The sequence below is a fragment of the Ptychodera flava genome, chromosome 12 (assembly GCF_041260155.1).
Source record: "Ptychodera flava strain L36383 chromosome 12, AS_Pfla_20210202, whole genome shotgun sequence".
NCBI lineage: Eukaryota > Metazoa > Hemichordata > Enteropneusta > Ptychoderidae > Ptychodera > Ptychodera flava.
Genome location: NC_091939.1, coordinates 41617602 through 41689690, shown reverse-complemented (window position 1 = coordinate 41689690; position 72089 = coordinate 41617602). Strand labels below are relative to the sequence as shown.

At 37.7% G+C, this 72089-nt stretch overlaps 4 protein-coding genes and 1 long non-coding RNA gene across 6 annotated transcripts; 2 read left to right on the top strand and 3 right to left on the bottom strand.

Moving 5' to 3' along the window:
• Positions 1 to 31254: 31254 nt before the first annotated feature.
• On the top strand, positions 31255 to 32392 carry LOC139146380 (uncharacterized). Its single transcript, XM_070717764.1, has 2 exons — positions 31255 to 31457; positions 31651 to 32392. Exons 1-2 carry the CDS (start codon positions 31351 to 31353, stop codon positions 32099 to 32101), a joined length of 558 nt encoding a protein of 185 aa, XP_070573865.1. The 5' UTR covers positions 31255 to 31350; the 3' UTR covers positions 32102 to 32392.
• A 289-nt stretch (positions 32393 to 32681) lies between these two features.
• Positions 32682 to 35699, bottom strand: LOC139146379 (uncharacterized). Of its 2 annotated transcripts, XM_070717762.1 has the most exons (5): positions 35669 to 35699; positions 35212 to 35277; positions 34503 to 34752; positions 33716 to 34036; positions 32682 to 33588 (listed from the first exon to the last, which is right to left on the bottom strand). In XM_070717762.1, the coding sequence occupies exons 4-5, from the start codon at positions 34010 to 34012 to the stop codon at positions 33463 to 33465; spliced, it is 423 nt and encodes a 140-aa protein (XP_070573863.1). In that variant the 5' UTR covers positions 34013 to 34036; positions 34503 to 34752; positions 35212 to 35277; positions 35669 to 35699; the 3' UTR covers positions 32682 to 33462. The 2 variants fall into 2 exon arrangements, with proteins under 2 accessions (XP_070573863.1, XP_070573864.1); XM_070717763.1 differs by lacking the exon at positions 35669 to 35699 and having other exon boundaries at positions 35212 to 35594.
• Positions 35700 to 36071: 372 nt separating this feature from the next.
• On the bottom strand, positions 36072 to 40444 carry LOC139146319 (uncharacterized). The gene is made up of 5 exons (XM_070717726.1): positions 40063 to 40444; positions 37962 to 38009; positions 37801 to 37913; positions 36897 to 37018; positions 36072 to 36457 (listed from the first exon to the last, which is right to left on the bottom strand). The coding sequence occupies exons 1-5, from the start codon at positions 40442 to 40444 to the stop codon at positions 36292 to 36294; spliced, it is 831 nt and encodes a 276-aa protein (XP_070573827.1). The 3' UTR covers positions 36072 to 36291.
• Positions 40445 to 41140: 696 nt separating this feature from the next.
• LOC139146378 (uncharacterized) lies at positions 41141 to 42802 on the top strand. The gene is made up of 2 exons (XR_011555138.1): positions 41141 to 41791; positions 42765 to 42802. It is a non-coding gene; the product is annotated as an uncharacterized lncRNA (long non-coding RNA).
• Positions 42803 to 69029: 26227 nt separating this feature from the next.
• Positions 69030 to 71517, bottom strand: LOC139146318 (uncharacterized). The gene is made up of 3 exons (XM_070717725.1): positions 71404 to 71517; positions 69718 to 69968; positions 69030 to 69572 (listed from the first exon to the last, which is right to left on the bottom strand). Exons 1-3 carry the CDS (start codon positions 71515 to 71517, stop codon positions 69293 to 69295), a joined length of 645 nt encoding a protein of 214 aa, XP_070573826.1. The 3' UTR covers positions 69030 to 69292.
• Between the last annotated feature and the right edge of the window lie 572 nt (positions 71518 to 72089).

Below are 72089 nucleotides of genomic sequence, written 5' to 3'. Positions count from 1 at the left end.
TCAATGCTGAAGCCCCTCGAGGCTAAGTCAGCAGCTGCTCAGGATATCTGCAAGCCTTGCCGCCGAGACGTCTGAGATGTCTCGTACTCATACAGCAACTCCGTTCTATCAGCAACTCCGTCTATCTGCTTACAAAACTCTAAGTCCAGAGCTTAGAGATCTCTGCTACTACTGCTGGGCATAACAGCATCCTTCCCTTTGCGTGGAGTAGCGCCCGATGCTAACTCAACAAAATCACACAAAACACTGGCTTAAGTATGACTTCTCCGCCAATCAGAAGCTACCTTTGCACACGAACAAAGCCTTAAGCCAATGACATACAACATTTTGCTCATTATGATTGTCTAATCTGTATATTAACATCCCTACTTAATATCATCTTAATACTAATACTGCCACGTTGGCAAAAACAACTGTCAGAAGAAGTGATAAATGACTACACACTCTAAGACAAAGAGACGCATTGGAATGCAGTCCAGTCATGTCATCGGATATGTCTACTGACCTCTTAAGTGCATGTACCAAGGACAGTGCGCTACTCGCTACTATAATTAAACGTAAACACAACAATTAAAAGACACTTAACTAATTAAGAAAACCATTACAAAGACGTTTACACATCCAGAACGTCACACATGTTTTGCCGTGGTCACTGTTTTTTGTAAACACGCCCGATTGATCACATGCATACAGTCAACCAATTTGGATTCATCACTTCCTCTATTTGACACGAGAGGGAAAAGTTATTCAGTATTGTCATTGTTGTGTCTGTCGTCAACTTGAAAAGTGGAAAGTGAGCACAGTGTCAAACTTTGGACAAACGGCTAAAATATTGGCAAAGGTAGGTATTATTCATCTTGTTTCGTGTACTGATGTTAACTCATGTGCCAAATACATCTTGAAAAGAGAGTGTCTAAATTTTCACATGGCTGAAAACATTTTTCAGTCAGAATTTGTAATGCAAGGATTGGAATTCGAGTGACGACTAACCCAGTAATGTTTTTTGACAAGAAGTAATTTGTTTGAAAATTGGCTATGTACAGTCATGGAAGTACAGTAATATGCAACAACAGTTTCCAGATAATTGTGTACAATTGTTGCTTTTAATTTCCTGTTCGAAATAGTTAAAATCACTAAGTTTTAATGCGGGAAATGAGGAATAGCGTGAAAGTTAGAGAAGCCCTGCGCAACAGTAAAAAGCAAGTGAGTTTGTGATTATATACGTGGACCGAATGATCTTGTTTCAGATGAGAGCTTCAGTCTGAAAATCTCAGTTGATTTGTAATCAAAGCAGTACGAATGGATGCAGTTGAGAGGTGATATACGACAATCCATTTACTTGTGATATTTGACAGAAGACGATTTGCGACGTAAGCAGGTTCGTTACTGGAGTTATTTCAGGATATTGTTTTAGGGTGAAACCATATATTTTAGAGGGGAGGATGATTGGTGCCATCAGTATTGTCATAGCATTTGTGATTGTCTAAGCTTGTTCAGGTAAAAATTAACAGCATGCATTGTTAGTCTAATTGAAGGATAAGATGTAATTGGTGTTACATCATGGCTAGTACACATGAACTTGAAAATGTCTTTAAAAAACTCTTGAGGAAGTGGAAGAGATTTATAATAGACATTAAATTTCACTGTCATTGCCTGCAATAATTTATGACAGACTGTTGTTGTGTTTTCTTCACCTTCAGGCCCAAGGTTGACATTAGTCAGAGGAGTGTTCAGGCAGCATTATCTAGTTTGTAATCTGTTAGAATTGTAACGGAAGTTGACTGCCTGCACCTATCACAGGTTGGTTGTATTTAATTACACTGCTGTTAGTGGGAAATGTTGTTTTGGAAATTTCATTGTGGCAGGAGGGCCATTCGGGACTTGATGTTTTTGTTTTATGCCTTGTGCGACAGCATTCAAATATGCGTTTAATATGTCTGATATTTCGATTGTGCATATGTGCGGTACAGAAATGACAGAAGTCTTGACAAATCTCAAAGCATTGTCTTTGAAGCGGAATCCTGTAAAACAGGATTAAGGCACTCCTTCACACTGTGTGACTGCGACTCCAGTCATTTTATAGAGTTCTAAAAAAATGTAATTTTTCAAGAATTAAAATAAAAAGACAAAATTACTTTCCCCGACTAACCAAACCTAAAAAAGACACATTTATGGCGGAATCAGCCTAACAACAACCTGCCTGAATGTGAACTGTTCACAGAATCTGTGGTCTATAACAATTGCAGTATGTGTTTTTGGGTTTCTTTTCAGGGTCGAATTTCCTGTGAACTTGCTTTGTGGTAGCTTCAGTTCATGTGTTGATGGTACATGGTGCTCTGAGTGATGAGTGTTATCACCTTTGTCAGTTTCTTGGCTTGCAATTTGAAGATTTCTTCTTAGATTTGCCTTGATGTATCATTCAAATGTAAATTTTGTGTGTATATATTTTCCAGATACAACTAAATGATTTCAGCAGAGCACTTTTTTATTCAAATCATACGCATAAAATATCTCCAGGATGATATTCGGGACCAGAGAGTTGTTGAAGACCAGCATTAAGAATATTCCCTGGTTAGTTTGTAAAATACCACTGTCTGAAGAAGACTATCTTTGAAGCTCAGATATGAAATTTTCATTTTGTGTTGGAAGAATGTGTAATCATATCAAGCACTTGAGAGGCATTTAATGTAATAATGCTTGTTAATGAGTAATTTTTCCTCAATATTTTATCCAAATAAAGTTGTGCTCATTATTCTTTCTTGTTAAAGGTCTAAGAGTGATGCCAGCTGACGAAAAACAACTGCTGAAGAGCTGTTGTAGAGTTTGTGGTGGTTAGGGGAGAACCATTTGATTTCTGGGGGGGGGGATGGAGGATCTGGGGAAAAAAAATTTGTCGGCAGGTGAAGGACAGAAAAAAAAAATTTGATCCAACAATGGCTTGAGAAAAAAAAAATTGTTCCAACAGACAGGAGAGAAAAAAAAATTTGTCGCCATGTGCTAAAATCACCAAAGTTTGGGACTGATTTAAAAAAAAAACGCTGGAGGGCGGCCGCCTACGGCGGCACTAATATTTTCAATATTTTAGAGTGAATCCTGATGTAAAAAATCTGGCATATAAATAAACTTCAATACTACACAATGTTCAAAGTTTCATTGTGATGACAGTGTTTTAAATATGTTGCAATAAAGCATTGACACAGTCAGTATTAAAAGGGGAACCATTGGACTTGCTGTGATCTGTATCTACTGAAAATTAAAACAAACGACACAATTCAATGAACTACTTTAAAAAGCAATATATTATTCTCAAAATATATGTCTTTCCTTGCAATGAAAATACAATAACAAATAATGAAATACAAACACAACTTTTGTAAAACATGACTTCTTTCCTGAGAAGTTGACAGTACTGATTTTATATAAAACACAGCTATAGTACTGACTTTCACAACTGTATGATCACTACACTTCTATACTAGTCACTATCAGCCTGGTTTAACCAGACGGCTGATCTGTTCAGTGGATGGAACAGATCAGCCGTCTGTTTAAACCAGGCTACTATTACTCTACTGGAGACTATGGCAGTGGCTTCATGGATGACAGTAGGCAGATCCCATATCTTTTTGGTTCGGTACATGCAGGTACCTGCGAGCACCTGTAAGAAAGGAAAATGAAAGAAAGGAAAATTGTTATTTTTATTAAAAATGTCTGCAGTAGTTTTGTGTTTGATTAAAAGGTTTCTCACTTTGGAAAGGGACAAAAGCGTTAATATTGGTGATTTTTATATGCATTTTTATATTACTCCAACATAAACAAAGTCATCACTCAAAATAATCTGCTGATATGACTACCTTTGTCTCCCCTTTCTTGTCTGTTGAATAAAGTGACAATGTCAGTTGAGTGGATGTCCTTTGCCATCTCTCTTCGGCACTTTGCCTTGACATGTGGATTGGTATTGATGATGCTGATATCGCAGCTCTTTTCTTCTTCTTTCTTTTTTCGTTAGCAGCTCTCCTGTTATTGCTGCTGCCTGCTGGCTAGCTCCGTACAGTTCTTTGTATTTCTCATGCACAGCTGATATGGTGGCCATTTTCTCATTTACCATTTGCACAACTGCCTTGACCTTGTCTTGTAGAAAGTGGTAGAAAACCATACTTTCTTGGTATGACGCAGATTTCTTGTTGAGTTTTTCCACGTCTGCTACACAGCTTGAGTACAGCTGGTCAAGTTTGTCAGTCTGATTTTTACTAGTTATTTGTTGTACATAAAATTTTAATAGCAGAACCATGAACACAACAAGTTATTAAAACATCCGGTTGTGAACCAATAACGTGTATGTATAGCATATTGTATTAAAAATTGGCAAGCGAGAAAAAAAATTTGCTTTGCCACTGCATACAGAAAAATAATTTGATGCAGGACTGACAATAGAAAAAAAAATTTGCTGTCACAGTCATGGGAAAAAAAAATTGTTGCCCCACCATTTCCTCCATCCCCCCCCCCGAAATCAAATGGTTCACCCCTTATTGCGACATAACTCCTTCAGCTAGAAAACAAAGTTTACACTGAGCAGTTTTCAATGTAAATGTGTGCAGTGAAGATAATGCAGTTTATCCTAGTATGGTTTGTCCAACTCATAGAGCTTTGCTCTAAAGATACAGGCACTGTAAAGGAAATAATCATACATTTACCACGTCTGTCATATATAATGACTTTCTGATTCATGTAATATATTATGCTATACTGTGTATCACAACAGGGGTCATGACTATGTGATCTGACATCTGTCTATCCTGGAAGACGTAGAAAAAAGGCAGACAGCTGGTCCAGGTCAGGGTCATAGTGGTATGAATACCATTGGTATTGAAACTGAAACTGTAGAGCAAACTTGTAACGCACAAATTCAAAATAGTTCAACATTGTCAGAGATTTGATGATGAATCTTAATTCTGGTGACTGGTGTAAACTTCCTTGTGAAATCCTTGATACTATGGATAATAATGATTTGTATAGAATAAGTTTTCAGTTTGGGCAGCTACAGTCAGAGCAGATGGTAACTGATATTTCTCAAATTCTTCAACTGTATAAAGACTTAGATGTTTTGAAATCATTTGATTTTAAATGATTGGCTTTCCCAGAGAAACCAAGTCATTCAAAGTTTTTCAAGGGCATTGCTTGTATTAATCCTGAGTCTGGAGTTTCGATGAAGACCAATTACCTATTTATTTTCCTGTACTATTTAAAATATTTACAAACTTAAAAACCATCATTTGTTGGCCCCCTATCATTCATGACAAATTTGAATACTTATACAGTTACCCAGAGTGAAATCTGCTGTATACTCTGGTAACCCAGAAGGTGGCAGTTATTCTACAATGGTGTCTTGATTAGATCATCAGGCTTGATTGCCTTCCAAATATCCTGAAGGTGATCTTGCCAATGTTTTGATAATCAACAAATTATCATGGGCAGACATCAGGTAATGCCAGACAATAAAATAACTAGTACGGTCATACATGTACATGTATGTTATCATCTGTGGATTCAATTAAATGCAGATGGTGTGCTTCAAAAAAAATCACCTGTTCATGCCTAAACAGTGTTTTAAGGCTGCTGGATTTGATGAAAAAAAATTAAAGAAATTTGTGATGCCAAATTTGACTACTTCAAGCAACTTGATGACACTCATTATGAACATGTCATCTATTTTATTGATTCTTGAGTCAAGAAAGTGCAGTTTGAAGAGAGTTGTGTCAATGGAAAATACATAGACCATGTTGATTGTCTTGTTGAAAAAAAACCAGCAAATGTGCAAATTGTAACTTTGATGTGAAATGAGGAAAAATCAAGTACTAGTGAAGCATGTGGCATTAATTTGAAAAAAGCTAGAGACAATAGTACAAATTAGTACAAAATCTTCTTGTGATCAAACTGATGATACCAAAACACATAGATAAACCTTTGCAGAGATGAGACTGAGTACTGATAGTTCAACAACTACTTCAACTTTACATTTTGTGAATGATAATCAGTCAGGTAAATGTCATCATTTGGAGCGCAACCATTCACATGTAGCTCCCAGGCTTTCTCTCTCTGATCCAATATTCCTCAATCCAAATAGTTTTGAGAACCTGCTTTTGATATTAACAAAATTGGGAGATCAAATGGAATTGAACGTTATGGTGGTACAGTCCGCAAGTGGACGATAGTCTGTCGTGATGGTCTACCATATTCACTTCAATTGAGATTGTTAGAAGTAGTGCAGGTATGTTTTCACTGTTATGAATCACTCTGTGGTTCATACAAAAACAGTGGAAGTGATGAGAATAAATAACCAAGATAATCTACTTAAAGTACAGAATATAACACCAGCTGTAAATGCTTGGCATTGTAGGTTGCAAGACAAAATATCTTGAAGATCATGGTGTGAACTGGTTGTCTCATATTTCTGGGCAACCCTCAGATCAAGAATTGTTGAATTTTTCTACATCACCTCAACTGAAAAGAACTACTTTTATAAATGTAAATTACTTGGGTCAACACCAGACATGGATACTCCTGAGTATTTTCATCCAGTTTATGTCACAAGTGATGAACTGTTACATATAATGACATATCAATGCAGACAAAGAAATTTATTGGTGTGAAAACTATGTCACTTATCGATGATATGAATGACTGTACAGTAAAATGCCTGCTTAAACAGGAGTTTAAAGCAAACATTGAAAAAAGGAAGAGAGGAAATGCATTAACAGCTCTTTGATAAGGTGAAGTCTATAGCAGATGAACAGAAATATGCCAATACATTAACCCTTTGAGTGCTGTAATTTTTCCCACCAAAATGTTAGTAAAACATTTGACCAATTTTTATTAATCTTTCTGTAATTGTTTTGATAATTTTGGACTAAATGGACATATTTCATTGGCTATGGTTTTTCATGAAAGTTTTGGCAAAAATCTGAAAAAATTGACTGGGGTATATTTTATAAAGGCAACAAAAATTGATGTTGGCACTAAAAGTGTTACCGTAAAATATAGTTCTAGATTCAGATGATGAATGACTTTCTGAGAGTGTACATGTCGTGTAGATCTAATGTAATTGAGAAGTTTATTGACTATGGAAGATTGTTGTAATGCTCCCACTATAATCTTTACATCCTGGTATTTTCATTGGTTTGTGATCATTCATCCTTCTCTGTTTTTGCTTTTGGTAAAAAGTACAAATACCATTACAGTGTAATTGATATATGCATGAATATGTCATAATACTCTTAACAAATTTTGTGTGACTAGATCTGCTAAGAGAACAACAATGTTATATGGACTTCCTAACAAAGCAAAGAATACATGAGGATAATTGAAGTTTTAGAAATTCTAAACTATGTACTGTATAAAAATTTTTGATTTAACTATATTAAATTGTAAATTAAATTTACTTGCTGTTGTACTTCTTCCAATTTTTTTGTACAAAAATTACCTGACCCTGTCATGTATTTAATTTCAGAAGTGGTACCTTGTACAACTATGTAATTAATTATATTTTTTTTGTGCAGTAAATCCACTTTATAGCTATTTGTATTTGAAATTCATCAAAAGCATTGTACAATGTACATAAAATGTTTAAATTTTTAAGGAAAAAAAATAAAAGTGTTGATTTACAACTTAACCTATCAAGGTCATATCATTATTGAAAATTAAATTATAGTCAAGATTAAAATTCACATATCGGCCACAATGATGCTGTCCCCATACCGGTACTCACTGCTTCTGGTAACAAAATGAATACTAGGATTTAGTTTCAAGTCTGAAATTGAAAACAGTAGTCATCAAAAGTCATCAAAAGTTTATCTTGAACCTGCTGAATACATTGTTTGCATGCACTGGAAAATGTAGTGTCAAAACAAATACTTAAAAAAGAATTTGACACAAGCACTTTAATACACCACACTTTGTGCAATTTGGCCAGTGTGCCCGCTTTCTCCCATCTCTTTTTTTTTTTGCTCACATCCATGACAAATAATTTTGGGATTTGTTTATTTGACTGAATGGACCTGGGATATACTGGAACTCTTTTCTTTGCAGGGGCACTGGGGATGTTGGAATGAACAGAGGCAGATTTAGTGTTTGGCAGTGTGCTTTCGAGTTATATTTTTTTGTTATCCAAGGACAAATGTCACATTGCTGTGAAGGTTAGATGGACATGGTGGAATGACTGGAGGTAGATTGGTTCCTCAATCCCAAAGTTTTTGATTGTCATACTGCTTGACCGAGCAGCATTGAAGGCCATTATTGGTTTATTATTTCTGAAATTTTGTGTCATCTCATCACTTCCACTGTATACAACCTTGCCATAATGGTCTCGAGTAACAAGGAAATCATGAAATTGATTGGCTGATGCATATTTCAAGCCGTACAGATGAGAGCCACGCAGTCTTCGGTATTTCCTGCAGATTGCATTGTGCTTTTCTTTTGACATCACGGCATCTATCTGCCCTACTCCTGTTCTAGTCTGAATACTGATACTGCCTTGGTCTAAAGTCTGCCTAAGATCTGTGTTCGGTGGAATTACGCTAGTATTGACAACCGTACTTTCATCAGATGAGGTCTGGCTATTATCTAGAGATTTTTCTTGCCTATTCCTACCATGATACTATGACAGAACCCCATGGCCTTTGTGTGCAAGCACGCAGTACTAGCGATATTTGCACGAGTGCTGCGGTGTATTCAGCGGCAGTCCTTTCACGAGCGAAGGTGGTGTTTGTTACTTCCAGGAAGACCAAACAGCTTCATCATATTAAACCAAACTGTGTTGATGATTGCATCTGGCGATGAAGTGCCAAGTTTGATGCTTTCAATAAGTTTGGTCTCGTCGCTCTCTGTCAAAGCTGATGCTTTGCACGGCATGTTTCCTTTTCCTTCGGCTTTTAATTTCTTGCGCTTGGCAGCGAGTGATTCTCTGCTTCTTTGAAACTTGTCGTCTCAAATTATGCTCTTATTGTATCTCATTTCTCGGAGATGTCTATCTACACAGCTAATTGTCTGCAGAGGCCGTCGTTCAGCTGTCATATTTATTTTCCACTCGTTGAAGACATCTACCTCACACCTGGTCTTGTTGGCGGTATTTGTGTTTTTTTGAAGAGCAATTTGATGGTTTAATGCATCTTCAGTTAAAACACTTGCGAATCTTTGCTTGATAGTTACACCTGACGTTGTACCGTACTTGTACTTGGACCTGGTAGTGGCTCCGTTGAGCTGACGTCTTGCGTTGTCAGTGTCGATTTTGCTTCACTGACGACGGACTGCTCTTCCGGATAATAAAAGTCATCCTCACACTCAGATAAATAAATGCAGTTTACTTTGTCGTAGATTTTATCGGTTAGACTATCCATTATGGGGTAACTAATAACTTGCAACAGCCTCCGAACTGATATGAAATATGAAGACGACAATTTTTTTGTTTACAAATAAAAGTAGTTCCAGGTCAAAATTGGTAAATACTCATTAACATAAAGGAATGGCATAATGTTTTTGGTATTGCACTGCAGTGTAAATACCGGTAGTACACGCGCATTTCGATGCGAGTAAACTGTGGTACATATGTAATAAATTACATTAATGCCTGCATCCTGGTCTAGACAATTTTGATTACTGGTACATGTACATGTAGGCGGTGATTGCATTACCGGTAATATTGAGAAGTCTGCAATGACCCTTCATGTAAGTATACGATTGGTATACTGCCACTATCCAAAAGAGTATAGTGGCCTCATCCATTATGAAAGAAACAAAGGCAACTATTTAATGATTACATTTTACGTTCACTTTGATGAACAACAGTTCTTCACTATACACTTATAATAACGTTGTCCTTTGCCAAATTTTGCTGTGAAAATACAAGGCCTTCACCCCATTGGATAGTTAAAATACAAGACCTTCACCCTATTGGATAGTTAAAATACAAGACCTTCACCCTATTGGATAGTTAAAATACAAGACCTTCACTCCTATTGGATAGTGAAAATACAAGGCCTTCACCTCATTGGATAGGCCTTCACCTCATTGGATAGTTAAAATACAAGGCCTTCACTCCATTGGATAGTGAAAATACAAGGCCTTCACCCCATTGGATAGTTAAAATACAAGGCCTTCATCTCATTGGATAGTGAAAATACAAGGCCTAATTAACTCCATTGGATAGTGAAAATGCTGGCCTTCAACACATTTTGTACAGATAACACAGTCCATCACCCTACTCTTGAGAGGTTACACTGTCCTTCACTTAAGTCTGGACCAGGTATTTCGAGGTATCAAAAACGGAGGAGTGAGGGACAAAGTGCGGGACACGCAAACTGCAATTTATCGCACTCTGAGGGACGTCCCGCACTGTGTAAAATATTGGACTCTGAGGGAACGTCCCGCAGAGAGTTAAAAACTGGACTCTGAGGGACGGGGGCGCCCCAACGATGTGCATTGGTATAGCACAAAATCACGATCGGGCCCATGGAGATCGGGCTTACTAAACATTGCGCTGCAGGTCGCTGAAACTGCATGTACTACTTGAAAATTTATCGAAAGGCGTGTAGGTGAAGAGAGTTGCGTGTTCCCCATGTTGGGGCTGTATGCTATGGGCAGTCTTGAATATTGGAACGACGAGGATGAAATTTACGCGAGACATGTTTGCCATGTTAAGACTGCTTCAAAGCATGGACTGTGAAATTTTGTGAGGTCGACAAATTAGGTAACAAAAACCCTCAAACGCACGTGGGTGTCACATCAGAAGTGGCCGCGATTACAGACGGAGCGATCTGTGACACTGCACCGGCCGCTCGACGGACGACGCGTAAGTTGACATCGCGTGCCAGCCCTTGGAAATATATTGTAACTCCCTGACAGGCAGATGAGATAGTCTAATGGCGTTTGATGCATTGAAAGTTTGTAAAAATAATAAAAAATGACATCACCGATCATAAGAAACGTGGTGTTGAAGATAATAGTTTTTAAGAGAAGACTATGACGACCATATTTCTGTAAGTATTGTCTAACTTTAGAAAACCAACATCTGAAGATTTACTTCAACCAACACTTTTGGATTTGTTCTACTCTTATTATAAGATTTGTCGAATTTCTGGAAAGTAGGTGTACATTTTCGATGTCTGTGTATCGTCTATACCGAAGTCATATCAGAAATTGTATAATCAGTTCGCGACAGCGTAAACCTCTCTCTCTCTCTCTCTCTCTCTCTCTCTGGCATTTTCAATGTTTTATATTGTCGACATTTATATATCAGTCTGAAGTCACTGCTCAATGCAAAAGTTGATGTCAATTTCCCGTATCGGGCATGGTCTCTATCGTCAATCTAATCGTTAGTTTTTTCCTGTTATATTCGATATCTGCAGACTCAAAACACAACGTGAACAACGCTGATAATATATTGCATCTTTCGTATCGAAAACCGGTAAAGTTCGTAACTGGTGACATGTTACGGCCTGGAGAAAGTTCATCACCATCGATCGAATGTCCGTGCCGCTTTTTCTTCCAAATAGACATATTGAAATGCACAGGGAACTTCGCGGTATGGTAATCATATGAATTTTACCGTGAAGAAAGTCTTTGACTTTAAACTGGCCATACAACCAACAAAAAACATGGCGGAGCAATGATCCCGACTTCAGAGACTTCGATTTTTTTTTCATTGCGACCGCTGGTGAGAGCGAGTCGTCGAATTTTTTCCCACTGGCTATTTGGCTTTGAATTTCCAATTGCCATCATGTGCTAAGTTAAAGCTAAAAACAAGACAGGCGTTCTATGTAAATCAATAAGCCTTTTGAATATGAAAAAAATCGGACATCTGAACCTCAACACGCAGCTTGAAAGTTGTTCTCCGAATCAGGACAGGGACATCGGCCGGGACATCGGTGAGGCCGAATTTCACGTAGTAGCTATGGAAACCGACGGCTCGTTCGTTGTAAGAAAGCATGCGATGTACGTCTCATGCTCCCTTGGGCCGTGGACTTTCGCCGTATCGCCTCTACAACACCGTCTATTACCTAACCATGCTAACAATCACATGATAGTTCAGTAACATTATGTCTTCATTAATCTACCGATCATCGACCGTCGAACACTTCAAAAACAATGGTCGCGGTCACGGATTCAAAGACGTTCACAAGAAGACACTATCAATAAGTGGCGCGCAGAATTATTTTTACTGGTTTTGAGAACTTCTAAAATATCTTGTAATCTCACATTGAACCGATATTGTATACCTATCACCGTCGAAGTTTATGTCTTTCACTGTAGAGTTCTTTTTATCCAAAACACATATCCAGAAGAGTCCCACAGAGCAGTCAAATGAAAGGATAATTGCTTCAAACGAATGAAATTGCACGAAAGAATGAAAATCAACAGCACATCCTGGACGTGATTTAAAACAATAGCGCTTGTGAATATGACTATGCGCTTGTGAATATGACAGGGACGGAAAGCACAGAACTGTAAAAGTACTGGAAAAACATGCCGTTTTTCTCGCAATTTTAGCAACTGTAACGACCCTTTATTCTTTACTAATACCTTTCCATAATTGAACAATTCCCTTTTCTGACCCAAGAAATCATATTTCAGGATTTCTGTTGCAATATCTCAATGGTATAGGCACTATCAAAGGGGACTTTTTGACTTCTGTAAATTGTGAAAATTTTAAAACACAAGACAGGAGTCAAAAAACTAGAACTAGTGTTAAAATCAATATATTATTCTCTCAATTTGTCCCAAGGCATTTATTTCCATGATGAATGGAGGCAACACTGGTAAACAGATTGTACATATAGCCTACCTTTGATCAGCAAGCAGTTCTACATATTAGGGCTTATACACACACAGTGTACAATGATGTACAGAACTTTAAAAAAGTACTCTGCTGGGAACGGCAGGTGTTTACACTATAATGGGCGCAGAAAAACAATGGTCACGTCCATAGGTTCAAGGACGTTCACGGGGAGACACGATGACAAAGAGTGTCGTAAAATTGCTTTATATACTAGTTTTAAGAACATACAATATCTGGTCATCGGTTGTACCGCTACCTGTGAATCGAAACGACAAGTGTAGGCCTATAGATTCGAAAATTTATGGGAGAGACACTAAGACTGAGACCGACGTAGCACAACAAACTATTCCGAATTGTGCGTCCGTGTTTAATACAGACATCTCTGTAGGTGATTCTGGTTTCTCAATCGAATCAAAAGTCCGACATTGACAAAATTGACATAAAATATGTCCGAAAAGTTATGTTTTATTCAACTAACTGATTCATCTCCTTTGATATCCCTTAAGCTACATGTAAACAGTCCGGAAAGACTGACATCGATGTCTCCCGGGCCCCCATGCATACAGTATGACCGTACGTGTTCAAATATTTCTTCACAGTTTTGCAAAATATCTCGTCAACCGGGCGCATGGGCCACGTCTTTGTACGTTGGTCAAAACTAATGACACTATAGGTCAGGATATAACATCGGTCAAAGTAAGATTGAAATATGCAATGGAAGACGAAAATGCTTTCATCGATTGACAAAAATGAGAAGGACCGAGTCAGTAAATATCGAATCATAAAGGGGAGATCGAGACTGCCATCATCCCCCATGATTAATCAACTGGGAACAAAATATATATTTCGATCGACAGACTTATACAACCAGAAACAGCATTTTTTTCACTGCCTTTCCTATAATAACACCCCGTTTGCGTTAAGATCTACTCTACTCTGTTCCCGGCGTTATACGGCCTACTACATGTGAGAGGCCGTATAACGCCGGGAACACACAGACCTGTACGCAAGGCTAGGACTGTGGTTGCTATGTCATAATCTGTTCACACGAGAAATTACGTCTCCAGACAGATTTTACGTAAAAGCATTTCGATAAACTTCGAGGCACGATCTGCTTGTGATATTATACCATTTCTCGCCATGACAGTGGTGGCAATCCAAGCGCCACATCTACAGGACATCATGAAGAATGGGCTACATAGAAAGTTATATTTTCTTCTTTGCTAAAAACGAAATAAACGTTAGAAGCGATTTCCTGGCGTAGCTGCATCTTTCTTTTCACGTTCTGTTGGCAGGATTCAAAATGTCGACGACGCTGTTGGCGATCCATTGCAAACTGAAAAGTAACGCGTCAGTGCGTAATGGACCAATGCACATCGTAGTGGGCGCCCCCCCCCCCCCCGTCCCTCAGAGTCCAGTTTTTAACTCTCTGCGGGACGTTCCCTCAGAGTCCCATATTTAACACAGTGCGGGACGTCCCTCAGAGTGCCAAAAATTACAGTTTGCGTGTCCCGCACTTTGTCCCTCACTCCTCCGTTTTTGATACCTCGAAATACCTCTCTGGACTGAAAAAATGTTCTCGTCTTTTCTGCATTTAGAGATGCAGTCCTCCCCAGTCCTTCAATGCCCTTCGTTTAGTCTTACTGAAGTTGAACAGTGATGATCATCATGTACTGATTTGATATTATCTCTGATACATTCCTGTGGCCACTTTTTAGAACCTTCTGGCAGTGGCAATAATATATGAACCCCCCCCCCCCCCCCGAATACATTTCGGTTGCTCTACCAACTCAGCTAATGGATCAGTCAGCTCGTGTGCTGTCCTGTCTCTTAGATGGAGACAACTATTCATTCTTCTGTGTGTGTGTGTGTGTGTGTGTGTGTGTGTCACCACACATAAAAAAATACAATAAACGGAAGTTTACTCTCATACAGACTGTGTCTACCCCTGTGTCTATAACTGCCTTTTTGTAACTTCTAACATTTCCTGGTCTGGTTTGACATGACGTTACATACCAATCTAAGCCTACAAATCAGTTACATAATGTATATCAATGTTTACCCATAAATCCTTGGGAATTAAAGGATTGTTTCAATCAATATTCCTGTTGTTTATTTCAATGGCCTTTGCAGAATAGAATGATGTTCTGCTGCCTGAACATTAACTTACGTCAGTCAGGCGAAGTAAAAGTGACAAAAGTATCTTTTTTTGGAATCTGTTTTGCTGTTGACATTTTTCTCTTTGAAACTTGAAGAATTCTTTGCTGCAATGACATGTTTTTGATCATGTTGGTCTTTTAAAGAGAAGCTATCTTGTCGTTTTTCTTTATGCAATTTCTGGTGTAGTAATGAAAATGTATTTGTGAACTTGTAGGATAAAAAAATCATGGACAACCGGTCAGGGCCACCATTTAGAATGCTTGTAAAGTTTGACCAAGATGTGACATTTGCCAATGAAAAATTAAACCATGGCCCTTCTATAACCGTGATTAAACTTATTCATCAGCATTATTATATATCCAAAAGTGTAATGAATAAAAGAGACTTGGAGGGGAATAGTTTGTGTGTTACTCACTTTTGTTTTTCTTTTGTTTTAGAGTTCAAATTTTAATCTTTTATTTCATTGTAAGTTTTTTTTGATTGGCCCGGAATTCTGATATTTTTACATGTTTCATGCTGGTTATGGATTGGTGACAGAAAATCAAAGTCAAAATGGCAAACAGTTCAAGAAGAGCATATACATGCAGCTTTTATCTGTTTCTGTCAATAATAATACTATGGAATGAACTGTGACAACATTAGTCTATTTACGTGTCAATATTGGCACTTCCATTTTGCCTGAAGATTTGTGAACTTTCTCGTACTGTCATTTGAAACTAATGTGACATTTGTGTTTATCAACTGTGTCATACGTAGCCTGCCAATTGCTAATTGCAATTATTTACTTCTTGCAGGATGAGATCCCAGTGACACCAATACATGTCAGAATCATGATGTACACTGTACCATCCCGCTATTCAACCACCTTTGAATGCTCACATGTTGTTGTTGGGTTGGAGACGTAAGTTTGAGACATGTAAGTGGAACACATTTCCTTTTCTGTCTTTGCCATAAATGTTGAGAGAATTAGTCCTAGAATTTCAAAGTGTTCCGAGAAAGTCCTCGAAAATTGATTTTTTTTGGGTGTCAAAACTGTTGGGTACTGCTGAGCACTGTTCAGATGGAGTATACTTTGCATCTGAAGATTTCAAGATGCTTGCAACATAAGTGTCTCGGAAAATGGTGTCTTTCATCCAAAGTACTCTCATCAATTGTTGAAAAAGGCCGTGGAAATCATTTACATTTAGTAAGGATATAGAACCAGTATTTTCCCCATCCGGAAATCGTTTACACGGTACATTCCATGCGCTTCTACATAGAGTATACAGAAACTGAATTTCAAGTATTTCTGGAAATTAACAAAAGGAGGAATTTACTAATTTAAGCTATGGCGTCTAATAGAAATTTTCCAGTTGAGATATTTACTTGTCTCTGTTGACATAGTAATAAGGGAAATGATTGTCTCTCTAATATATATTTTCTAGACTCCTTGAAAACTGTGTATAACCATGGTATAACCAGTCCCCTTATTTCTCTTTTTTTTAGTGTTTGAATAGTTCTTATGTTTTACCTTGAAAAAATCTATGGCCTGTATCTTATTTTTATGTTCCCATGCCACATGTATAATATTGCCAGGAAGTAATTATAATCGTACAATAGATAGTTGACAGAGTTGTCAGACTTTGTGTTTGTTTCGTGTCTTTCAACAGTAGAGGCTTGAAAACAGTAGCATGCACCACAGCGATACTTTGTAGAGAGATGTGATTGTAACTGAAGATGTGGGGTTGTCAAAATGAATGTTCAAATCTTCCTAACAGCTATGAAATCAATGAAAAACATAGGTTTTATTAGAAAATCAGGTTGAGGAGTATAGCCTCCCGGACCAACCTTCTTGTTAACTTATATGTTAGGTATTTCCCGCCATCCAGCCTGTGCATCTGTTTAACTTTTTAGTGCCAAAGTAAATTTTTGTTGCCTTTACAAAATGTACCCCAGTCAATGTTTTACAGATTTTTGCCAAAATTTTGATGAATAACTGTAGCTAGTGAAATATGCTGTCCATTTGGTCTAAAATAATAATAAAAAATTACAGAAGAATTCATAAAAATTGGTAAAATGTTGCACTAAAATTTTGTTGGGAAAAATTACACACTCGAAGAGTTAAATAAACCTGACCAATACCATTGTCTTTGTTCGTACAATTAGCAATGCATTTCAGTTGAAGATGCCAAGTTAGGGTCAAGACATAGCAGGGTTTAACACTCGCGTAAAAAACACACTATCCCACAAGAACAGTAAAAAATTTGATGTAGTTGTCCTGGCAGAAATTTGGTGGTCCTTTCTGACAGTGTAGTAGTGCTGCTCTACTGGATCAAAACATTTGAATACTCTCACTCTCAAGCTGCACCATCATGAGATCCGACAGGATACGATGGTGTCTGTCAATCAACTTCTCCAGTCTGTTTTGACAATCTTCATAAGGGGAAAATCTCTTTCAGCTTCTGCTGAACTTGCAGGAATGGATAAAACCAGATCAATCAATGACAGAATATTAGGACACTTCTCAGCCAAAGGGCAGTTGATCTGTTGCCAAGTCAACTACAGAGACATTGTTGAATCTATTCAAAATAAAACAAACAAATAAGCTGCAGATGTAAGAAACAATTTCATGCAGAGTTTGCACATAAAGTTAAATTTGTTTGGCCGCATTGTGGAATGATTTGACAAGATTAGCACATACCTAGCACATACCTAGCTTATCCACTCAGGAAGCAAACTATCTCCACCCTCCTGTGGCAATGCAGGCCCAAATTGTTCAGTCAGTAGCATCAATGAGTGATTACCAAAGTCTACAAAGTAAGCATTAAACATGATAGCTCTGAAACTACTGACAGGATTTGTAGATTTGTAGACTTATGCCTACATTTAATATAAAAGATGGTCACTGAAAAGCATACTTAATATCTCATCACACTGTCAAATGATAATATACATGTATCTGTTACATAATTTTTGGAAATTAAGTTTTCAGTTTCCCAAGTGTTCACAGTACCGTACAAGCAAGTGTTGATAGGGTGCAAAAATGAATTTAAACCACACTTAATTGAACTGCCATTGACAAGAAAACTGTCCATGTGTTATTATTTGTTTACTTACTAGGAAATGAATTCAATTCACCTTGTCAGTAGAGTATTGGGAAACCATGCTGATACCAGGAGTTAGATCACTTCATGTAAGCCATGCCATGCAAAATTACAACAGTAATAATGCATTGACAAATTTTATCTGGTTCATTTTGGTGGGAAGGAGGCCATACATGCCAATCAGCAATGGCATGTTGCATTTAAGATTTCCTCATCTACCTCAAAACAATCAGAGAATCTTTCTTCTGAAGCAGACCTTTTCTAGCACTTGTGAAACTCACAACATTCCCTGAGAGCATCTGGTCATTAAATGTATCACTGTATCAGTGTTTTAATGCAGTTTTATCTCTTCCCCTGTCTGTGTTCGTACTTGTATTTTGTCTAATAATTTTTGCAACCATTTTTGATGAAATTCAAGTGGACTATCTGATTGTTATTAATTCTTATTGTCGGAGTCACATGGTTTCATGGTTTTTTGTAGTGCTGTTCACTTGGTCTCCAAAATCTCAAGAAATTTGTCGCAAAGGAAACCTCCAACACGGTCAGAAACTGCAGCTATTTTAATATTTAACAGATAAGTTATATTCTAACCACTGTGGAACTTTCATTTACATTCCCAATGCCGAAATGGTCAGAAACACCATCAAAAAAATCGACAACTAGCAAAGGCAGGAGTGGTAAGAAAGCATCGGGCATGGCACGTTACGTAATACGCTTGAGTCCAGTTCAAAGTCAATCTGATTAAACAATGGTTATTCTACAGGCTGGTTTAACGTTACACGGGGAGTAACACAGGGATGCCCCTTTGTCAACTGCTCTATTTGTAATCGCTATTGAGCTGTTAGCTACTGCAGTACGTAATGATAAAAACATTTCTGGTTTACTTCTCCCTGACGGGAGTGAAGAACATATCTCACAGTTTGCTGATGACACTACATTTTTATTAGATAACAGAAACTCGCTTGATAATGCCATTCATTTGGTAGAAAAATTTAAACGTTGTTCAGGTTTGAGTATGAATTGTGATACGACAGAAATGATGCTTCTTGGAAAATACAGGTCAGAATCTTTTGAGGACTGTGGTATCAAGCCAACAAACTTTCCCATCAGACTCCTAGGGATCTATTTAGGCTACAATAATAATGAAATGGATGAATTTAACTTCAATCAAAAACTTCGTAAATGAAGAGCAATTTGAATGTATGGAATTCTTGTTACCTCACTCTGAGAGGAAAAACACTGTTGGCAAGATATCATGGAGCCTCAAAGTTTACTTATATAATGAGTGCAGTTTCCGTCCCAAGGACTGTGTTAACACAAGCCAATAAATATTTGTTTGAGTTTATTTGGAACAGAAAGCCCCATAAAATAAAACGCAATACTTTGATTGGAAATCCTGATGAGGGTGGCTTGGGAATGGTTGATTGTGAACTACTAACTTGATAAAGCTTTTAAACTGTCTCTGCTTGCATGTTTGAAAAGTTGTAATTATCATTGGACGAAGATCCCAAAATATTACTTTGGGAAAATCGGAGGTTTAGATTTATCATTACAGTGTAATTATGACATTACTTTTTTTCCCTGTTACTATGCCTAAATACTATATACAGGGACATGTTGAAATATTATCAAGATTTGAGAACTATAACAGATGATATTACCTATGATGGAAATGAAATTATCTGGAATAATAAGAACATTTTAATTGATAGAATTATTATTCTGTATTTTTTAAAGATTGGTATGCAAGGGTGTTATGTACATTTCAGACCTCTCCAAGAATGGAAAATATCTCACCTTGGACAATTTTTCAACAAAATATGACATTGTCAAGAGTAAGTTTCTTAAATACCATAGCCTCATCCGTTCTATACCAGAAACATTAAAAAATTACTATAGAACCAGACGTATACCTGCGAATGACCAAGTTTGTCCGCTGGGCGATGGGTCTGTTAAAAAGATTTATGAAAATTGGTTAGAAGCAGATTTGTGCCTCCGGGAAGTCAAGCCTACAATGAAAGATTATATAAAATTTCTCCTAATTGGAAAGTAATCTGGAGCAGGATTAAAGCTACAACAATAGAAGAGAAAATGCGTAATTTTCAGTACAAAATTTTGCATAGAATAATTTCGACTAATAAATTCCTCATACTAGAAAATTACGCTCTAATGATCCTATGCGATCATTGCAAGAATACCGAAACATTGGAGCACTTACTCTGGGGAGTGTACAAAAGCTAATAAATTTTGGAAGGAATTTGAGATATTCTGGTCAAACAAATCAAAGCAAACTCTGCATTTGGATTGCCAAACAGTAGTTCTTGGCGCAGATTTTGACAATTCAAAAGATTCTTTTCTTTTGAATCATTTACTATTATTGGGAAAATACTTCATTTATACAGCTAGATTTAATTCTCATCCTCTGAATTTTCTTTTATTCATGGATAAGATTGGAGAAGTCGGCTCTGTTGAATGTAAACTTGCAAAATATAGAAAAACTGTAAATCATTATGAAACAAAATGGGCTGTACTTTTGCATTGTGAGTTGTAATTAGTCTTTTTTTTCTAATATTGTATGATAATCTTTACTGACCTCGCTTGTTAGTCCCCACGGACACAGTCCGGGTGGACTTATAGGTTTGGTCATGTCCGTGCGTGCGTCTGTGTGTGTGTGCGTCTGTCCGTCTGTACCACAGCCAACAAAGAAATAATTGAAATCACATCCACTTGTGGTGTATAATGTTTGCATTACTTTAGCACTGATTTCTTTGTCAGCTTGTGCCAAATTAGGATCATTAAGGAGTGATTCATTAAGTTTATTGATACTTAGGAATGAATGGTCACCTGGTCCTGCACTGCAGTTGAACAAAGATCTGTGTTTGTCCAACATCAGATACATATTGCAATCCAATATGGTATATGTCTGTATCTGGTGAATAAATTCAAATTTGCTTTTTCCATACTATTACATGCTGCCAATTAAATCATTGTATCTGTTTCCTCATTGTTACCATTATAGAACGTGATTTCACATGGCTGTACATACATCAGATTTCACACAAATTGCCTCTTTCTTTCATACTGCCATCAAGCCGACCTACCGGTATAGTCACAAATGCTGTGCCTGACCAAGAAATGGTTGCATTAAATACGGCAACTCCATACAGAGAAGGTTACCAGATATCGTTTGTTTGTACGTTCGCCAAAATGGCATCCACTTTTCTTTTGGAATTGCCGAATCAAGACTTAGATTATCATAGATTTTACACTCAGACTGTCTTTTTGAAGTGTCTCTTTGACAATGTTCAAGATCCTTTGGGCTAGGCAAATCCATACTTAGTGAATGGGGATCATCAGATAAAAGATGCACAGAATTGCTGCCTCTACAAATGTGGTATGATCCAACACCTAATAAGATATAAGAAATAATCTTACATTTTGAAATGATGACTTCTTACAGATGCTGACTGAATTGAGAATATTCCCTCTAATAAAACTAACTCAGCAGTCCAATTATGTGGTAAAGAACTGGTGATGATGGTATTGTTTTCATATCTTTTGTCATAGAATTTTGTTGCATTTGATTTGGTTCCTTGATGATGCATTGAACCGTCAGCATCACATATTGCCCATTGAAGTGAAATGAACTGGAAAAATTCATTGATTGGATTTCCGTTCTTGATTGAATTTGCCATCTGTCTCCTCAGACATGCATTTAACAACTTTTGTCAGCATCAGGAGCATTTGTGCTAGGCTCATTTAAAAATCTGGTGCTTTGGGTAGTCATTATTATCAGTGACTGCACCATTAAGAGATCTTCATGTGAAGCACCTGCTGTTGCTTGTTCTGAAGTGAACAGTTTAAAAACCCCCTTGTTTCTTTCAGATTCATCAAATGAACTCCCTTCCATCAAATGAACTCCCTTGAGTAATTTTCTCAATATATTTTTGGTGCAGTCGCTCTTCATTTGCCTTTCACACTGTTTTGAAAATTTTTGTAAATTTGGACATTTGATTGGTACCTAAAGGCAAACTTCTTTATTTAGATTTTTCATACATGAAGCCCTCCCTGTAAGGCAGGTACACTGCCTTAGTATCCAAATGTTCAGGGGAAAGCTTGTACATGCGTACACTGGAATTGACACTCAAATTGATGTATTGTTCATGTGCTTCATCCAGTGCAAACTCTCTCCATGTAAAATTGGTTAAACTTGCAGTGAAACCACCAGCCTTTAGATGAGATAAAATATTGCTAGGCATTACCAGTAAATCATATAAAGGCCTTGGTATTAATTATAAGTATGTGTGTCGGTCAAAAGCATGGTCAAGTGGATTGAGCCAACATTTTCAATTCTGCCACTCTTAAGTTCCAATTTGAACGGCAAAAAGCAATATAGAGGGCATCTCTTTGGAAAAATTTGACCAAAATCTGTATGTGTCATCACTTTGACACCTACGACGAACGTACAAGTTGAAATCTCCAAGGAGACCAGATACAAGATTTTCCATTTGGTCAATTGTTTCAAGTATCTTTTGCATTTCACTTTCATTTTTGTTGTCTAATTTTTCTTTTTTTTCTGTTCTTGCCAATGTTTCTTGTAAAGTGCTTGTCATATCAAAGAGAGGATTTTCACTATTCTCTATTGACTGGAGGTACTCTTTAATATGATATTGATAAAAGACCTCCAACACTTGCAGGATAAAGCTATGGCAACTTTTAAATCTTTTTACGCTGGATGAGCACTTGAAGCAAACCCTCTTCTTTATGTGTCAATGTTGCTATTTCCTTTAGGCCAGTTTCCAAATAGATCTTAAATATAATGGGCTGTGTATTTTTGAGGATATGCCAATCCCCTGGAAATGGCAAAAGCCATTGGAGTTCATCTTTATATTCATATTTCACTTTTTTTAGGTAGTAAAACGTTTTGCCATCCCCAACAACTATCACATATTATTGTAATCTCTTTCCAATATTGAAAATGTCATGAAGTTTTTCAACTACATGTTTAACAGTGTCCAGGTTGTCACATGGTTCATTGAGAACACCAAGGTAAACAACTCAGGACTGCTCTGTTAATTTCTGAGATTTGTTAAAACAATTTGACTGTCTAACTTCTGCAAGGTATGCTTCTGGAGACAATGCCAGAAAACATCCTTCTGTACTTTCTCTAAATTTGCTTCCTCTACACACATTTTTCAAGTGTAAGACCAACATTATCTTGATTCCCTCTTGATTCTGAAATTTCTGGCAACAAATATGAATTTTCTGTCACTGTGACGCTAGCAGATTTCACCATGCTACTTGTTATTTTTTGTCCGTTTTGGCTTTGATGGCTCAGTATCTACAGATTTTTCATTATCTGCAGACAGTGACAAACTTTCACCAAAAACCTCCTTCACTGTCATTTTAAGAGGTTTGGGACCAAGCATTTGTGCATTTACCACAAACCATGGTATGCAAACAATTGTCAGTGCTAGCATCAATCAAATCATCTTCATATCTGTCTTTTGAGATAAGAATTTGAAACATTCCATATTGCAATCTTTTTACAAAGAATGGTTCAACAGAATTAAATTAGGGACCCAAATTACATGGCATTTCACCATCCAAGGAAAACACCTGTACTGGGCATTTCAGTTTGAAGGCTAGGCAAGCCAATTCTGCATTATCCCCAGATGAAGTGCAACGACTATTCCTTCTGATCTTGCAAGAAAATCAAAATGCTGCTGTGTTAACAACAAAAGTTGGTCGTGTTCAGGTATATAGTATCTTCCAAGTAATTATACATTTCATCAGTTAACAGCTGTTTACCTATAAAATTCTGAAATTTCAGAATAAAGAGGGAATCATTTCTGATTCGAGACACAAGATTTTGTTAAAGTTGACAGATTTTATCATGACATTCTCTATGACAGCTGAATACTAGGGTAAGCTCCACTTTGATAAATGTATTTGTTTTGGAGGTGTAGTTGGACAGGAGTGTGTGTCGTTCAAAGCTCTCTCTTTTGAGCTATAGAGAGAAGTAACAACATCACTATAGTAATTTTTGGCTTCATGCAATGAAATGGGTTCTCCAAACACCAGTTTGTCCCCAACATGCATTGCTGTGTTGACGAAAATTATTTCATCCAGCTCAGTGTCTGAATCAAAGTGATCAAGTTTTTCTTGGAGACTATATACCAGTATTATGTTTGATAAATCTGAGTCACTTGAGTAATTTTTTTTTTATTTAGATTTTCTACTGTGTGATACAATGACATGTAGCACTTTTTACGCATGGCCTATTGAATTTTATTTGATTCTAAAAAATTTGATTTGTATATCAGGTAACAGGAGTAAGGCTTGGCTGTCATTCAGATTTGTATTGTATTGTGACAGACGTTTTAATCATGGTTTCTGCCATAATAATGAACTTGTCTTTAACAAATCCTTGGTGATGTTTATGTCCCTGATGTTTTAGAGGTCCTGATCAGGACTGCTTTTCAATAAACTCTCAAGAGTTGAACAAGAAATAGTAATTGATAAACTGAACATTTCAATTCTGAAAAAAACTATGGTTACAACTACTGTCACTGTACAAAGACTGTGATTGAATGTTTTGTTTTGTTGATAAAAAAATTGCTTTTAATCTACTGTAGCTACAAGATAAAAAATAATCACTTCAAGGTAATCTTTGGAAAAAAAATTTGCTGTAAGGATGAGTGAACAACAAGTTTTTGCTATACTCATTTCCTCCAGCCCCCCACCCGAAATCAAATGGTACACCCCTATGCCAAGCTTGTCTAAGTAGATGGCAGTTTGGCACATACCATTGTCATGTAGGTGTAGCAGCATTGTTAGCAGTGGCAGCACTAAAGAAACCCTGTATAGCTGAACACAAAAGCTTGATGTTCACTTCAATGTACTCATACTTTTGAACCTATAAGAGTGCAAACCACTGAATGCTAATTTTTATGCTGCCATGCCATATGTAATATGGCAGGGATTATATTTGTATTGTTATGTTTAACAGGCTAGATTTATGTTTGTTAGTCAGTCTGTCAACAGTAAAAGCTCACAATAAAAATCAATTTTTAAAAAAGCACATAATGCAATACCTGATTATGTTTTGTACACTAAACACCTTCTAAAAAACCCCTCAATATTCTAAAGTAGCAGTTTTATTGTGCTTCTTAACAGTTTTCATTGCAGTTGCTCTGCACGAGACAGGCTCTCATTAAAAACTGGTGAATTAAGGGTGTATGGTCATGGGTTGTGTACTACTATGGTAAAAAGTGAGAAATAACTTAAAAATTGTGCAAATCATTTTTCTGATTCTCCATTTTTCTTTCACTTTCACTGAAAGAACATGTTCCTTTGTGTAAGAAGCGGGAAAGACATACTAAAAAAAGGTACAAGGTGACACAGTATTATTTTCTCTGAACTTTATTCACTGAAACATGAAAATCAGAAACAACAAAACATTGATATCATATACATGTACTGTGTATGTGTACATTTTATGTCTTTTAGTATATCAATCACATTTGTGAAAATGAGAAAGTTATTTGCTAACCCTAACAGGGAAACAGAATTCTCAATACTAATAAAATCTAAAATGGCTACAATGGTAGACATTTTATTCATCGGGTGCCAGTTGAATGTTCACATTTTATTTTCCTCAATTCAACTAAACTACATAATATAGCAATGAGAAGAGTTATTTGCTGAAAGGGAACAAGAATTTCCAATACTAATAACATCTGACATTATACTCATCAGGTGCAAGTTGTATGTCCACATTTTATCTTTCCAAATTCAACTGTGAAACAGCATATGATAAATGTTTTAAACCAGCCAAACCACCAGTAAACCATTATAAACAGGCTAAAACAACCAATATATTATCAAGTAAATGGCCAATAATAACACCTTATTATACACCTACTGCCGTAACCTATGGGAGTTTGACTATACAATTTAAACTTTCCGTATTTGTATAGTACGCGGAGTCCCAATACGGGAGACGCACGACGCGTTTTTCAGTGTGTGTAAACCTATGTACTGAGCTGACTGATGCGCGTCTGGTTTTGCTGAATGCCAGCTCATTTGCATAATTTTGCAACAATTTTATTCGGTTGTCGTCTACTCTGATTTCATGGCGTGCAGCTCTTTTCTCTCTAAAATCAAGCACAAATTAAAGGGTGTATAATAATAGGGTTATACACAAAATATGGCCATGTATGGACTCGGGCTCTCTACAGGAAGTAATGGACTCGCCAATACGTCACGCACGGAGCCCTCGTCCATACATGGCCGTAATTTGTATATAACCCTATATTACATATTAAGGGATAAAATAAAATTACAAAATCTAGAGAACCTCATCTAAAACTAGTGGCAATCAGCAGCCGTATTGTTACTTTTGATACTAGTTATGAGGATTATATGAAAACATATTATGGAAGGAAAAATAGGCCCCGTAAGTCACTGATACCACATAGGATTTTTACGATGGTCTAACTTGCTGGCTGGTTTCCACTAGTTTTCAATGTGTTTCTCTAAATTAAATGATTTTACTTTACCCCTTGATATGTAAGGTGTTTATTTCAGGTCATTTACTTTGATGATATGGATTTTTTTAGCCTGTTTTATGGTGGTTTAGGCCACAGTAAAACTACATATAGCAATGAGAAAAATATTAGGTAAAAGGGAACAAGAATTTCTCATACTAATAACATCTGAAATGACCATAATGATGGATATTATATTCATCAAGTGTCACACAAGTAGGTCAAGGCATGGGTACACAGCTAAATTGGCTTATTTTGATCAATACCATATTACTTAAAAACAAAAAACTCACATGAAAGCCAAACTTCGTACAGATTTAAATTTCTGTAAAACTTAAATTTGGTGTCGAAAAAATTTGCATATGATCATGTCACATGGCTAGATTGCTGCCATTTTGCTGCAAAAACTGATCAAGATGGGATCCAACTTGCAAACCATTCTGCATTTTGATATTGTGGTGGATATGAAAGAACTGAATTATGTTTGATCGAGTTAATCTTGCATGGCAACATTACAATTTATTTTCCATAAGCTTCATCTGTTGGCCAAAAGACAACCTAAAGACAGATTGTTCTTGATAGTCTCTTATTTAGTCCTCATATACAGCTTATGGAAATGGATTTTATTCTTGCCAAGGTTTAAAATTAGTCAAACACAATTCAATTTTTCCATATTCACTGCAAAACCAAAATACAGCATAGTTTACAAGACTGAAATCAGGAAAAAAAATTTGTCTACCAAAAACTGGCAGCAATGTGGTCATATGCAGCGTGCGAAATTAACGCTGGTCCGCTGGTCCGAGACCAACAGAATCCCCGACGGACCAGCAGTTTTTGGAGACCACTGGTCCTTCGGACCAGCACAAAATTCACATAAAAATTTTGGAAACCGAATCTATTTGGCTATGTATCCAACCATTTGTCCGTCCGTTCCCCGCTTGCATGAGTGTTTTTCCTAGTTTCCTACGAAGTTCATAATGATAATCCAACTCTTCCGGAAGAGGACGACAGCAGCGACAGCAAAAAGCATTTTGTAAATAACGCTCACAATTGGCCGATTTCACGGGCAGGCTTTTATTTTGACCAATCATAATTCTTGATACTAACAGAGTTTGATAGAAAGGTCAAAGGTCTTGGAAGTTTGCTGTCCCACGTGCTCGACCTGACTAAGGCTGTCGCGGATTGCCCTACAATATGTGGGGTTTTTTGGAAGCTGAGTTCATGCAGACTCTTCATAGTTCAGGATCTAAAAGAGTTGCAAAGTCCTTTAATAATACCTATAGATATATTGATGATCTCATCAGTTTGAACAATCCTGGAATTTCTAATTACCTCCATCACATATATCCAGATGAATTAGAAATTAAAGAAACAACGGAGAGCATGAACTCAGCATCATATCTTGATCTATTTATTGAAATTAGACACAATGCAATACACACCAAGTTGTATGATAAAAAGGGATGATTTTAATTTTGAAATCATTAACTTTCCCTACTTGACCAGTAATATTCCGTCGAGTCCAGCTTATGGTGTGTACATTTCACAATACTGAGATACTGTAGAGCTTGTGATTCATATGGAGATTTTCAAGAGAGACCAGCTTATTAGTCTTAAAGCTGGTGAGACAAGGATTTTCACAAAGTAGGTTGGTTAGATCTTTTAAGAAGTTCTATGGTAGATATGGAGATCTTATATCTAAATATGGCAAATCTGTCACTCAGATGATGAAAGACAGTATTCCCGACTTTGACTCAGAACAGTAATTTAGCAGATAGCTGAATTACCGTACAATAACTTTGTCACACTAGTTCAATCTTGACGGGTTGTAGCATGCTAGCAGGGTACGCTTACCCATTCCGGACACCTGGTACCACCACTTATATAGTGGTTCAAGATTGTACTACCGATTTTGTCAGTGATCTTATGTTTCTTTGTGTGTTTGTTTTTACTGTTTATTGGACCTGGTAATTATTTGCCTTGAATGATAATATTGCTGGAATCGATTGATTTGATGTCATATTGGAAGGATGTGAGCCCCAAGAAGAAAAAACAAAAACAAACGAACAAGGAGAAGCAACAGGCACGAAGGGAATATGATCGAGAAAGACGAAAACCGCGATCTTTTCAGCCTGCATGGCAGAATGAGTTCCGCGACTGGTTGTTATTTGATAAGTCAAAGATGTACTGCATGCCGTGCAGACGAGCGTACGGCGATCTCTCTGCCCACAAGGTAGCCGCATCTTGTAAGTCTGCTTTCTCAACTTATTCAAAGGGTCCGTTTGTGGTTGGCACTAACAACTTTCGACACTCTAATTTAGCCTCACACAGTCTGTCGGAGGGTCATAAAATCGCCGTGGAACATGCTAAGAACCGCAATGCGCCACCCGGGCAAAGCACAGCTGAGGTAACACTGCAAAAAATGAACAGTGCGGTCTTCACAAAACTCTGCTATCTGTTCCGTAATGCCCATGCCATATGTATGAATAACCGTCCATTAAAAGACTTTGTCTGGATGGCTTCACTCGACGTAAAAAAAGGAGTTGATGTTGGAGAAACGTACCGCAACGACAAGGCGTGCAGACAATTTATTTCTGCGATAAGTCGAACAAAAAAAGATACACGATGAAATTCAAAATCACAAGTTCATCACCATAATCAGTGACGGTTCCACTGACGTTTCAGTTGCTGAAAATGAAATCGTCTTTTGCAGATCAGCCTATCATGGTAATATAAAGACATATTTCTGTTCTTTGAAATCAGTGAAGAAAGCTGATGCTGACGGAATATTCACAGCGTGCACACAAAGTTTGTCACAGGTTATGGGACCAAGCTCCCTGGGGAAAGTGGTTGGATTTGCTGCCGATGGCGCCTCTGTCAACACTGGCAAAGTGAGTGGAGTCATCGCTAAATTACAGGAAAACTTGTCCCCATCGATAGTCATGATAAAGTGCTTGGTTCACAGGCTGGAGCTGGCTTATAAAGAAGCAGTCAAGTGTAAACAACATGATAGTCTAATAACTCTGCTTTCTGAACTATATAAATTTTACCACAAAAGCCCATTGCAGCGAACTGGTCTGAAGGAAGCATTTGAAAAGTTGGATTCCATGCCAGTAATGCCATTGAGGGTTGGAGGTACTCGCTGGTTGTCCCATACTCTGAGAGCAATACAGAATCTACAGAAATGCTACAGTGCAGTTGTTCTACACCTTAATCAAGTAAGTACTCAGATTAAATTGTAATGTTATTTTTGCTACAAAAATAGGGTACATGTTTGTTTGTCTGTCTGTCTGTCCGTTGTTTGTCTATAGTCTGTTTGCCTTGTGTGATAACCATTTTCAATGATGTCCTTTATTCTTTTTCCTCAGAAAAAAGATGATGCTAAACATGGTCCTAAAGTGAAGGCACTTTTGAAATTATTACGGAGTAAATCTGTGGTGTACTACGCTTATTTCCTACATGATGTCCTGACAACCTTGTCAATACTTTCACTCCAGCTGCAGCAGACAGACTCCAGTATCTACACCTGTCACGAGCAGCTCCTTGCAACATTAACGACATTGAAAAGATGACAGTAAGGTAATGCAAATATTAATATTCTATCATAGTCAGATGGGGTAACCAGTATGTTATCACACACTAATATTTCTAACAATGACATGCTGCATTTAGATTGTTTGTTGAAAATGTTGTCCACCAGTGTTTTATTTCATAGGAACAGTGAATCTAACTTTGATGTATTTTTTGGTAATTTTATTCTGTACATCAACTGCAGTTTCTTGTTCAACTCTCTAAATATCCCAGTATTAAACTTTAGACTACACTGTAATTGTTATTGTTGTCAAGGGAATTTTAGTTCTGACTAAAATTCAGTTGTCAACAATATAAATGCAATTTACATGCATGCACGTCCCTTTGTTGATAAGCCGAATACTGGTTATTTCAACATGCTTTTGAACAAAAAGCTAAAGTTGATGTACAGAACAAAAATGATAGAGAAATCATTCAAACGTTACAGTTATTGTTCAGACAGGAAATAAGGTTAGAAGTTTATATTATCTGTTGCATGTCAATTTACTTAGGCCTGGACCTAGCTGGACAGAAGTAGTTAGCCATGACACATACTGTGGTGAGACACTCACTGGATCATATAACTACCCTGGCAGTGTTCTTGTTAGCCGCCTTGTCACATGCCTGGAAAACCGCTTGACAGACATTAATGGTGACATACTACAAGCTACAAAGATTGCTAATCTTGCATCTTGGCCAACAGATGGTGATACAGCTGAAGGTCTAGCCCCTTTGATATTTGCATTTGATAACATATTTTTTCTAGTTACAGTTTGAAAGAAACATTTTACAGTTTCATTTAATTACTGTTTTGTTATTGAATTAATAAATAAATATAAATAATTGTATTTGTTTCTATTCCGTTACAGGTTTTTTTAAATTTTCATTGACCTTTCATTTTTTTTTTGCTTTTCTTTTTTTTATCTGTAGATGTATAATACATTTATGTCCACTAGACCTTTCCTTTCAGATACTCACTGCATGTTGTGTTTTATAATTAGAATTAGTTTTTTTTATTTTATAAAACATCTTCTGCCAGGTCTTTGGCTGTATACATGTGAAATACATACCTTAACTTGAGGTGTTCCAATAAAATGTGAAAAGTAATATCAGTTCATTTTATTTTTATCAATTTTTGACAGATTTTGGAGATGAAGCAATGGCAATTATGACAGAACACTGGAAGGATGTGTTGGTTCGTCAAGGTGTTGACTGCAATCTCATCTTACCAGAGTGGGATTTGTTAAAACATCAGCTGTATAATAAGTAAGTTTATTCATTCATGCAGATATTGAAAACTCAGTTTTTAACTTCTATATGTCTGTAAATTGTAAGTGGAAAATGTAGAGTTTTATAAGTATTGAAATGTAGAGAATTTAATGATCTGGAAGTAGCTAAGAGCATATCAGTTAATTTTGTTGCAGCTAATAGTTTGTGTATATTCATCTTGAAATTTCAGTGAGAAGATCTACAGCATTACCTGGCCTCAAATCAATGCCAAGTATAGGTTAAGGACATCGAATGTGCTTGACTTGATCGATCTTGTACTCAGCCTACCAGCAGGCAGCGCTGAGTGTGAACGTGGCTTCTCCATCATGAAGTTGACAAAGACAGATTATAGGAACAGACTTTCCAGTGCGACCCTGACAGACATCATGAGGATTAAACTGCAGTCACCAAACATTAGTGAATTTGATCCAATACCAGCAATTCACCTATGGAATTCATCTACTCAGAGACATCGCCGACCTACCTTTCAGGCAAGCAGGAATTCTCTGCTGACAGATTCTTTGGCAGTCAATGTATCTACATCTACACAGGAACAGGAAACTGTGCAAAAGGAGGCAGATGCTGCAAATGCAGTTGCTACTGAGTGTGCTGATCAAGACAGTGATGTAGAGTCAGTATGAATCTGACTTTGAGTTGGAGACTCTAGCTGCTCTGAGGATGATGATGTTCATGATCTGTTTGAAATAGCTGATGGTGTAAATGGAAACTGAAGACTTGTTCCCATGTAGTGGAAATCTGAGATGAAAACTGAAAGACGTTTTCCTTTTTCCCCCATGTTTATTTGAAATGAAAAATTTTTCTCATGTAAATTTGGAATGAAAACTGAAAGAAGTTTCCCCCCCCAAGTTAATTTTTGAATGAACCTTTTCCAATAGAGATCTGGAATGAAGACTTAGTAGAGATCTGGTACTGGGTGATACCTACACCTCTAGTCATGGCATATATTACGGAGCAAAAAAAATATTAAAATTTGAAAATATATTTTTGTTCATTTATTTGTATCAATATTATATACAACACCAGAGTAGGAGAGACTAATAATGTACCATCTTATCAGCTATTTCCATTGGAAATACATTTTGAAGGTTTTTGTTAGTTTTTTGTGGGACCAACATACATCAAGAAGGACCAGCAGATTCCCATTGCTATTGGTCCTACGAACCAGCATGCATTTCAAGTTAATTTCACACACTGGTCATATGCAAATTTTTTCAACACCAAAATTAAGTATTGCAGCACTTAAAGTTTGTACCAAATTTTGGCTTTCATCTGAGTTTTATTTTTTCAAGAAATGATATTGGTCAAAAGAAGCCATTTTATCCTGTACCCATGCCATAACTTACTTGCGCAGTTGTGTGATTTTATGATTGGTCATGTGCAAATTTTTTCAACACCAAAATTAAGTATTGCAGCACTCAAAGTTTATACCAAATTTTGGCTTTCATCTGAGTTTTATTTTTTCAAGAAATATGTTATTGGTCAAAATATGTCATTTTAACCCTGTACCCATGCCTTAACTTACTTCGCCGCGCAGTTGCGTGTCCAGATTTTTGGCAATTCAACTGTAAAACTACTAAGTATAAAATAGCAATGAGAAAGCTATTTGCTATAAAAAGAGAACAAAAATTTCCAATACTTATTATATATGAATGGCCATAATGATGGAATTGTAAACATCAAGTGTCAGTTGTATGTCCACATTTTATATTTCCTACTTCAACTTTGAAACTTCATCATATACTAGTATATGGCAAATTCACACACCATACAGTTCTTTTAGCTGGTCCTTAATATTACATTTGAGATGGTTATGCTTGGTGAATTTAAATCCGTCAAAAGAATCTTCTCCCTTGGAACTTTCTCAAGCCATGGCTCAGAACGCCTTCCTACACGTTTTGAGAGTGGTTTCCATTTAGTGGTCCAGCCGCCATGCCACCAATGAAGTGTGACTGATAAATCATCAATCACCATTACCTCCCTATTAATGGAACCTCTTCCAATGTTCTAGGGCAGCAGCTGCCATCTGACCCACAGCAAAAGAGACATCCCCTGGTGTCCTAACAGTTTCTACTGCTTGTGATGAGGAAGGACGAGCTCCTGTATAAACCTGTAAATGTCCATGCCAGAATAACAACTAATATTACAACTGACAAATAATGCATTGTTTATCATTAGAGATTGAATTGCACTTGCATGTGAATCTCATAACATTAGGAGCTTCATTTTACATTTACCTTATTTGAACCATCTAAATGAAGTGTTCTCCGGTGAAGATTGAGGAGATCCTCTGAAAGTGGAGGCCGGGCAAAGGTTTCCATGTTTCTTCTCAACTTCTTATGAATAATTTCTTGTAGAGGCCATTCAGCCTGTTGTTGTTCTGCTAAGTACTGTGGCAAGGTTGAACTGAGAAAGTCTTCCCACCAATTCTTCTGTTCTTCTGTGACAACTCTGACAGTGCTGCTGTTGATAAGCTTTGGAATGTCTTCCAGTATTTTGTTCACATTCATCTTAACATCAGATGGCACTACCATACCAGGAATTCATAGTGGCTTGGCCTATCAAACAATTGATTTAGGGTTACAATCATGAAGAATAGCCAAGATTCATAGGTACTATGTGAATGCTACATTTCAGGCAAATTACTGTGTTCTAGAAATCAGTGAACATGGTACTTGTGTCACATTACAACTGTATTCTATGGTGAATAACAAGAACTTCACTAGTGGCAAATCATTTCTCACACATCAAAAGTCAACAAAAAATCATCATTAAACTGAATCACTCTGAGTACGTGGGCATGATATAATCTGCGAACATCAAATTCACTTAATTTTACTCCATTGAAATTCTGCTTTCTATAATGTTAGCTCAAGTGAAATATGCTTTGTGACTTTTTATAGTAAAATTCCTGACTATAATTCATTAGTCTGCATTAACATGAGTTGAACAAAAATTTATATGTGGACAAATCAAGACAGAATATTGGGTTACAAGTACTGTTCCTTTAAAAGATCAACCCACCTTTAGAAGTTTAAGAGACCCATCAGTTGGAATCCTTTCAGTATCTGTGCTCCATATCTTATACTGAAGTTTGGCACATCCAGTCTCATCCTTTGAGATTTTAAATGCATGTGGTACAGAGTGGTTGTGTAGATAAGCAGCTACAGGTTAATCCAGTCACGAATGTCAAACATTCTGTCTAGTACGTGCACACTTGAACTACTTCTAGAATAGCCTGACTTCAAGATTCCAAGTACAATATCAAGCAACTCTAAAATTGTAAAATAGAAAATTCATTGTTTACAATCTGTGGTGTAATCACATACTTAGTTCTTGTTGGAATACACCCTCTAGTATATACAGTGTAAACTGATTTTCAAGATTTCCAACACCTTTCTCATTAAATGCAATGTCACATTCAAGTTAATTATGGTTATAATTTAAAGGTGTCAGAAATTTGAAAAACCTTTTACTCGTGGCAATCACAAAAATGTGTCTTCTGGAAAAATATAATTGCATCCACCAGCTGGCACATTACATTGTTGTCTTTTGAAATGAACCAAAACTGTTAACTGGTAAAAAAAAGTTGTCAAAATGCACTCGGTTATTTTGAGGTATCAGATATTTCCAACCCTTTTCTCCTTTTGTCATCATGATGAAATGTTTACCCATAAAAATACTGCACTAATGAATTATCTGTAGTGTAAAATTAAGAATACTAATAACTTACCATCCACAGTTACAACATTCTTGCCACTGATATTATTGGCAATGACGCTGAATACTTGGTCAATGTCTAATTTGGAAAGAAAACAAAGGAAATTAATTTTGTTTCTATATTAAAGTTTAAGTGGGGACCATTCTGATAAAATACAGAGCATTACAACTATAACTGACCCTGGATTATTTTCTGAAGAACCATTGAAAGAAACCATGTATTTTATGTCAACCTAGCACAATTTACTGTCAAAAGCCTGTATGGTACCTCAAAATGATTACAGACAGAAATTCAAAACAACCAAATTATGCCCTAAATAGTGTAGTTTTTATATGTCAAAAACGAGCACTGATATTTAGATTACTGGTGACATGCAAAATTAAATGAAACTTCTCTGACAGACTCTTCAAGTCAAAGTGAGATTAGTTCAATTTCAAGGATATCTAAAATAAAGTGCTACAGTACGTACCTTCGTGAGTGTGGCCTCTCATGAGAAAATTACATACACCTGAAAAGAAAAAAGGAAAGATAAAGTTCATTAGAAAAGTAGATATATTTTTTAACATACAAAGTTCATTAGAAAAGTAGGTATATTTTTTAATGTACGTGCAGTTTGATTACCATTGTGGATATTTGGAAAATACAGAAATCTAAATATTTCAAAACTTTTTTATTTGAAAGCTGTCCATTTTGGAAAAACACACTAAACACTGTCACTGTGACAACTCATATTGCTGCAAGTCTGAAAATAGCAGTCAGATGTGATTGGACAGAATTATTGAAGTCATTGAAGTTCAACCTATAGTTTTGCTAGCTAGCTTGCCTCAATGAGATTCATTAAAAATGAAAAGCTGTTAAATAAGCTTACCTCATTGAAAACGCCTTCCTCAACTAAGTAGCCAAAGAAAGAGAAAACAAACTTATTCTTGTTTTCTCGAAAACAGTTGTCAAACTGGAAAAATCCAGTGTCTGGAATCTGGTCCAACTCCTGCAGGATGCGTAGGACAATATTCATTGTCAAATTACTGTCATGGGGGTATTGCATAAGATCAAAGTATCCAATGGCATGTCTCCCATGTACTAGTGTACCAGTCAGGTGGGTTCGGAGTGACCATAACCCACTTGTTGATTTTCTAGTCTGGGCCAATCTTGGGATGCATAGCTTATTTGGTCCATTCCATCGACAATAACACTGAGATATTTATCAGGTTGGCCTATGGCTAGCTCTCGATGATCAAAATAAGTCTGGCGTTCAGCTCTGAAATGTGACACATTAAAGAATGATTACAGATTATGGTCCGTCTGTATTCAGTCATCTGATTGACTAAAGGCATTGCTAGGGTTAAAATTATTGAGTACATGTAGCTTTAGTGCCTTTACAGTGAAATAATTAACACAAGGTGATAAATACCTTTTACGTGACACACTCTTTGAAAATCTCAGTACAGTGTTAGCTGTTTCATAAAGTTGCACAAATTCTCAAATTCTAGTACATACGTACCCAGTACATTTTTATGGCTCAGATGTGTTCTGGAAGGGTGATTATGCTCTATTTTAATGACTGGATATATTTGATTTAAACAATCACCTTCTGATATTTCCTGCCAATTTGCAAATGTTCTCCAGGAGGCTTACATCCATTTCCAAATAAACTAAATAATTAAGTAAGTCTTATCAAATGTCTTCAGAATACTCACATGTTCACGGTATTGTGTTCCTCCATTAGTCTGTCAATAAGACTCTTAACTTCTGGATCCATAGTGCTTGCTTTTTCTTCTTTTAATGCGACACAGACATCACACTTAGTGAAGCGATTTTCCTATTGAAAGATGTCACAGAGAAAATATTTACTTGGTGGTTATCAAAACCTGACAATTTTCTGTCATTGAGAATAAGGCTGTAAAAAGAAACGTTTATGATTTTCTTATGGTGGACAGCAAAGTCAAAGAATTAGTGGTACAGTTCTGAATGGCATGGAAATTTCTGACCCCTTTTCCATATTTGTGATAGTTAAAAGTTCTTGATGATGATGAAGATAGACAATATACACATAAAAGAGAATTGTATTATCATCCAGCATATTTTATCAACCAGTGATCAAATGCCTTCATTTAGTCAGCAATTCGACTGAATATTAACCTGTGAATGTTACTTACTGGTGGAATCTTTACATGATTGAAATGCTCATTCCATAATCGTAGAAACTGAGAACAACAAACTACTTTGTGTTGTGTATCTTGCTTGGTTGCCCTATTAACTTCAGAAGAAAAATAGGTTGAATAAACTGCTACTTTGGTCAGAAATGATGGGAGATGAATGCGCTGAATATCTGGCATTTATCCCCAATTTTGGTGAAGTATGCTCTCATCCATGCCAGAGCAGATCGAGTTTCAACTGTCGATTTTCATCCAGAGTTTTCAGAAAGGGTACCGCTACAATAATGCCATCCCTATGGGCTTTCTGAGCAGCAGTAAATAGTGCCTTCGGGATATTATGAGCAGCTAACCAGGCTGACTTGCACACCTCCACACCTCTGACTATGAATACAGTTTTCCCATCAGATGCTGTATTCGATATGAGATAATCTAAAATGTGCTGTACCTGAGCTCCTCTCTTTCCAATTTTCTCAAATAAATGTTGTGCCACAACAAAGTCTTCCTGTGAAAGACGTAAACTCAGGCAATCCCATTCACATCCACAGCTATTTTCAAAGGCTGTAAATAAGGGAAAGTTAAATTGAACAAATGTTATTTGTTACATACCTGCTAAATAATTTCTTCCTGGGGTGCCTGAGATGGAGGGTGAGGCAGCTGGGTTTCACCTGTAATGGATGAAACACATATGATATTTAAAAACATGCCAGTCATAGGTAAATTCAGTAATTAGTCCCCACGGACACCGTCCGGGGGGACTTATAGGTTTGGTCATGTCCGTCCGTGCGTGCGTCCGTGCGTCCGTCCGTCCGTTCACGCAGATATCTCAGACATGCCCAGGTCAATTTCTTTCAAACTTTGCACAAGGATAGTACCCTACCCCATACAGATGCACGTCGATTTGTTTCACAATGCGATCAAATTTGGCCGTGTTAGAGGACTTTTTAGGTTTCACCTCCATAGACTCCTATGTATAAGGCAGTCTCCATAGACTCCCATGTATAAGGCAGTCCATAGACTCCCATGTATAAGGCAGTCCATAGACTCCCATGTATAAGGCAGTCCATAGACTCCCATGTATAAGGCCAAGAAAAATAAAAATTTAGTTTCTCATCGTATTCATATTGCAAAAAGGATGCAGTGACACAGTTTTTAGTCCCCATGGATGAAGTCCAGGGGGCTTATAGATTGGGTCATGTCCGTCCGTGAGTCCATCCGTTCACGCAGATATCTCAGATATTTTGACAAAATGTCACGTGACCTTGGTGACCTTTGACCTCAAATATATATATTTGTCCATAACTCAGTAACCACAAGTGCTACACCCTTCATATATGGTATGATGGGACAGCTTATGACGCCACATATTGTACCTCATTAATTATGCACATATCTAATTTTGAGCAAGCCAATCGAGCTAGAGGTCTGATTTTTGGTATATAGGGATAACTTAGCAATACAATTTTTTTGACAAAATGTCACGTGACCTCGGTGACCTTTGACCTCAAATATACATATTTGTCCATAACTCAGTAACCACACCCTTCATGTATGGTATGATGGGACACTTTATGACGCCAAATATTGTACCTCATTAATTATGCACATATCTAATTTTGAGCGAGCCAATAGAGCTAGAGGTCTGATTTTTGGTATATAGGGATAACTTAGCAATACAATTTTTTTGACAAAATGTCATGTGACCTCGATGACCTTTGACCTCAAAATATATATTTGTCCATAGCTCAGTAACCACAAGTGCTACACCCTTCATGTATGGTATGATGGGACAGCTTATGACGCCACATATTGTACCTCATTCATTATGCGCATATCTAATTTTGAGCAAGCCAATCGAGCTAGAGGTCTGATTTTTGGTATATAGGGATAACTTTGCAATACAATTTTTTTGACAAAATGTCATGTGACCTTGATGACCTTAGACCTTGATTATACATATATATGCATAACTCAGTAACCACAAGTTCTATAAGCTTCAATTTTGATAGGATATTAGACCTTCAGATTTCACATCTCGTACCTCATTTATTATGCACATATGTATTTCTTGGCTGGCCAACACAGCTAGAGGTCTGATCTTTTTTCCCGATTTAGAACCATAACTTAGCCATGCCTCTGTTATAAATTGGGAAAAATGACATAAACGTATGTGCCCATAGATGTGAACTTATACACTCCAGCGATACTTTTTAATGACCACATTTCCCTGCCCCATCAAGACTAATACTCCTTTTACAAGTGGGGACTATGTCATTGACAATGACTTGTTTATTTTTGAAAATTAAAATCACTTGATTACATCTGTATATGCTATTCACCAAGGATGAAATTTACTGGTAGAAAGCTCTTGATATGCAAATGAGAATAACCCTTCGACCTCCACATTTGCCTGCCTAAATTTTGAAGGAATTTTTTTCATATTTTCTTTCATTTTTAACTGATGCTTTTTCCCTTTTGGACACAAAATGTTTAGCATGACCCTGGTTTTAGAATTTGGTCGAAATTCTGTCAAACTTATCATACTTTATCTAATTACAGCAGATAAGCAGACTATTTTGTCGACCTGGTGTCAAAGTTGACAACAGGCAATCAATGGGTTAAAGAGACAAGTTTATCTTTTGAACTTCAAATTTTAAAATTCTACTCAAGTCAAGTGGTTGATTGACTAAATCAAAAAATTACCACTTACCTGTATTGGGTAATCCGTTTTCTGATTTTTCATCTGATGATGAATCAAGACTTTCAGCAAAGTGAAATGACTGCTCACTGTTGTCTTCACTGTCACTTGATTCAGAAGATGAATCAAGGACAAACACTTTCCTCGGTTGAAGTTCTTCTGAAGTATCAGAGCTGATTTCAATGATATCAATAGAAGAATCTGAATCACTAGTATCAAGGTCTTCCACAGCGTTGCCATGATGCAGTACAACCAACAAACCCTTTACAAATGAGTCTGCTAGTTCAATTTTCCCGCCTAAAAGTAATAGTTTGCTCACATGACATATGACAGCCAATCCTTGCACAGTAACTGTAGCAAATTTTGTTCCAGTATGAGCACATGCAACACACATGATGCATAGATGATTGGTACCTGAAAGTTTTAGGACATTCCACTTTCTCTGAGGGGTTGTCAAATATCTTGGTCCTGATTGGACACTGCAACTTTGTATTACTATTGGCAAATCAGAAGCTTGCACTCAAACTTCAGACCAATTAGAAGCAAGCATCAAACAATATTGACATATGTCATAAGCCATGTGAGCTACACCAGAATTTGGCTGGTCCCTGGGGCAGAACACAGTTTTCCACCGCCGTAGACACAGCTAGCTGAACCTGCCAGACTACAATATTTTTTTGTAATTTTTCAAGACCAGAGAAGTTTATATAAAGAGCAAGGTAAGTGGGATTTTTCTCAAGTTCTAAAATTCTGTTGATGCACAGATACTTCTCAAAATTTGGGGCATGGGTAAATAAATTACCTTTGCCACATTTAAACTGTGGAACGATATAGGTTGCTTTGAGAATTATGCCCTTAAGGACATGAACTAATTTTTTCAAACTGACCTGCACATTTTTGTGAGGTATAGTTTTCAGACATATACATAAATCTTTCAGGCAATTTCTATTTTTGTTATTTGGTTTCATGTTATCAGAAACCTTTGAATAAGTATCTGTGAAGTGATTCAAATTTGTGGTATTGAAATGCATATGTTTGCACGTGTTTGACAGGTTTTTTAACGAACGTTTCTTCCTTAAGGTAATATGCACCTCGAAAGTGAAAGACTTAAACTTTTGCTCTAACTTTCCTCAAGGAGTCTTTCAATCATTCTCTTTCAAAATCAAGAATAAAAATAGGGGGTCACCATGCAAATTTTGGTAATAGAGAAACAAATTACCCAAGATTTACCGATATTAGAAATTCAAAATGGCCGCCATCCCTGTGTTAACTCTATGGCGAAAAATTAAAATTTTCGAATTTCGAAAAATTAAGCCGGTAAAAAGTTTTCTTTCACCTTGAGCTTTAAAATGAACCCCCACATGTGGTATATCAGAAGAGAACTGTAAAAATTTGAGAGTCCGAATGTCTGTCCCCGAGGTGCATTCTACCTTAATTGCAAATATTATATGGTAATCGTGAATGACTTTTTTCAGGAAGTTTTATCATGCAGTTTATTTTTAAACCAGTGAGCTTATTCCCTTGCATCATTTAAAGGTTAAAAATAATTTCCTTTAATTACAGATGCCAAAAGGAAAAACTTGGGCATTGAACTATGGTGATGGTGAAGACAGAAATGTCTACATATTTGTGAAAAAAGGGCAGGATTCCTATGAGAGAAGAAAAGATAAAAAAAAAGAATGTAATACCACAGGTTGTTAGTGCCACTGGAAAAAACACTAATGGCGAAGAAAAGATTGTGGTAAGTTTAAAAGTCTGATATCAACTTGTTGATTGATTCAGGTCAATTTACAATTTTTGCTCTGACCACTGACGTTATAGACTTGATAAATTCTAACTTTACCACATGGGATATAGAATTTTATGCTTCTAGAAGACTTTGCTGTGGCAAAATAATGTGTGGTATTATTCAGATGATATTCGTCTCAAAAATAGGGAAGGTAGGTTGGGAAAATTTTCATATTTTGTAGTTTTTTATTTCTTTTGTGCTAGAAGTCATATCCAAAATACTTGTGATTACATCTTACAAAAAAATAAGATAACACCTCTTGCTCTCTAGATCTTGTAATTTTATTTTTATGCCAATTTCATGTAAATTACATGCATGATTATTATGTATTATGCATTTGTTAGCTCTGAAAAGTTCAGGTTCTGAGGTAAAATTAGGGTAGGTCTTATTGGAACCACGCAATCACTTTGTTTTTGGTGTAAAGTAAATAGAAATCAATACTATTGGCAAGACATTAGACAAAGTTTGACCTGTAAAGTATTTGCTTTTATCAAAGAACTTAAAAGTTAAAACTTTTCCTTGCTCAATGATCATCTGAAGACAATTTTAATTTTAGAAATGAACCTTCTGAAAACTTATGCAATCCAGTAGAAAAATACTACAATGATTATAGTTGAATTATTAGAGAGAAATTATAGTGCTTCTAAGGAGTGTCTGTGATAAAATTTACAAACTTAATTTCAGTAATGTTTCAATACTAGAGCTTCGCATGGCATGATGTTACTGTTTAAATTTGTTTCAGAAATATCCGAGACTTTTTAGTGATTCATGTTTATGCATTTCCTCATTTTTCAAATCACAGGAGCATATGTGTCAAAGGGCAATATGTACATTTTCTACTTGTGACTTCATGCTACATATTTTATGTACTAGACATTGTTTTTAAAGGGTTAATTTTAATATTTGTTTTCCTTTTACCCTTTAGTTTCAGACTGCTGTAAATGAGAAAGGTTTGCCAAAGTTTTTCATGTTAAAAATGAAATACTTCAATGTAGCAGCTAATGAAATGTCATCAAAATTCAGAAGTTCTTCAGACGCTCAACAATTTGCCTCGCTGTTCAACAAACTATATGGTAAATATGTCTCATCTGGGCTTACCAGTGCAACTACTCCCTCGTCTTTCCATGTCTGACCCTGAACCTCCCAAGAAAAAAACTAAGATCAGGAGGAGGAAGAACCTTGAAGCACGACCCATGGCTGTGACACCAGTTGAAAACCAAGCAGGTCAGAAGAAGACTGAGGATTTAAACTCTAAAGAATTTCTGGAATGGATAAATACCGAAAAATCTGTGGGCACTCATCAAGTCATGGTACAGTCCCTCCACCCACCATCACCAAAACACACAGTCAGAGCCATCAGAATGGATTATGTAAAACAACTGGAAGAGATCATCATTAAAAAGCCTGCTACACTACTAGCTCAGCCTCTCCTAGGAATTGTGAGTGAAAGCAGTGATAAGGAGTCTTTTAATCCAGCACTAGTCAACAGGTATAAAATTCATATTATTGGTGGCAACCACAGGCGTGAAGCCCTGCAGCGACTTCAAACAGTACCTGAAGTACCAGTGATCCTTTATGTGGGTGAGTTTTTCTACACTTAGATATTATTTTGGGTACAAAATACTATGTGCAAATGTGACAAAAGGAAGAGGTTTTACAATGTAAAGAACATTTTGTGCAGATTGTCAATTTTGCAAGTTTCATTAGAAAATCAGTCAATGCAAAATCCAAATCTTGTCTCAAACATTGTTATGTATATAAGCCATAATGAATAAAAACTTTAAATTTCAGGCTGTACAGATGAGGAAGTGATTCGTTTGGCTCAACTCCATAATACAGTCCTTATGAAAATGAAACTGTGCGGCAGCTCTGCTGTAGACTAGCGGCAGCTCTGCCGTAGAGTTGCTGCACTAGTGCTGCACAGGAAAGCTGTGCAAGAGAGGCTGTGCAGGAAAATGCAGCTAGCTGCACAGTTTCTGCACAGTGTTAATCTGAGCAGAAACTGTGCAGCAGGAGACAAAACTGTGCAGCTTCTGTGCAATAATCTCCATACTGTACACCTTGTGTGTGGCAAATGTAAAATGTGTACAGCTTGTGTACAACAGACCTTGAAGTGTGCAGCTTGTGTGCAGCAGGCCATCAAAGTGTGCAGCTTGTGTGCCAGAAATGACATTACATGTACAGATTGTTATTGGTTATTGCTGCAAATATGGAGCAACACATGATGGGCACATTGCCGAGTATTTTATTACCGGGAGTACAGTGTACCATTGCACTTCGTGACCAGTCATATTCAAGAAAACAAACGACCTTTCATTTATATTTTACATTCATTTATTTTTATAACAGACAATCCAACTTTTAAATTATAAAAACTGTTAGATAATGGACAGCTTTTAAAGCACAGTTCAGCTGGTGAAAGCGACACAGGCCTAAACTCAACAACATTGCAGGATGATGGATATAAAGAGTACATCTGTATTATACAGCAGTGACATGTAACACCATTACATGAGTACCCCCTTCGACGATCTGGTTTGGTAAATCAAGGTTCAATCGACAACTGAATTTTTACGAAATTTTTTTTTTTAAACAGGGACTTGTCTGACTTGCAAGTTAAACTCTGTATTTTCTGCGAGTGATACCAAAATGCACTGAAACAGTTTCGAACCAAGTCTATGATGGTCTGTAACTTGTGTAAGGACGCGTCGTAGACTTTTGTTACTGCAAATCTGTACCTTAAAAATATCGACAGATGAGAACTTTTCATTGTAGAAACAAACAAATAAACTTCAATGTCGCAGGACCTGCTACTAGTACCTTGGCTCCAAGCAGGGCCGTGGACGTGCTCAGACTTCACGCTATAGCAGTGTATACAGTATACGGTACGTACGTACAGTTCCCAGCACTGGAAGCTAAGTCTGTGTCCTGTCATCGCTAACAAAATCTCGCTTTCTGTTATTATTATTATTCTTTATTTCAGGCCATAAACCCATACAGTAAAATGTACAAAAAATACAACATTACATCTAAGAAATAAAGCTAGAAAAAACTTAATAAAGAATACTCTTACAATGTTTCCAGAAACTGGACTGAAAATAAGAGTCGGAATTAACACAGCTGCGAATAACAGGGTTTTCGCTTTTCCACAACCGTTCACAAAATGCAAACAACAATTTACGGTGAAGCGAGGTAAAATTCAGAATATTTCTGCTAACAAAGTTTAAACTTATACTTGTATCACGCTTCAGATTAAATATCAATCTCAATGCATTATTGTAGGCTACTTTCAGTGAAGACATTTTTTGACACTGTAATTACACCAAACATTAAGACAATAAACGCTGTTTATGTTGTCTTCTCCCTTGTTTTTCTTTGTTGACATCATACCGGTACATCCTTTTAATTTGTTGCAAACATTTCCGTTTGTGCAAATGCATCTTTGTGTTTTTGGTCATTTTGTCTTGCTTGTTCTTTGACTCTGATATCAGTGACTGTTCTCCTTTTCCTTTGGTACATTCTACACTTTGTTCTAAACTCATCACTATTTCTGGATTGATGTTGTTGTTGCCGTTCTTTATTAGTGTAATGTGAAGTCTTTATCATTCCGCTCTGTGTATCTACGGTAATGCCTCTCCATCTTTCCCCGATAGTTGGCGCCCTTCCCAAGTACTGAATAATAAGTATTCAATGTCAGCCATCTTGTTATCCAGTCATTCCACTTTCTCGCGCCGTACAGTGAACTTGCTTTCGCTGGCGCTCCTTCTCGTATCATGAGTGACTCCAAGCAGTCGAAGAAGAACCGAAGAAATAAGTCCTCCAGTAGTGCCATTAGCACGGAGGCACAGGCAGAGACCGAGAGTACCATTTTGCTACGACTGAACCTTCTGAACCTGACATTACAGAACTACCGAAGGAAGGTCAAGACAGCATGGCGACCACAGTCGTGCATGCAAGTGAGCCGACCCCGGCTATTCCTTAAACCAGCGCTGGACCAGAGTTGCTCACGCAGCTACTGGGACAAATGTCACAACTTGTGGCTCAGTCACAGGCTAACCAAGCGACAATGGCAAACTTTTTTGCGTCGCAAGGCGAGTGAAGATACTCATAGTCAAGTTCGAGGTCAAGGGTCACGTAAGAGAAAATCGTCGACGCCGACATCTCCGCCAAGACCTAAGTCTTCCCGTCAGGAGGTTATCGAGTCTCAAAGTGAACTTGACTATTTTGAAGATTCGGAGGACAACTTTCAGGATGATTTTCCTGAGTCCTCAGGTATGTCACCGTCAGTATCGAAGCCTGCATTAGAAGGTGAATTAGACGCCATATTTGATGACGTACCAGACCATATTAGCGGCCAGTTACATGGCCAGTATCACAGTCTTCAGTTGATTGGTTGATGAAACGTATCGATAAGACATTGTCACCTACTCAACTAGTAGAATTACAACAAAACTACCTAGTCCCAGAAGATAGAAAACAACCATTTGAGGTTCAGCAAATGCCAGGAGCCCTCAGAAGTTTGATTCGATCAAATGCTCCATACTTCAAGAACTATGACAGACCATACTACAAGACTCACCAGGTAATGCATTCAGCATTAAGACCAGTTATCAAGGTACTGGAATTCTGTGTTCGCGCTGCCCATTCGCCACGTTCGCAAATGCGAATGGAAATCGATCCTAATTCGCCACATTGGCGAAAGTGATTTTTGTTGAAAATATTCCGCAAAATAAGCAAAAACGTGGGGTTTTAAGTCTTTGTTGATCTGCGCTTCTCTTTCGGTGATTCGCGAAAAAAAAAAAACTATACCTACTTCCGTATTGATCTCTCCGACGTACGCAATTGCAATCGAGCCAAGTCTCGCGAGAGATTTGACGTCAATTTGTATAGTGTACAGCATGCACATAATGACTATCGCGAGAATTGAAAATGCAGGCAGACGCAATCGAGCCCTAGTCTTGCGATAAATTTGACGTCATTTTGTCTAGTGTACAGCAAGCAAAGCGAACACTCGCGAGAATTGAAACTTTTGCTACAGCAGACATACGCATTTTAATCGTGGTCACAACGTTCGGTGTTGAAATTTATTTGCATCGTGGTCTAGACGTTCCGTGTTGCGCATTTTAATCGAGGTCTTATTTTAATGGTGGTCGATTTGCATCGCGGTCCTCATGGTCCCGTATTGATGTTCATAAAAATCGCCATCCCAGCGACGCATTCCGTGTTGTTGTCGATTTGCATCGCGGTCACGACGTTCCGTGTTGTTGTTCATTAGAGAGGTTACAATCTAATTACGTGTACGTCTGAAGGCACACAGTGGCGTACGCGTATCCATGATCAGTTGTGATTTTTTTGGTTGATTTTGCCGTATTATTTTTTCAGAAACATACGAAATTCGTCTAAGTTTTAAGAAACAATTAATTTCTCTACGTGAGGACTATTCAAGCTCGTTGTATCCTCGCATTAAATTTACCGATTTTCTGTAGGCCTAATACAGTTATTTATGTGGTTTACGGAAATCTTTGTGACAGCTTCAGGTAGAAAGTTGAATTAGACAACATTTCATTTATGTCAGGAAATCATAGCACGTACGTCTTGTTCAGGTGAACTCTACGGAATTTTCTGATATCAAAGATGTTTGCTAATTTACAATGATACTCATACTAGTACTTAACGAGATTTCCTGTCTAAATTCCCGCAAATCACCAAGAATATCTAAAAATTACTACACGTAATTAAGACTACATGTAGAAGTGTCGTTTGATGACGTTCCGAACGTCTGTGCCACATTTACGAGACGTTACGTCTTGTATGACGTGACAAAGACGCTACGTGTACTCGATGTAACGCAATAACGTGTAACCAAACTTCTATTTTAATCGCAGTCCAAACGTTCAGTGTTGCTGTCATGCTGTTGATTTGCATCGCGGTCCCAACCCTCCGTGTTGCAGTTCATTTTAATCGTGGTCTCAATGTTGCGTGCTGCTGTCGATTTGCATCGGGGTCCAGAATCAAGCAATTTTCAGTGTTAAAATGAAGACAACTGGATACAAGGTTGATGTGTTGATAGTTTATTATAATAATATAATAATAATACTTTATTGCATAACAACACACTTCGGGAAGTGCGGTAGAGCAAATCAAAATCAAACATTACACACATGTTCAGGTAAGACTGCTGCTGGGGATGAATCTGTAGTGCAAGAAATATACCTTAAAAGAGGCTTCTTGTCTTCAAAATTCATGACGTACAGGAATTTCTCTCTGTCACTTAAATATTCAAAGTTCTCAAAATGTGATTTCATACTAGTGAAAAGAGTATTTCTATTATGAACATATTTGTCACACTTAATAATACAATGAAACTCATCTTCTACAGAAGACTTACAAAAAGTGCAAAATCTCTCATTTAACGGGATTCTTGGGACTGACCTTCTGCCAATCTCAATTTGTAAATTATGATCAGAAATACGAAACTTGGTAATCAATTTCCTGCAGTTAATATTTGTAATATCCATCAAGTATTCCTCAAAAGTAAATAAGTTTTAAATTTTCTGTATGTTCTTAGTTATTTTTGTCAACACTCTGAGTCCTTACATCATTATGTAAATCATTAATCCATGAGACACGATATCTTTCTTTCAGTTCTCTGTGAACTGTTTTAACAGTGAAATTAATGTTACAGATGTTTGACCAGACAGATCTTCCACTATAATCATCCAGAATATACTGAATATACTCAAACCACTGGGAGTGGTGCTTAGCAGTTGTATATGCAGCACGTAGTAGAATATCATCTGATAAAACCAATCTATGCCAATATTTTATCATATGTAGTATAACAGTGAACTGAATGGGGTATCTACCCAATTCACCAACAATACCAGCTCGTGGAGCTTGTTTAGAAACACCAAGTAAATACCTGTAAAAGGAATACTTATATCATTCATAAAATTCTTCTTATCATTGATTTCGTTTCCCCAATTTCACATCCATTGGACATTATAGCATTATAGAAAGCTTTGTTTTCATAAAAAATGTGTGGCTAATAAAATTTGTCTGTGGCTAATAAAATTTGAAACTATTCGCCACAGTGGCTAACAGCTTTCGAAACCCAGCGCTAACACAGGAATTGGTGTGTTCTTCAGCCTTCCAGTCTGATAAGTTACCAGAGCTGAAGAAACAGATAAAGTCTGGTTTATCAGATGCAACACATCTACTAACAACAGCAAGCCATATGATGGCAGAGCTCCGCCAGGCCAGAATGAAACCCTTGTTTAAACAAGAGTAGAAGGATATCCGCAAGAGTCCAAACCCACAGTTCAAGGCTTCTTTGGCGGTAATCTGTTCAAAGCTATAAACGAGTCCAAGAAGTCAGTCAATGCCTTTCGCAGTGTCACGAGCACAAGGGAAAGGTCACAGCAGGGATATGACAGTAAGAAGAGGTACAGTAACTATAACAAGGGGTCTTCCAACTATGAAGACCGCAGAAGTGGGTACAACTCAAAATACAAGTACCAGAAATATAATCAGAGATCAGGCAAGAGCTGTAGTAAAGGTAACTCCAGCCACAGTGACAAAACCAAACAGTGACACTCAACAAAATCTTCCACATGCAGGCAGACTGCAATATTTTGTGGAGGAATGGAAAAGGATCACAGACAATTCGTGGATCCTAAAAGTCATATTGGGTTACAGACTTCAGTTAATCAATACACCATACCAATCCCAGCAACCAATCTCATTACCAAAGTCAGAGGAAGACTCCAACATCATTCAAACAGAAATCAACTCATTACTCAAGAAACAAGCCATCATCCAGGTACAGCCACATCCAGACCAGTTCCTGTCAAGAATATTTGTATTACCCAAACGAACAGGGGGAAACAGAGTTATCATAGACCTCAGACAACTGAACCTGTTTATAAAAAAGGTGAAGTTCAGAATGGAGGGACACCCATTCATACAACAAATGCTAGACAAGGACGATTACATGACATCCATCGATTTGACAGATGCCTACCTGATGATACCAATACACCCAGATCACAGAAAATACCTCTGTTTTCAGTGGCAAGACAAGCGGTACCAGTACACATGCCTACCATTTGGGCTGACGTCGGCTCCACGTGTATTCACCAAGGTACTGAAAATACCAATGGCGTATGCTCGCAAGCAGGGGATAATGTGCTCCAGTTACATAGACGATATATTCAACAAAGCAGCAAAGATAGATCTATGCCACAAGAACACCACCACTCTAATGACACTGCTGCGACAACTGGGATTTATTCCCAACGAACAAAAATCACATCTGTTACCAACCAAACAACTAGTGCACTTGGGAAGACTCTACAACACAACAGAAATGAGTGTAATGGTACCACCACAAAAGTTACAAAGAATATCAGCCACGGCATTGTCAATCAAAACAAAGCAGTATGTATCTCTCAGGCAAGTAGCACACATACTAGGCCTGATAGAAGACGCAAGGGCAGCAATGACAATAGCAGCATCCCACTACCGGGGACTTCAACAGCAGCTAACCCACAACCTTGCACATCACTCCTGGGATTATCACATCCAACTGAACCAGGCATCAGAGGAAGACTTGAGTTGGTGGATTCACAAAGCAGCCAACTTCAACGGCAGACCTATTCAGACTGTGTCCCCAGACATGGTAATACAGTCAGATGCATCCCTGGTAGGATGGGGAGCTGTCTGTGCAAACAAGACAGTTCAGGGCAGATGGACACAACAAGAAAAGTCTCACCACATAAATGTCCTCGAGATACTAGCAGCAAAACTTGCAATTCAGTCTTTTCTTCAAGACAAGTCGAAAATGGAAGTGAAGTTACAGATGGACAATACAACTGCAGTGGCTTACCTGAAACATCAGGGTGGTTCCAGATCTCAGAGCCTATGCAAAGTAGCTCTACAAATTTGGCAGTTCTGCGAACAGAGGAGCATCAATCTAACGGTAGAACATCTACCAGGAGAAGTCAATATCCTAGCAGACAAGCAGTCCAGGGCATTTCTAGATTGCCACGACTACCAGTTGGACACAAAGATTTTCCAGAGAATCTGCGACCACTTTACCAACCAGAAATAGACTTGTTTGCAAGTCGTATAACAAAACAACTTCCACAGTTTGTATCATGGAAAAGGAGCCCACAGGCCTTTGCAGTGAACGCCTTCACACTGAGATGGACAGGCAAAAGCATCTACATGTTTCCACCACCACCTCTAATATCCAGATGCCTGCAAAAACTACGCATAGATCAAGCCAGAGCAATAGTCATAACACCAGTATGGCCTCAGAGCCCATGGTACCCATTGTTGCTGCAAATGTCATGTCAGAAACCGCTGCTATTACCACGACACAAGAATCTACTGATAGAACCACACACAGGCAAGCCACCTGAAGAATAAATCTGATGCCTCTTGCCGCCTGGCTGCTCTCAGGAAACACTACAGAAACCTGGGAGTTTCAAAAGCAGCAACAGAAATACTACTCCAAGCTGTCCGCAGAGGGACATCTAAGCAATATGACATCAAGTGGAGAAAATATGCTTGCTGGTGTAATAAACAGAAAGCAGATCCAATTTCTTGTCCTATCACAGTGATAATAGACTTCTTAACAGAACTGTTTGAAAAGGAAGAATTGTCGTACAGCACACTTAATGGTTACCGAGCTGCTATTTCATCAGCACACACTACAGATAGATGGATATCTCATAGGAACTCATCCATTAATAACCAAGTTATTCAAGGGGTTCTACCACATTCGTCCACCCAAACCACGTTATCCAGTAACCTGGGATTTACTAAGGTACTAGATTACCTGAAGTCTCTACACCCAAGCTCAAGATTGAGTCTCAAGCAACTGACACTGAAAACTGTGATGCTGATTGCACTGACATCCTCAGATAGAGGTCAGACAATTAGCAAGTTAGACATTGAATTTTGTAATTTAACTAATGATTTTGTTTGTTTGTGATACCAGAACTGACAAAGACGTCGTCAGTTTTAAACCTCACAAGACTGTAAGATGTCCAAAATTTGGAGAGAAGTCTCTCAATGTGAGACATTATGTTAAGCAGTACATCATTAGAACCAGGAGATACAGAGATCTCACAGTACAACAGGGTGGAAAACGACCATCGAAATTATTTATTTCATTAGAAAACCATACAGAGAAGTTACATCACAAACAATTGCTAGATGGGTAAAGTCAGTAATGAAGTCTGCAGGAATTGACACAAGTCACTACAAGGCACACAGTGCAAGAGGGGCTGCTAGCTCAGCTGCATTACATCAGGGAGCAACATTAACACAAGTTCTACAGTTGGGAGATTGGTCAACCAACACAACTTTCACCAGATTCTACTGTCGATATACTGACTCATCAGAAGTGGGCCGTATGATACTGTTAGCTGCCTCCAAGCAGTGAACAGGTCAGTCAATTTACATTCCATCCAGCTTGGTAATCGGCATTACCGTAGATACACAGAGCGGAATGATAAAGACTTAAAAATTTGCCTAGACTTACCTTGAAGTGCAAATTATAAGTCTTTGAATGGAGCGTAGTGTATCTACTCTCCTCCCACCCACCATCCCAACTCCATGTAAATTGGGAAGTTATTTGCCTTTGTGCTTTAAAAATTGCTATATAGCTTATATACAAATTCATCTGAATTCGGCCCGTTCAAGTGGAATGACTGGATAACAAGATGGCTGACATTGAATACTTATTATTCAGTACTTGGGAAGGGCGCCAACTATCGGGGAAAGATGGAGAGGCATTACCGTAGATACACTACGCTCCATTCAAAGACTTATAATTTGCACTTCAAGGTAAGTCTAGGCAAATTTTTAATTTTTACTTTTGTTTGTCATATAATCCGTTTCCTTTGTTTACGGTTGTCACTGCGACAATGGAGATTTCCAAACGCCTTGCTTGAAACTTGTCATGCTGTTGTAACTACTGTTGGAAATAGTTCCCAAGAAGTGGACTTGTGTACACTTTTGTTGGCATTTTGTAAGAGCGTTTGTGTTGATCATGTACTATTGTGACATTAAGTGGTTTGAGTTCAAACTGAGTCAAAGATCATAACAGAAAGATCTAGCAAGTAGTTGACAAATAATGAATAGAATTAAATGTAAGCAAGACACATTTGCCATCAGAAGAAGGATTTCCATCGGGAGTTCTTGCATGTGGATCAAAATAGAAATACTTATCATCTTTGTTGAATATACAGACACAAATTTCTTTAAACATGAATAAACATTTACAGCTCTGTTGAAAGCCAGTCTGTAAAGCTCTTGTAAATGCTGTTTTGAGTACACTTTGTTTGAGTCTATGATACCATGAACACTTGACAACATGTTAATCACATACATGCCTCGTGAAGTACTGATGAAAGATGGAAGTTCCTCTAAAACACAAGAAATTGACACTAGCTGTCCCTTGTCTGAGAGAGATTTAGTTGTACTAATGTATAGGTTATTCCCTTCATACAAAACATCATCAAGATCAGGAGTGCAGATTTCTTTCGATGAAGGTAAATGACATGAAGCTACTAACGAATTACATGTGCACTGTTTACCATGTACATTGTCAGGAAAGTTTCATCACCTGATGAAAAGATGCCATTATAAATGATTGCACTTTATATTGAAGGGTGTCCACATTTTGAATTTTAGAACTGCTCAAGTTAATTTCAAAAGACTTTACACTTTCATTTATATAATCATCAAGTAGTATATTGCCAGCTTCATCAGATGGTCTATTATTAAGTTTGCTAGTGTGATGTTCAATAGGATATTGTTCATCACGTAATTCATTGGCAATATCATTTTGTGCAGGTGCACTTATGCTGAGTGCATAATGAGGTTCATTAATGGTGTGTTTTATATGAGATTTATTGAGATGGAGTTCAGTATGAGTGTTACTTGTGAAATTACATAAAGTAGTTTCAGTTTGGTGACTGTTTTGTTCATAAGTGAGGTCAGTCTCCTCAAGGTTTAAGTTTTTATGATGACTGTTTTGTTCATAAGTGAGGTCAGTCTCCTCAAGGTTTAAGTTTTTATGATGACTGTTTTGTTCATAAGTGAGGTCAGTCTCCTCAAGAATGGTATAGTTTTTACGGTCACTGTTTTGTTCCAAAGTGAAGTCAGTCTTGTCAACAACTGTGGTGTTGTCATTAGCATTGATGTTTTCACACATAGGGTCAGCTTCCCTAATATTGGTCCTGTCTGTGATGACACAAGGTGTTTCACTAGTGACCTTCTCAGGACTGTTTGCTACCTGCAACACAGTCTCATTCCTACAGTGCATTCTCTGAAGTGATAAGAATATTATAAAAAAATTTTGGCACTCCATTAATAGTAAAAAGTGTTCGTCCAGGCCAGGTATGTAAGGGTGCCGGAAATCAACAAGTGCGGGGCCAAAGTGAGGGCTAGCACAATCAAAGTGCGAGCGAATGTGAGGGCTTGAAGTGAGGGCTCTCACAATCAAGTGCGAGCAAATGTGAGGGCTTGAAGTGAGGGCTCTCACAATCGAAGTGAGAGCGTATTTGAGGGTTGAGACTTGCGAAAATCAGTACTAAATTCACCTTGATCGAATGAAGACTTGTGATCAAAGTCACTGCTAAAAGCGCGATACGATCTCCACTTAAGTGTAAACGGCGCAGCCCTGTGTATGAGCATGCATGGAGCTACAGCATCGATCGAAGCTTCACGATATGAGCGAAAGGCTAATAAAGTACATGACGTCCCTGACGGAAAAAACTGTCAAACACCGTAAAAATATGAATGAGGCATTTTGTAATCTTTACATCATTGAGTATCTTTAAGAATATAATGTCTGGCTGATTTTAAAAATCGGCGACTGACTGATCGGGCATGGATCGCACATTCAAAGTGCTTGTCAAAGTGAAATCAAACGCTATATGTGCGACAGGCAGAAATATTAAAACATCAGTCATCGCCATGATTAGGTTATACACTGTCAGGACTGAAAAACACTTTCTTGTAAAGCTTTTAAACTTGAGATAAGCCCATCGGGGGATTATCGTTATTGAAATTAATGCCATGACAATAATGACACACGACTGATCACGTCGTTCAAAATCTCAAGTGTCTCTCGACACTCATGAAGGCGCGACTTTGCACAATTTTGAAATAACGGGTATTTACAATCTAGTATCGAAGTTTGACATATCGACAATTATGGGACTATAGAATCGATACTAGAATCGAATGAACTGCGGTTGTCCCATGGGAAGCCGCGTCTGTGTAACTGCCGATGTTCACCGGCGTTTTTGGGGACTGTAATATCGATACTACACTATACCAGAATAAATTGCTTGGAGCCATGGCACGCCCGGTCTGTTAAATCGACGATATTTACCCAATATTTATCGGCGATTTGGGGATTCTAATATCGATATTAGACGATACTTGAATGACTTGCCCTGTACCTCGGCACGCCGGATCTGTGAAATCTCCGATATTTACCCTATATTTTTCGGCGATTTGGGGACTCTAATATTGTCGGGAATGGAAATCCGACAGAAATAATGCAAAACAGATAATATATTTCCTGTTTATTATCCAGGGTTCTGTACACATACTAATGACGATTTCACAGCGTCAGTTTATCTATTAGTTTATTTGTTAGTTAAATGAAGCCATAACATGCAAATCTGACCTTTCCGTTGTTTTTTATTTTATGTCGACTTTGACATTTAACTTTGGTCGTAGACCCTCGAGAAAAACTGTGATCTTCATCGTTACCAGAACATTCACCATGACTGGTATCAAAAAACCCTCAAAATTCTCTGTGTCATTATTTGGAACGTGCCATGCAAGAGCAAAGTGTACATATTCAGAACGTCAGTTTGATCGTTAATGAGATTCAGTGTTAAGTACGAAGTATTGTTGTCGGGGACCGCTTGACAAATAAACTTAATATATTCCAAGATAGATCGCACAAAAAAAACCCCAGCAGTTGCCTGTCCCGTTTTTCTCGAGGGTCTATGCTTTGGCGTATATATAAGCTTAGAAGTTGAACCACGGAATAAAATGTGTGTTGTAGCAGAATTACAGAACACATCGTGTCTGCTTGTCTGTCCATCAGTCACACCAAGACGAATTTCCCTTCGCCACAGTTCTGGCCAAACCCGACTTCAAAGGACTGACTCTAGCTTCGATACTAGACAATACTAGATTCTGTCAAATCGCAAGTAAATATCCGATACATATCTAAGATTTCACTACCTTACAGTTCTGGTCAAACCCGACTTCCAAGGACTGACTCTAGCTTCGATACTAGACGATAATAGATTCTGTCAAATCGCAAGTAAATATCCGATATATATCGGAGATTTCACCACCTTACAGGTTTTGCGTCAGGGTAGCGTCAGGGTTCAGGTGTCCGAATTTAACGTGTTCATCGGGTCGATGGCATATTCAAGCCAAAATACCGGATGTAATATTATTATACTTCATCTCTCGCCATTGCTGCATTGGTAAGGTTGAAAAAATACGCGGAGTCTTTGAGGTCGGCAGTATTGCTCTGTCTTATTTATTGTTGACAATACAACCGGCTTAATTTTGAAAGTCTGAAAATTTCCAACGGTGAGTTTTAGTTACACGTTCAGTATTTTACGCGTGTGCCCCTTCGGAAGCAAAAACTTCCGACTTTTATACAAGCTGATAACTTGCTCCAGACCATGACAAGTGTCTAGTTATGACGTTTGGCCAATTTCAAGATTAAACTGCAATGATCAATTCCATCTAACACAAATTAGAATGACGGTACGCTGAGAGACCACACCCGATATTAATAATAATAATAATAATAATACTTTATTGCTCAAACAACACACTCAAGGAGTGTGGTAAGGCAAAAATTACAAAAACTCAGCAAACACTGGATGAAGCTGCTGCTGGGGGAGGAACTAACGTACAAGAAATAAATTTGGCAAGAGGTAGTTTGTTTTTCGTGAGTAAAGATATACATGAACTTTTCTCTATCATTCAAATCAAGAAAGCCAGGATTATACAAACTAGTGGATGAAAATAGACTATCTCGATAAGCTCTGTATTTTGGACATTCTTACAAAGTGAAATTCATCCTCAACTAAAGACTTACAATGCTTGCAGAATCTTTCATTTGCAGGAACTTTGGAATTGACCTTCTACCCAGTTCTATTTGTAGGTTGTGATCCGAAATTCTTAGTTTTGTCAGCCACCTCCTATAGGTAAAAGATCTTATATCTAGCAAGTAACTTTCAAATTCAAATTTGTCTTAAATAGTCTGTAAGTTCGGAGCTTATTCCTCTGCATTCCACACTTCCTTGTATCATTATGAATGTTTCTCAACCATGTTTGATCATAAGTTTCACATAAACTATCATATACATTATTAACTGTGGAATTGATATTGCAAACACAAGACCATATATCACTCCCACTGTAAGAGTTCAAAATGCTTTGTATATAATTAGACCAATCTGAATTCAACCTGGATGTATAAGCAAATCTCAGTAAGATGTCATCTGATAAAACTAATCTATGCCAGTATTTGAGCATGTGCTTTATCACCATAAAGTGAATTGGATATTACCCAGCTCTCCAACAACACCATCAGACGGTGCATGTTTAGAGACTCCTAGGATAAATCTATAAAAAGATATACTAACATCATTGAGAAAGTTACATTTGTCATTAATTTCATGTCCCCATATTTCACAGCCATATGTCATAATAGGAACAATTAAACTATCAAAGAGTGATAATGCAACTTTTACAGAAAGTGAACCATTCTGAAGGCCCTTACGAAGGCTGAAAAGAGCTTTCATTGCCTTCAATTTAAGATTATAAAAATTACCTTTGAATTTACCATTTGGGGTAATGACAAAACCAAGGTAACAGTACTCTTTCACTAAGTCAAGAGTCACTCCATTGTAAGTGAGTGTAACTCCTTTTACAAGATGATTACTTTTGTTAACACAATAACTTTCGTCTTCTTTATATTAATAGACAATTTCCATTCACGACAAAAACTATGAAGTTTATCTAAGCAGCTTTGTAAGCCTGTTTCAGATTCTGAAATCAATAAAAGATCATCAGCATACATTAGACAATTGATAAGGAGTTACCAAGTTGATAGGACAGTCCTGACTGGAACCATATGTACTGGGAAGATCATTTATAAAAATATTAAACAAAGTTGGACTTAAGTTACACCCTTGCTTAACTCCTAAATTAACTCCTAGATATTGACACATGAGAGAGAGAGAGAGAGAGAGAGAGAGAGAGAGAGAGAGTACGTATTTTACTGCGAAATAGCCATTGCGTTCAGTTGAAATATGTTTCAACACCACCCTTCTTACGATCGACTAAGTATAGGTTGTTGTAAACGTAAATGCACAAAATGTCTTTGGCATCCTACATGCCTGTCACAGAGTTTATGTTTATCTCAAGGCTGACACACGATACATGCATAGGACGGTGATGCATATTCGTTTTACAGCAAGTGATTCGGTCGCGATGTGTTACTCGCCGATAGATTGCTTGTTCTTATCATCTAGTCGTTGGCTTAAAAGTTGCAGAGCCTGAGACGGCACAATCATTTCCGCTACAGACAAACAACGTATGAATGTGATGCAAGGTCGCAGAGCTTTCTGATTATATAGTATGAAACAAAGCAGACAGTCAAATTTCTATCTAATGACTGGTCAATCGCTGACTACACAGAGATAAGCTTAGCTATGATTTCTGTGACAATATAATTGACCATGAGATTGATTCAGTGAACAATATTCAAGGGCTCGTTGACCAAAATGGCATTCTTTATTGAGGTAAAATATCCATCATTGTTAACAAAATGTAAAGGTTACAAGCATTCATGACCCCTGATATTCTGATGCAATTGATCTTTTGAAATGATTATCAAACTTTGTGTACAGAGAAAATAAAAAGCATAGGCCTACTGTCAGTACAAACGTAAAAAAGAATTTGTCATTTGCTGTTGTCTGATTTCTCAGTTTTAGCTATTGAATTTTTTTTATCCTCAAAAAATCAATCATAGAGAACCAGACAAGTCTCCAAAAATACATTTTCCCATGATCTTACTTTATCTGGTGAACAAGCCACTCTAAAATGTCTTCAAAAAAGTTTCCTCTTTCTTCGAAAATTCTCCGGCAAAAACTCCGCGTACGACGTCATGTCGGATCAGTATCAGAGTTCACGTGCCCAGGTCGTGAACTGTTTTGACTGAAGTCACATTTATCAGTCGCGCTATATATGCCGTTCATACACAGGCCATTGAAACGTCTCTGAAACGGTTCTGGGCCAATACTGACGCAGAAAGTTATGTGTGGACACTCCGAAGTGGTTCTGAAGCGTTTCAGATTTGAGACGGTTTAGTCGGCCGACCAGAGCCGTTGTAGGGATTAACTCTATCCGCAAATCGCTGTGTGGACAGACTGAGCCGCTTCAGAAGCGTTTCAAACGCCCTCACGCGACAGGTATTTGTAACATAAAACAAACAACAACCAATATACAATATTCACTTTCGCCATGGCTGCCGAACACAGTACTACATCTCGCGGTATACTGGTCCGACGAAGAGATAAGCTTGCTACCAAAAACCCTATAAATTCGACCAGAAAAAATTCATTACGATTTGAAAAACGTCGAATTAATAGGAAATTAAAACTGCCGAAATAATTTAGTGGTCGAATTTAATTGGAACGACGAGGATGAAATTTAAGCAAGACATGTTTGCCATGCCATGTTGAGACTGCTTCAAAGCATGGACTGTGAAATTTTGTGAGGTCGACAAATTTCGTAACAAAAAAACCTCAAACGCACGTTGGTGTCACATCAAAATCAAAGTGGCCGCGATTACAGACGGAACAATCTGTGACACTGCCACCGGCCGCTCGACGGACGACACGTAAGTTGACATCGTGTGCCAGCCCTTGGAAATATATTGTAACTCCTTGACAGGCAGATGAGATAGTCTTATAGCGTTTGATGCATTGAAAGTTTGTAAAAATAATAAAAAATGACATCACCGATCATAAGAAACGTGGTGTTGAAGATAATAGTTTTTAAAAGAAGACTGTGACGACCATATTTCTGTATTATCTAACTTTAGAAAACCAACATCTGAAGATTTACTTCAACCAACACTTTTGGATTTGTTCCACTCTTTATTATAAGATTAGTCGAATTTCTGGAAAGTAGGTGTACATTTTCGATGTCTGTGTATCGTCTACACCGAAGTCATATCCGAAAGAGTATAATCAGTTCGCGACAGCGTAAACCTCTCTCTCCCTCTCTCTCTCCGGCATTTCAATGTTTTATATTGTCGACATTTATATATCAGTCTGAAGTTTCAGGTCACTGCTCATTGCAAGTAGTTGATGTCAATTTTTCCGTATCGGGCATGGTCTCTATCGTCACTCTAATCGTTAGTGTTTTCCTGTTATATTCCATATCAAACTCAAAACACAACGTGAACAACGCTGATAATATATTGCATCTTTCGTATCGAAAACCGGTAAAGTTCGTAACTGGTGACATGTCACGGCCTGGAGAAAGTTCATCACCATCGATCGAATGTCCGTGGCGCTTTTGCTTCCAAATAGACATATTGAAATGCACAGGGAACTTCGCGGTATGGCAATTATATGAATTTACCGTGAAGAAAGTCTGTGACTTTAAACTGGCCGTACAACCAAAACAATAAACATGGCGGAGCAATGATACCGATTTCAGAGACTTCGATTTTTTTTCATTGCGACCTCGACGCTGGTGAGAGCGAGTCGTCTATTTTTTTCCCACTGGCTATTTGTCTTGAATTTTCAATTGCCATCATGTGCTAAGTTAAAGCTAAAAACAAGACGGGCGTTCTCTGTAAATCAATAAGCCTTTTGAATATGAAAAAATCGGACATCTGAACCTCAACACGCAGCTTGAAAGTTGTTCTCCGAATCAGGACAGGGACATCGGCCCGGGACATCGGTGAGGCCGGATTTCACGTAGTAGCAATGGAAACCGACGGCTCGTTCGTTGTAAGAAACCATGCAATGTACGCTCCCTTGGGCCGTGGAATTTCGCCGTATCGCCTCTACAGACTACACCGTCTATTACCTAACCATGCTATTAAACAATCACACGATAGTTCAGTAACATATATCTTCATTAATCTACCGATCATCCACCGTCGAACACTTCGAAAACAATGGTCGCGGTCACGGATTCAAGGACGTTCACAAGAAGAAATTATCAATAAGTGGCGCGCAGAATTATTTTTACTGGTTTTGAGAACTTCTAAAATAACTTGTAATCTGTATATCTTCACACATCGAACCGATATTGTATACCTATCACCGTCGAAGTTTATGTCTTTCACTGTAGAGTTCTTTTTATCCAAAACACATATTCAGAAGAGTCCCACAGAGCAGTCAAATGAAAGGATAATTGCTTCAAGCGAATGAAATTGCACGAAAGAATGAAAATCAACAGCACACCATGGACGTGATTTAAAACAATAGCGCTTGTGAATAGGACTATTCTATTTGAGTAAAAAGTGCCGTTTTTCTCGCAATTTTAGCAACTGTAACGACCCTTTATTCTTTAATACCTTTCCATAATTGAATTAACTAGGTTTAGGGCTTATACACACATTGTACACTGATGTACAGAACTTTAAAAAGTATTCTGCTGGTAACGAACAGGGGTTTACACTCTAATGGGCGCAGTAAAACAATGGTCACGTCCATAGGTTCAAGGACGTTCACGGGGAGACACGATGGCAAATAGTGCAGTGTCGTAAAATTGCTTAGACTAGTTTTAAGAACGGTACAATATCTGGTCATCGGTGTACCGCTACCTGTGAATCGAAACGACAAGTGTACGACACGACTGGACCTATAGCTTCGAAATTTTATGGGAGAGACACCACGACTGAGACCGACAGTAGCATACAACAAACTATTCCCAATTGTGCGTCCGTGTTTAATACAGACATCTCTGTAGGTGATTCTGGTTTCTCTGAATCAAAAGTCCGACATTGACAAAATTGACATAAAATAAGTCCGAAAAGTTATGTTTTATTCAACTAACTGATTCATCTCCTTTGATATCCCCTATTAGCTACATGTAAACAGTCCGGAAAGACTGACATCGATGTCTCCCGAGCCCCATTTCTTCACCGTTTTGCAAAACATCTCATCAGCCGGACGCATGGGCAATGTCTTTGTACGTTGGTCAAAACTAATGACAGTATAGGTCAGGATGTAACATCGGTCAAAGTAATATTGAATATGGAAGACGAAAATGCTTTCATTGATTGACAAAAATGAGAGGGAACGAGTCAGTAAATATCGAACCATAAAGGGGAGATCGAGACTGCCATCCCCCATGATTAATCAACTGGGAACAAAATATATATTTCGATCAACAGACTTACACAACCAGAGACAGCATTTTATTCAGCTTTAAAATAAGTCACCGCCTTTCCTATAATAACACCCCGTTTGCGTTTCGATCTACTCTGCTCTGTCCCCAATCGGTATGGCCGTCCGGGTTTCGCCTGCCGTACTGACTGATACATGGTTATTTCTTCACATATTTTTTCATCGTTTGGCATAAAATACAGCATCTCTTTGGTGCACAAGGCAAATCAACGTTTAGAAGGAAAGTCACAGGAGGTTAGGATATTATATACCGTAGGTGAAATTAGAATGGAATGTTGAAGATGAAAAGACTTTTATCAGTCGACAAAAATTGCCATAAACCGAGAATTGAGATTGTCTATGATTTATTAATTGGGAACAAAAATATTCGATGGAGTCATTAATTTTGTGTTTGATTCGTTTCAAAAATGTGTTCCTACATTCTTATCCGATTGTTTGTGTTAATAAAAATGTTTGTTTCGCCTCGGATATTTGTAGGGAAGTTTGGATTAGTGTGGACGGTAATGTTTTGTTTGTGTGAGGAAAGCTTATGGCGAGGCGAAACAAACATTTTTATTAACACAAACAATCGGATAAGAATGTAGGAACACATTTTAGAAACGAATAAAACACAAACTCGACACAAAAACATTTTGGATAGTTAGGTGGGGAGCCTCTTTCACATTCTTTACAGCCAGTACGACGTCGTCCATTTCAGCCATCTTGTTACAAACAATGCTTGGCCATACACACCTTTTGAACTCGAGAGGGCGCATTAAGACGTCTTAAACATCAAAACAATGGCTTAATTTTGTGTATGTGGACGCAAGCGGACTCAATCTATTAATCCCCTGTGTTTACAAATCACAAATAGTGTTGCAGAAACGTTTCAATTTTTCCCTGTCTGAACATAGTAATAGTCGTAAGCTTACAATGGTACCAGAAGAATTATCGCTCGCTTGAGTTGCATGTATTAATAATAAAAAGGATATCTGTGATATTTGAAATGCAATGACTAACAAACACGAAAAGGTTAACGAAAAAGACGGAAGTGATGTAATGGGTCATGATCTGTACGCAGGTCATGTGTACTCGTTCCGCGCTCAGCCGTTCAACTGTTCACAGAGCTGTGCCGCGCCGCGACTGTGTTCTGGAGATAGTAAGTTTTATTCAACGCTGAAAACGACTTGACTCTCATTTTCGTATGTCTGAGCCCGAATTTGATCGGTTCAAGGCGCCCCTCACTTCAAGCCCTCACATTCGCTCGCACTTAGATTGTGAGAGCCCTCACATTTGCTCGCACTTCGATTGTGAGAACCCTCACTTCAAGCCCTCACATTCGCTCGCACTTTGATTGTGCTGGCCCTCACTTTGGCCCGCACTTGTCGATTTCCGGCACCCTTACATACCTCTCCAGGCCAAACAATGTGGGTGGCTGTACTGGCGAAGCTAATATTGCTGATATGTGGCGTAACCATTACTATGGCGTTTACAACTCAGTGAATACGACACATGACCAGAAGTTTGTGTTAGATGTTGTTGAAAAGTGTACTCTCGAAAATGATTTCATTGTTTACCCCAGTGACATTAGTGATGCCATAGGGAAACTACAGGCTGGTAAATCTGTTGGCCCTGACTATCTCTCAGCTGAGCATTTTATGTATGCTAGCAGTAAAGTTTCCATTTTACTCAGTATGTGTTTTACGGCGATGTTTGTGCATAATGTTTGCCCTAGTCGCCTATCCGATACTGTTTTAGTTCCCATCATAAAGGACAAAAACAACAATATCAATGACAAAAGTAACTATCGTCCGATTGCAGTTTCGACAGTTGCTTCTAAGCTTATGGAATTAATTTTACTTAGAAATATTGAATGTTATCTTGAAACGTCACATTACCAGTTTGGTTTCAAATCTGGTCACTCGACCGATATGTGTGTCTTTGTACTTAAAGAAGTAATCAATTACTATAGAAAGCATGGTAGTAATGTCATTGTCACTTTCATGGACGCCTCCAAGGCATTTGACAGAGTCAACCACTGGGTTCTCTTCAAAAAGTTGATTGATCGCAAAGTACCAGTGTATTTTGTCAGATTTCTCCTGAGATGGTATCGAACTCAACAGACTTTTATTCGCTGGGGTGCATGTACCTCCAGTGGTTTTACTGTCTCCAATGGTGTAAAGCAAGGTGGGATCTTGTCACCAAAGCTTTTTAATATCTATATTGATCATTTGAGCTTTATGCTGTCTAATTCCAAAACAGGTTGTAACATTGGAGGACTTTTCGTCAATCATTTAATGTATGCTGATGATATTTGTCTGATTAGTCCTTCTGTCAAGGGAACTCAGAAGTTGGTCAATATTTGTAGTGACTATGGTGATACTCATGATATTTTATTTAATAACAAAAAGACCAAATGTATGTGTGTGAGATGCGATTCATCTATGATTCGTCACATTCCTTCTGTGTATCTCAATAGAGTTAAATTAGTATTTGTCACAAAGAAGACACATTTGGGTTTTGTTCTCAACGATCACTTTCGTGATGATGACGATATCGAGCGACAGATGAGATGCTTTTATATATCAGCTAATATGCTTATGAGAAAATTTTCTCGATGTACCTTTGAAGTCAAGAGTGTTCTTTTCAAAACATATTGTTATCAATTGTATGGCGGTCCAATTTGGATGAAATATTCTGTTAATATTATGAGGAAATTGAAAGTTGCTTACAATAATGCTGCTCGTCTTTTATTGGGTTATGATAAACGTAGTAGTGCAAGCTCTATGTTTGTATCTAACAGAATCAATAACTTTGATGCCTTGCTAAGAAGGCAAATTTATGGTTCTAAAGCAAAGACTTCTGAGAAGCAGTAATGATATTGTACGATGTGTGTATGACTCATTATATTTAAACTCCGAAATGATAAAGTTATGGAACAAGCTTCTTTTTGTATAACTTAACCAAGCTGTGTATATTATCACCAGATTTTCTTTTGTTGTTATATGGACAATGAGTCCGAAATAAAGTCTATAATAATAATAATAATAATATTAATATTATCACAATGTAGCAGTCTTTAGTGATCAAGTTTGTGTTTACTATGTGTTAAAGAATGTAGCAATCTTACAGTGGATGATATAAAAGATTCTTTACAAGTACAATTTTCACTTCAAACTATATTCATATGGACCTGCACATTAAGTTGTGCCATTTTAACACGCAAAAATGCAATGACCTGTCACTAATGCACTATCAAATGAACAGTTGCTTAAAGGTATACGGTCACCTGTTCCAATTTTGCCACAGTTACCATGGAAAGAGAAATCTAACCAATCACAGATTTTAAGCGGGTGGCTGCTTTTAAAAACAACACCCTCACATGGGCATTTTTAATACCAATGACACCCCTTTGACCATATATGGGCATGTTTACTGCATATTCATTTCAGGTGACTGTATACCTTTAAAGATCATACAGTTACCTTGGCTAAAGCACTTGCTCTTGCAAGAGATGACTTTTTCTTTCTTCCCATCTTGCAAAAAGATAGACGAAACAGTAAATGAATATAAAATACAAACACGTTTGACAAATCTTGTGAGGCACACCTTTTCTCACCTTCCTCAAAGTATATCTATGCATCTTCCACCATTGATTAAAAACCAATAAGATCTCAGGCAAGAAATCGTATTTCATACGACGTTTATTCAAATACCTACTAAGATGTTACAAAAAAATCAGGAGCATCGACAACGATAGACCGGCAGAATGACCTGTTTTCAGGCCAAGCAATGGGCCGATATTATAGTGAAACAAGAGTGCGCTCCCTGTATTCAATTTACATTACAACTTCACCTATAACTACGACATGCCTGCCGTACGTTGCGCGGCTCTGTTCAACTACTGAACGTGCTACAACGGACCATTAAAAATTCTAAGGTCATCACCGCGTTGACGGCTCCAATACAGTACGACAATAGACGTAACAACAGAGGAATAAACTGACCATGCTGGGTACCAGCTAACTCGTACCGTGTCCAATGCAACTCGCCAAAAACCAAATTGTGATTTGTATGACTACCTCGTACTGACAAATCATCGACTCCAAAGAGCGTCCGACCACAGTGTCCATGTGCATATATGTGGTCTGTCAGACACAAGCCATTCCACCCTGCTACGTGTCATCGATCATTTTTCATTCTGTTGTTGGTATGTTCTCTGCCTGATAGTGATACGTAAGTACTTCGTACAAAAATCGATCAAAATAGGCGCACACCTTCTCTTCAGTCATCAGAGTCAATAATTACAACAAAATAAACACACAACTTACGACGAAATATTGAAGTTTTCGCTGCGCCAAAACAACTGCACGTTACCAGCTGACATTAACTTGGAGTCGAATGGAGACGTACGCAAACGTCACACACTGTCACAAGGCCAATACGCATGCGCATACTCGCTTGGCCTCGGTATCCAGCTCAACACCGCACTGTACACTGCTACAGGGCAGTGCGGATTGCCTTGCTCGGTTAGCACTGATAAGTCAGCCGTCAAGAAAATGGAATCGCCGGTACCCGGTGAATACGCGGAGCCCATCATTCTTCAGTCGATCGAAGGAGCCTTTCGTACAAAAAATGCGCAACAACGGCCAAAGTACCATCAGTGTCAGGTTCATATTCATAAGACACATTGAAAGACACGCGGAGAGGTTAGAACGTAATAAACCGGACAAGACTGAGAAACAAGATGGCGTCGATTTTTATTCTTCAACAGGTCACATCCTTGCAGCCTCGCTCTGGGCCAGCTTATCGCAGCCCTACTTACGGGCTAGTGGCATTGCCTTCCTCGGTAGAACTGACACTCTGCCCTGCCGGCATGACATAGATTTGCCAGTACCCGGTGAGTTGGGTCTACGGAGCACATCGTTGTTCTGTCAATTGAAGGGGCCTTTCGTACCAAAAATGCGCGACGGCGACCAAAGTACCATCACTGTCAACTTCATATTAACCAGACACATTTTAATACACGTCAAAAAGTTTAAAACGTAATAAATCTGACGAGACCGAGAAACAAGATGGCGTTGGTTCTTCTTCAACTCAATATCTGTTCTTGTATTCAGCGCATGCGCACATGGTAGCTTTATCGAACTTGACTGAAAATCAACTAAAATTCAAGTACAAATTCATTAAAATATTATTTAAAAATAAATTAAGGCATACCTCACCACAATTTCAACAGTTCTGACCCCACTTTAAATATACGAACACCCATGCCAAACAAAGACATGATCAAATCAGTGGTTTTGAGGAAAAATTGAAAATACTGATTTCCACAAAAATGCTAAAAAAGTTACTTTAAAATGATTCAATCGAAAAAAGAAAAAAGACCGTTTGAGATAAGTTCCCGAGTGACCATCAGACCAAATTTCAGAAAAAGTTACTGAAGCGTTTCTGAGATACATGCGTCCACAGCATATGGCCCACTGTATGCGACAACAGAGGCTGCGTCATCACATTAGTACTTTGGGCCAAAGGACTAAAAAGGAAAGAAAAATCTAATGTCATGATGAAGCAATTAGCGGCAGACACTGAAAGGCTTCATTTACACCAGATATGGGCAAATTTGTTGTTGGCAAGACCTACGCTGATGAAGAGCTCTCCGTAATGGACTTTGCTACAAAGACAAGGTTAATGCAATCTGACCCTGTTACCTGTGCCGGGTACAGGGATTTCTCTCAATTTTGAAACAGGGGGCCTTATCAAAATTACAGGTGGCCAAGCCATATACTTACTGCAAAGCATATGGGGTTGTTTGGTTGCCACCCCCTCGCCCCTCCCATCCCTGCACATATCTGTTCCAAATTTGATATAACAACTTGACCACACAGTTCGATTACATTAATAACAGGTACATGTTTATTTTTCATTCAAGCAAGGAAAACTTTGCATGATCTCATCAAGTTCCATGCCATTATGATCATCTACATATGATTCATCCATGCCAAGAAGTTTAACAGCTATGGCAGTACATGTTGCCAGTTTAGATAATAACTGTGATTGACTTTGAACTCATCTACCTGGACAGCTGATGCATTGGCAACCTTAACTTGATGGTGCTGTAGCTTTATGAGTATCTTCATCTGTTGTTAGTTTTATACCGTCTATTTTTCAAGCAATGCCACTTTGCTACTGCCTTTGCTATAAGGGTTTCAGTCTCTGCATTGGCCGCTGGGGGTCCATTTATGCTTACGTGCAGAATAGCTTGCAACATTTTAGTTGTCAGTCTGCTTCTCAATCTGCTCTTCACATGTTCTAGTGTACTTGCTCCCCTCTCTGGCCTTGCATTACTCACATAAATAGACAAAAGAATGTCACAGTCATGTGAGCTTTGGAAAGAAGGGTGACAATGCTTTCGATTTTACAATTTCCACCAACAACCACTGACTTCGTGTAATACAACCTTTACCAGGGCTTGACAATTTTTGTTTCAGTTCACTTGTCCGTGGGACAAGTGGATTTTCAATTTCACTTGTCCTCACAAAAATTTTACTTGTCCTCCATTTGTATGAATGTGACTATGTAAAAAATTCTGTTGAATAATGAAAACAGCCTGAGCCAATATTCATAAGCAGTATATTTCATTTATTTTCATTTATTTATCCAGACAATATTCTATATGTTACCAGTAACACAATGCTATGTAAGCTACTTGAGCAATGATTCTGTGGGAGAACTTCCACCACAAACACTGTGACCCTGTAAGTGTCTAGTACCACCAACGCTGAGCCAATGCTCAATAGCAGCATCTGCATTGAAGTCTGAAATGGAGGGTCCATGCAACATGATGATGAGAAGGGCCTGTAATGAACTGCTTTAAACATGAACGTTGAGCTGTTTTAATTAACTTCATGTGTGAAAAACACCTCTCACAAGTTGCAGAGCTTGGGCTAATGGTGAACATAATATTCACAAGCTACAGTATGATGTTCAAATTTGAGGGCTTTATTGTCAGCAGATGTTGGTAGACTCTATACATGGAATTTCCACCAATATCTCTGACTCTAGCTTTCAAATCAGTGAACTGTTCCTTTCCAATGGCAATTTCATCCTCAGTAAAAAGAGAAGCAAAATGCATGAACACGGTAGTAACATCATCATCTCCATGTAGAAGTAGATCTTCCCTGTTGCTTGGCCACCTGCCAATGTCAAATGCTTCAAAACAAGCCAAGGGAGGCTCATAAAAGTTATGAAACCTGTAAAGTAGATAAAACAAGGAAGTGTGAATGATTCAGAATACACAATAGATTCTAAAAGTTCATCCATGACATTTCATACAAGCAGTGTTCCATACAGGTAAGTAGTATACAGGCTAATAGGGGTACCATACAAAGAACTCACCTCTTGTCTATATAGTTGTTAATGCCATCAATTAGATCATGAAGTAGTGGGTCTTCTGCAAAGTTGATGCTGGGACATGGACCCTGCAGAGTCACATCACCAAACATACGTTCTGTAGGTTTGTACAGTCTGTTGAAATCTGCCATGCTTCCACCTCTGGTTGGATCAACTTTCAATGCACACAGCTTCAACACAGCTGCTTCTAACTCGTGGCTAACATCAATCACCAGGAGATCTTCTCGCTGGAATATCTACAACAAAAAGTGAGAAGAAAAAGTACACACATGACTGATTATTACCAGAACAAGTGGCAGAATGTAGATAGTGTGACAGTCAAAAGTGATGGCTACCAATTAAAGCTCCACTATCTACCTTTACTACTGTACTTATTCTGTTTATCAACTGGACTGAATTAAACTCACAAAGACATGACATTGAAGCGCAAAGTATTTTGCTTCTCAACATAGCCAATGGTGAAAAATCAGTTGATCATTGTTTCTGTTAGAAATTCAAATTTCAACAAATTTGTTTTTCAACTAACAATGGCCATTCCACGTACCTGTATACAAGGTTATGATGACAAAGCATAAATACTTGGCAATTTAGTATTACTCCTGGGAATACGACAAGCTTCTAAACTTTGTTCGTTAATCAAGATATGAAAGTATAGCCAAACGTTGTCATACTGTCCAAAACATTTTCATAACAAATTGCAGTTTTTGCCATTGCAAACTCTGTTGGAATTATGTGGTGTTAATTTTTTGAATATCAGAGTATCCCAATCCTAGTACCTGTGAAATTTCTGCAATTTAGGTTAAACATCCAGCAAAATGTGCAGGGCTTTATGAAAGATACACTCCGAGTTTCCTTCAGCCACCCTCTAGCTTTGCTGCTGCCGTGTCATCTTTTCCACTGCTAACAGCCTCTAGGTGGGTAACAACAATGGGTAGACTGTTCTGTATTGCTCGGACTGCCCTTACTTTACTTGATAACCATCGCACCTTTCAATTGACAAAAAGTGGAAAAATTTGGTGATTTTTTATCAAATAAAAAGAAACATATTGGTGTAACACAATCCAATAATTTTCAAAATAAATGCAATTTTTGTGTGAAATCAGATTTGTGACATAATCATATTCTGAATGTGTTTTTAATGTATTTGCAATTATTAGTCCAAATAAATTTGTGATGAAAGTTAGCTAGTGGCTGCAGCAACAGGTGAAGTAAGATTGGTACATGTCAGCTTTACACCAACAGAAAGTGTGTATTTTTTGTACAATGGAAATCACTTATTCAAGGTATTATGCACCTCGAAAGTGGAAGATTTACATTTTGCTCAAATTTCCTCAAGCTAACTTGCATTATTTCAACCATTGTCTCATGAAATCAAGAACAAAATCTGCAGGTTTTTATGCAAATTTTGGTACCAGAGAAGCAAATCACCTAACATTTACTGATATTTGAAATTCATTAATGCCACCATTACTTTGTTTTCTCTATGGGGAAAATAAAATTTTCAAAAAACTTTAAACACAGTTAAAAGTTGTGTATATTCAAAGAGCTTGAAAATGAATCCCATAAGTAGTAAATCAGAAGGTAACTGTAAAAAAATACCTATCCCAAAGATACATTTTTCCTGAATCTACCATTTGGAAAATTGAAAAAGACAAAATGCGTACAGTTTACCTGCTTGATGTAGCCAAGATGGGCCAAATCTTCTTCCATGATTGAAGCAACTTCTTTCAGATCTCGTCGCTGTTTTGGACTGTAGTGGTAGAAATTAAACAGTCCCTTCAACATACTTTCAAAACTTCTGCAATATTGGCAACTGCCGTACACTGTCCAACACTCCTTTTGGGAGAATTTTCAAAATATTGCCAAAGTTGTTGAAGAGTGTCTGACACATCACAATATTCTTGATTGTTACTATGCTGTCAGTACATGCTAAGGCAAACCTGTGACACACACAATGCACACTGATAATCAAGCTATTTTCAGCCCTGAATTTAGCTGCTACACCTCCCTGATTACCCACCATAAACGTGGCACCATCAGTACATAAACCCATGCAATTCTCTAGGGATATAAGCCACGTGAAGCTAACTCTGTTTGCAACAAGGAAAATATGGAATTTGCATTTTGCTGAATAATAATCAACCAGGATATCTTGTGTTGACAAGAAGTTAATTTGCTCACAACCTTTCACTTTGTCAGTGTATAAAGGTAACCACCTGTTGGCTCACAGATATGTCAGTAACCTCAGCTGTCACAAGCCCAAAACTCACAGAAGCTTCAACCCTTCAACTACCTGTTCATTCAGTGTTTGTAACAAAAGAAGCAAGAAAATTTCGCTATTCGATGCTGCAGATCCG

Excerpts from the sequence above, each read along its gene's own strand:
- LOC139146380 (XM_070717764.1), top strand. The coding sequence starts at position 31,351 with ATGGCAATTATGACAGAACACTGGAAGGATGTGTTGGTTCGTCAAGGT. Across the intron at positions 31,458-31,650 it reads AAACATCAGCTGTATAATAA|TGAGAAGATCTACAGCATTA; the intron begins GTAAGTTTATTC and ends TTGAAATTTCAG.
- LOC139146379 (XM_070717762.1), bottom strand. The coding sequence starts at position 34,012 with ATGGTAGTGCCATCTGATGTTAAGATGAATGTGAACAAAATACTGGAA. Across the intron at positions 33,589-33,715 it reads ATTTAGATGGTTCAAATAAG|GTTTATACAGGAGCTCGTCC; the intron begins GTAAATGTAAAA and ends GGACATTTACAG.
- LOC139146319 (XM_070717726.1), bottom strand. The coding sequence starts at position 40,444 with ATGTGTGTTGCATGTGCTCATACTGGAACAAAATTTGCTACAGTTACT. Across the intron at positions 38,010-40,062 it reads AAACGGATTACCCAATACAG|CTGCCTCACCCTCCATCTCA; the intron begins GTAAGTGGTAAT and ends GGTGAAACCCAG. Across the intron at positions 37,914-37,961 it reads AGGAAGAAATTATTTAGCAG|CCTTTGAAAATAGCTGTGGA; the intron begins GTATGTAACAAA and ends CCTTATTTACAG.
- LOC139146318 (XM_070717725.1), bottom strand. The coding sequence starts at position 71,517 with ATGTTGAAGGGACTGTTTAATTTCTACCACTACAGTCCAAAACAGCGA. Across the intron at positions 69,969-71,403 it reads ATCTTGGCTACATCAAGCAG|ATATTCCAGCGAGAAGATCT; the intron begins GTAAACTGTACG and ends TTTTTGTTGTAG. Across the intron at positions 69,573-69,717 it reads AACAACTATATAGACAAGAG|GTTTCATAACTTTTATGAGC; the intron begins GTGAGTTCTTTG and ends TCTACTTTACAG.